General features: G+C 33.8%; 7 protein-coding genes and 1 pseudogene across 9 annotated transcripts in view; 4 read left to right on the forward strand and 4 right to left on the reverse strand.

Annotated features, from left to right (window-relative positions):
* LOC146940772 (cation/H(+) antiporter 4-like) overlaps positions 1-987 on the forward strand; it is a 3650-nt gene extending 2663 nt beyond the window's left edge. The window contains exon 3 of the mRNA XM_085757985.1: positions 1-987. This exon is cut by the window's left edge and continues 348 nt beyond it. Within this exon, the coding sequence (XP_085614111.1) occupies positions 1-804 (804 nt within the window). The 3' untranslated portion in view covers positions 805-987.
* An 8169-nt stretch (positions 988-9156) lies between these two features.
* On the forward strand, positions 9157-12695 carry LOC146940773 (cation/H(+) antiporter 4-like; annotated as a pseudogene).
* A 6344-nt stretch (positions 12696-19039) lies between these two features.
* Positions 19040-21385, forward strand: TAF7 (TBP-associated factor 7). The gene is made up of 5 exons (XM_085754505.1): positions 19040-19223; positions 19870-20123; positions 20229-20348; positions 20461-20530; positions 20818-21385. The coding sequence occupies exons 2-5, from the start codon at positions 19872-19874 to the stop codon at positions 20973-20975; spliced, it is 600 nt and encodes a 199-aa protein (XP_085610631.1). The 5' UTR covers positions 19040-19223; positions 19870-19871; the 3' UTR covers positions 20976-21385.
* Positions 21386-22998: 1613 nt separating this feature from the next.
* On the forward strand, positions 22999-27885 carry LOC146940775 (uncharacterized). The gene is made up of 12 exons (XM_085754503.1): positions 22999-23142; positions 23232-23328; positions 23421-23484; positions 23565-23666; positions 23765-23829; positions 24289-24369; positions 24567-24646; positions 24720-24936; positions 26213-26268; positions 26393-26488; positions 26583-26760; positions 27485-27885. Exons 1-12 carry the CDS (start codon positions 23117-23119, stop codon positions 27605-27607), a joined length of 1185 nt encoding a protein of 394 aa, XP_085610629.1. The 5' UTR covers positions 22999-23116; the 3' UTR covers positions 27608-27885.
* A 210-nt stretch (positions 27886-28095) lies between these two features.
* On the reverse strand, positions 28096-29755 carry LOC146940776 (chalcone synthase 1B). The gene is made up of 2 exons (XM_085754504.1): positions 29433-29755; positions 28096-29297 (listed from the first exon to the last, which is right to left on the reverse strand). Exons 1-2 carry the CDS (start codon positions 29608-29610, stop codon positions 28297-28299), a joined length of 1179 nt encoding a protein of 392 aa, XP_085610630.1. The 5' UTR covers positions 29611-29755; the 3' UTR covers positions 28096-28296.
* Positions 29756-33111: 3356 nt separating this feature from the next.
* LOC146940777 (chalcone synthase 1A) lies at positions 33112-34741 on the reverse strand. The gene is made up of 2 exons (XM_085754502.1): positions 34468-34741; positions 33112-34370 (listed from the first exon to the last, which is right to left on the reverse strand). Exons 1-2 carry the CDS (start codon positions 34643-34645, stop codon positions 33379-33381), a joined length of 1170 nt encoding a protein of 389 aa, XP_085610628.1. The 5' UTR covers positions 34646-34741; the 3' UTR covers positions 33112-33378.
* A 10879-nt stretch (positions 34742-45620) lies between these two features.
* Positions 45621-48484, reverse strand: LOC146940778 (putative magnesium transporter NIPA1). The gene is made up of 9 exons (XM_085754512.1): positions 48277-48484; positions 47902-48135; positions 47741-47797; positions 47237-47327; positions 46993-47153; positions 46715-46842; positions 46473-46610; positions 46294-46386; positions 45621-45995 (listed from the first exon to the last, which is right to left on the reverse strand). The coding sequence occupies exons 2-9, from the start codon at positions 48026-48028 to the stop codon at positions 45810-45812; spliced, it is 981 nt and encodes a 326-aa protein (XP_085610638.1). The 5' UTR covers positions 48029-48135; positions 48277-48484; the 3' UTR covers positions 45621-45809.
* A 1743-nt stretch (positions 48485-50227) lies between these two features.
* LOC146940779 (ARM repeat superfamily protein) lies at positions 50228-70447 on the reverse strand. Of its 3 annotated transcripts, none has more exons than XM_085754509.1 (31): positions 70276-70447; positions 69948-70070; positions 69471-69628; positions 69216-69260; positions 68985-69063; positions 68812-68877; positions 67845-67951; positions 67426-67629; positions 66622-66825; positions 65692-65905; positions 65527-65598; positions 65101-65447; positions 64575-64767; positions 64190-64436; positions 63767-64106; positions 63233-63413; positions 62981-63121; positions 62591-62852; positions 62033-62491; positions 60560-61023; positions 58955-59091; positions 58671-58852; positions 58174-58554; positions 57762-57887; positions 57441-57506; positions 55544-57360; positions 55166-55445; positions 54261-54494; positions 51683-52216; positions 51450-51591; positions 50228-51071 (listed from the first exon to the last, which is right to left on the reverse strand). In XM_085754509.1, the coding sequence occupies exons 7-31, from the start codon at positions 67900-67902 to the stop codon at positions 50815-50817; spliced, it is 7542 nt and encodes a 2513-aa protein (XP_085610635.1). In that variant the 5' UTR covers positions 67903-67951; positions 68812-68877; positions 68985-69063; positions 69216-69260; positions 69471-69628; positions 69948-70070; positions 70276-70447; the 3' UTR covers positions 50228-50814. The 3 variants fall into 3 exon arrangements, with proteins under 3 accessions (XP_085610635.1, XP_085610634.1, XP_085610633.1); XM_085754508.1 differs by having other exon boundaries at positions 64575-64755; positions 68804-68877; XM_085754507.1 differs by having other exon boundaries at positions 68804-68877.
* Between the last annotated feature and the right edge of the window lie 1018 nt (positions 70448-71465).

The following is a 71465-nucleotide window of genomic DNA, read 5'->3' on the forward strand; positions in this document are numbered from 1 at the left end:
TCATACTCAGACGATTTTATCCTTGCATTTGATATCTACGAGCACAATAATCAAAATGCAGTATCAATAAACACTTACACAGCAATATCTCCACCAAATCTCATGTTTGAAGATGTTTGTAATCTTGCATTGGACAAAGTTGCAACTATTATCATTCTTCCATTTCATATAACATGGTCAAGTGATGGTGTAGTTGAATCTGATGACAAGAAAGTACTAAGAGCATTGAACCGCAAAGTACTTGAAATTGCTCCATGTTCCGTTGGAATACTTGTAACTCGTGCTAATTCAATACCGAAACCAACACCAACAACATCAATAACATCAGAATATTCTAATACTCGATTAGCCATCATATATTTAGGCGGAAATGACGATGATGAAGAGGTCTTATGTTTTGCAAAACGAACAATGAATAATCCTAGGATCAACCTGGTTGTTTACCGTCTTGTTGCTAAGGAAAACATTGAAGAAATGGAAGAGTTAATGGTAATTGGTGATGCAATGTTGGAAGAATTGAGACATGCTGAAAATGTGAGGTATCAAGAAGTTTTCACTCAGAATGGATCAGAAACCGCATCTTTTCTACGTGAGATAATGAATGAACATGATTTTTTTATAGTTGGAAGAAGACATGAAACTCAATCTCCTCAAACTGATGGATTGGCAGAATGGAGTGAATTTCCAGAACTTGGTGCTATTGGTGATTTTCTTGCTTCACCTGATCTTAATAGTAATGCATCTGTTTTGGTTGTGCAACAACAACTCTCACGTGCGAATGACCTCAAAGGGTGGGTTTTGTAGTTGTCTAGACATAATAGATAGAGGCACACTCGATGGACAGTTAGAAAAACAAACAACAAATTTTTGCAATAAAATTTATGTATGGCCTGCTAAAGAGGAATTATGGATTTTTGAACTATAGTAGAAAGTCCAACCACATGTAAATATCAATGTCCATTGAAAAAACAATTTTGAAGATTTTAATTGAGTTTGCATACGTTTTTTTTTTATAGTAATGTGTATGAGAATAAACGATGATTGAAATGAAAGGCTAGCTATTGGAAAGAAATCAGTTGCATGGAACAAAGAAATGTATATAGAAGAGAACAAATACAAATTCATTCTCTCTTTTTTTGTTACAAAATACAAATTCATTCTACTTATTGAGAAAAACGTAGAACACAATTTTGTTCCTCAAGTAAAAAAAACGTCTACAAATATTCTATATCATTATTACAAAACCAGAACACATTACTCCCATCATCAGGAATTGCATTTTGTGTTTATATTTTTCTTATGTAATGGAATGTTGTATTTTCGTATTGGTAGTCTTGAGAACTATTTGTGACTTTTGTTTTGAGTGACAAAAATGGGTGATATATTTTTTCTCAAAAACAAAAAATTAGTTTTTACTCTGTATTTATTAAGAACTTAGAGCATCTTTAATGATCATAATTTAAGTAACTCATTCCGAACTTGTCGCTTCTTTAGTGGGTTTCATTATGCCACATCATATTTATACAACTCATTATACTTTTACCCCAATGGTGTATATTTGACCAACACATAAGATGCAACAACTTATTTGATTATTTTGTTTCGTTGATTAAAAAGTATAAGTAATTCTATACTCATATGGAAAGACATTTTATTTAATAAATTAATGCTTTTATTATTACATATATTTTCTTGATTTTTATTTTAAAAGTAATTAATTTTCATGTTAGCGAATACATGGAGATGACTTGTCATTAAAATCTACCACGTCAATATTTTTTGGTCAAAATTGGTACACATGTACATGGGGACTAGTAAATCCAAATTGAGGCAAAATTGATGGGTCAATAGATCATTTCAAATTTGAAAGAGCAAAATCACACACTCGTAGTTATAAACTCTGCAAAATGGTCCCCCATTCCTTCTTTTAACGAGGATCCAACGGTTATGAGCTCATCCAAGATAAGACTGCAATAGTAGCCATTGGGTGAATCCGACCGAAACCCAACCAAAGAGGCCACATGTTTTCTTCAATGCCCTTCATTTGCTTCTTCTTATTCTCTCTCAAATCCTTTCAATCTAAAAACCCTAGCGCCACCGCCACTTTCTAATTTTGGCTACCACATACCACATCTTCCAAGTTCAACTAATCAAATTGTTTCTTATCATCTATTCTTCGAAATCCCTCAACAACTATCAAGAAAGATTGATCGCAAACTTGTGGATTTTAGTTGTCAAAAAGAGGCTCACCCCATGCAAAGTTAGAGAGAGTATATATTTTTACAATCATGTATAGTTTGTTAAATGATTTACACCCTCTAAACTTAGATATATCATATATGTACTCTTTCTTTGTTCCCTCAAAAAAAAAAAAATGTACTCTTTGTTTGTATTTAAGTCCAGAGTAGTTTTTGCAAACCATTGCCACATTTTATTAGCCTTGTGTGAATGTTGTGGAGTTAGCTGTAACCCGAATTCCTAGACTCAATTAGAAACAAAAATTAGGGACCCTTTTAAGATCATTTCTGTGTCCCTGGTTATACATGTATCTGACTTGAGTTTGTTAGTATTCAAATAAATTTTTGTTATATTGTCTCTTTCTACAAAGGAATCCATTTTCTCTTTCACTAATTCTAATTGAGGTAATAAAATATGGGAAATGATAAATGAACAACCTAAAGGTTGTCCACACCGTATTTTCCTACGGTTAAGGGTACAAATCAAGTTTTTTTAATCTTGGAAAGCGTGCCAGCCACAATTGCTCAATGAAAAAGATACGGTGTGTGGAAAGTTGTTGGTTTTTGGTTGTTAAAATAACAGTGCTCATAAAATATTATGTTCTTAAACGACTAAAATGCAAATAAATTTGAATGTTGGTCTATGCCATGAGTGAATCGGTGTGAGATAGTAAGGTATAAGGTTGACTGAATTTTAATGGGGCGAATCAGTGGCGGAGCCAGGAATTTCCACTTGTGGGGGCATCATATACAATAGCGGATCCAAGAATTTTGAATAGTAGGCACACCATAGATCTCAACTTATAGCATTATATATATATAGATAGATAGATATAGATAGATAGATAGATTTATTTTATTTAACATATAACGACTCTCAGTATAATAATAAACAAATTATAAACTGCTTAATATGGAAAATATAAATTGAAATCTATAAGAAGGGTCAATAATGAAATATAGGAAGGAGAAGAATGAGAGGAGAAGACGACTTGAAGGACTAGAGTAATTAAAATAACGAGATGTGAGAATGAAATATGCTTATAGTTAAATGAGGGAACAAGGATCATAATTTTTTTTTTTTGAAGGAAGGATCATAATATTAGTTGAGAAATGCTAACGGACGTCCCCAAACACTTTTTAAGACTTTTAATTAAATGATATATTTTTATGAATTTTTGTGTTTTTGATGCATTGAAAATTGTAGTAATTAACCTTTTTAAGAAAAAATTTATTAATTTAAAATTGTTAAAGAGTGTCTCGAGACACTCGTTATATTAGTTAATTATGTTTACAGTTGTTAAAGGGAAATTGCACATGAAAGAGAGATAATAAAAAAACTTATCAAATTAACCTTGTTAAAATAACTTGGAAGTGGAGAACATAATACTGATTACTGAGTTAAGAAAATGTAATTAGCTGTAAAAATAACAGTTATTGAGACAAATTGGTTTGCTATAATTATTATGAAACAAAGAGAGTATATTTGTATGTGGGGCAATGAACAATATTAGTCATTTTATAACACAACAAATAAGACTAAGCAGGTGTGTTGTTTGTGTGTTCGTGGTGGAGTGATGGATGTAAGTCATATTGGTCAAATATAAGTACTAACAATGTTCTTCGAAGAAGAGAGTCATTGGAGAGGTAATTAGAAAGGAAATGAGAGTCATTGGAGAGGTAATTAGAAAGGAAATGAGAGTCAATACACTTTCAATGACTATCAATACTAATAACTCCATGTGGTACCTAAAGAGAGGGAAATTTGGTTTCAATTGTGATTATTGGCAATAAAGGTATTTTATTCTTACATGTGGTACCTTTTTTTTTTTTTTTTGAAGGATACATGTGGTACCTAAAGGGAGAAAAATTTGAAATTAAAATCACATGAAGAAGGAGTACTGGCGTGATGAAAATTTAAAAGAATGATCATTTTTTTCTCTTAACTTTCCAGCCAAAGAAATAATGAGGTATGAGGCAATAAAGTCTTAACTCTATTTGATTATACAAGCTAGAGGATATCACAATTTTCTTAATTTTTTTTATACAAAAAACGAATTCTTAAATAAATAAATGATAAATCAATTAGATTATTAAAATGACTTGCATAAAATATTGCGGCGTTACAAAATCAATCTTTATCTAGGTATCAATGTATCAATCAATTCATATTTTATAGGGGATGATTTATCCCCCCTGCCCCCTCGAGCTTATTGTTGCATTCGTCATATCGACTAGCACATGTGACATTTTGGTAAAAACAATTACATTTGTTTGACGTGAAAAGAAAAAAAAAATTACATTGATAGTATTGTGAAGTGTTTAAATATATTAAATGAACATTATCAACATTAATGTAATTTGTTGTTGGATTTGCTTCTCTATGAGATAAAATTTACGTGCTTTTGTGGTGATGGTCATGCTATGAGTCGGTTTGACAGGTTTCAATTATCTGAGGATTGGTGTATGAACTGGCCTAATTGTGTGCAAGTAGCTTTGGTTAGGGGGTTTTCTAATCATTATCTGATTATGTTATTTGTTGATGAGGAAAATTGGGGTCCTAAACTGATACACAAGTTGAAGTGTTGGTCGAATTTCCCGGGTTATATAGAGTTTATGATTGATCAGTGACCCAAGGCGCAAGTTTCAGGGTGGGAGGGTATGTTCTCAAGGACAAATTCAAATTGATCAAAAGTAGTCTTAAAAGGTGGCATCAGACTCATTCTCAGAATCTGGAAGGAAAGATAAAAAGCGTGAAAGACCGAATTTCTTTTCTCAATACTCTAGGAGAAGAGGCTAAGTTAGGAGTAGAGTCGGTGGAAGAGATTCACGCTATTTTGCCTAGTTTGTTATCGACTGCGAAGACTTTTAATACAACACAAAGGTAGAATTCGTGTTTGAACTAGCTTAATGAAAGGGATGGAAACACTAAATTCTTCCATGGTATTATGTTAGCAAGAATAAGGTTAAATTCTATAATTTTGTTGAATGTTAATGGTGAACAAGTGGAGAGTGTGAATAATATTTGAGTGGTGGTGCATGATCATTTTTCAAATCATTTTAAATATAGTAATATGGAGAGACCACGGGTGGAAGATCTAAATTTTAAAGTTCTTAGGGGATTTGAAGGGAGCAATTTAATTAAACCCTTTAGTGAGGAAGAGGTGAAGTGTGCGGTGCGGGAGTGTGCTAGTTTTAAAAGTTTAAGTTCTAATTGTGCAAATTTTGGTCTTGTCAAAGATTTTTGGACCGAGATTAAAAGTGATGTGTTGAGGTTTCTGTTAGAGTTTCATAGAAATGGCAAGTTTACAAAAGGGGTGAATTATACTTTTATTGTGTTGATTTTGAAAGTGGAGAACCCGCAAAGGTTGAATGAATTTAGGCTGATTTCTCTTGTAGGTTGCCTCTATAAGATTTTGGCCAAGGTGGTAGCTAACCTGATTCGATGTGTAACTAGGAGTGTTATCTCTGATACTTAGTCTAATTTAATTAAAAGGGGACATTTTATGGACATTATTCTTATAGTAAATGAGGTGGTTGATGAATCAATAAAGTCTAGAAAGATTAGCTTATGTTTAAGGTTGACTACAAAAAGGTCTATGATTATGTTGATTGGTCATGTTTAGAAGCAGTAATCGTTAAAATGAATCTCCCGATGTTGTGGAGAAAATGGATTACAGAGTGTGTTACTACTGCAACGACTTGTGTGCTTGTCAATAGAAGTCCAACTGACAAATTCCCTTTAGAGAGGGGGTTACGGGAGGGTGATCCTTTATCCCCTTTTCTTTTTTTGATGGCGGCAAAATCCCTATATATTATGCTAAATTATGAAGTGGAAAATGGTTTGGTGTCTGGGTATAGTGTGAGGAATATCAAAATTGCTAACGCAAATGTAAGCATTTCTCATCTGTAGTTTGCGGATGATACTATTCTTCTGGCCAAGAAAAGTTGGGTTAATGTTTGTGCAATAAAAGCGGTCCTTATTCTGTTTAAGGTAATTTCGAGTTTAAAAGTAAACTTTCATAAGAGTATGTTAGGGGGGTTAATGATTCGAATTCGTAGTTGGCTCAAGCAGTGGTGATTTTGAATAATCGAGCTCGTAATATTCCTTTTTTGTACCTCAATTTACCGATGGGTGGAGATTCACGCCTCTTACAGCTCTGATATCATTTGCTTGACCATATCAAAAAAAGATTGCGTAGTTGGAAGAGGAGTCATTTGTTGATGGGGGGTCAATTGTTGCTTTGAAAATATGTCATGTCTTCACTTCCTGTATATTTACTCTCCTTCTTCAAGGCTCCTACATTTCCTCTATTGAAACTTTATTTAGATGTTTTTTTGGGGGTGGCTAGAGAATTTAAGGAAAATTATGTGGATAAGTTAGGATACCACTTGTTTAGATAAGCAGAAGGGGTAGTTGGGGGTGCTTGGGATTCGAGAATTTAATTTGGCATTGTTGGAAAAATGGTTTTGAGGATGAAGATATGTTGTGGTTTAAGGTGTTAGTAGTAAGATACGGGTTGGAAATAGGGACAGTGCATGATTGAGGGATGTTGATTCAACTTAGTGGGAGCAATTATTAGTTGTGAGGCGTGGGAAAGGTTTGCAGGTGCGGGAGTGGTTTGATAATAATTTGGTGCAGGAAGTGGGTGATGGGGGTCAAAACGTGGTTTCAGACGAATAGGTGGTTGAGAAAGGGCTTTGTGTGTTAGATTTAGAAGTTTGTTTAATCTGGCGGAAAATAAAGATGTTACTATGGAGGATATGCATGGATTAGATTGGAGGTTTGAAGGTGAAGGTTGGAAGTGGCGTCCCAAATGAAGGAAAATCTAATAGAAGAATGGAGTAGAAGCAGCGAAAAATTTTCGATTTTCATTCCTTGGATCATTACGAAATTCAAACATGAATCAGTGATTCGATTGTTACCTTGAACTGTGGAATCTGAAAGCTGGAACTGGAAACTGGAATCTCGATCACAGCCAAGCAAGCAGCAAGCAGCAAAGCCTCTAGCAAGTCCACACGAACAGTGCTCCTCCAAAACTCGGTGCTAGCCAATGAATTGGAAATGCAGAGAAGAAAGGGGTTGCTTCAAAACGTGTAACCAAAAACTTCAGCACCAGAGTTCTATTTATAGAACTTTTAGTGTGCCCTGCAAGTCATAAGTCACTATTGGGCTTCAGTAAGCCCAACAACGAGTTTAGTAATTTTGCTAACTAATTAGCGCTATTTACTAAACGCACCCCTTATATAAGTCATACTTATATATTTCTCTTTTGACTGTTCTTTGTGTGTGACCCTATAGGTTCTAGTCACGTTGGCAATAATATTAAATCTAATATTTAATATTATAAACAATGATCGGTATCTAGCAACACATCATTGCTACCCAAGTGACAAGAATGTCAAGTGATCTGACGAAACCTTTCCATGATAATACTTATGTGTACAATTACTCCTTTGTCTCGATATCTTTATTGATCCCAAGGCATAGATATTGTCACCCTTGTATAGATCAATGTTTATTTTCTTGATTCCGAAATATACTGAATAACGAATAAGTCCAATATCTTATATTGACTTAGTTTGGCATGGCCATGCAGTTTTACAGTCATATTTCATCAAGAGGCCTAAAGATATATCTCCTGTTTATGAGGAGGGACAAATCCCATCTAGGACACTCATGCCCCTCAGCATGCTTCATCAAGTACCCATCAACCAACGTTATGGTTATCCTTTTACAGACAACGTTAGAATGGCAACAAAGCACTTGAGTCCACATCTAGGGATCACAGTGGTTTCAGGTCTAAGAGCGATATACACTATTATCATTGTGAGAATATCTTATGACAATTGCATAACTTACTATGTAGTATTCTCACGGCGGGTCAATCCAATATAAATATGACTCATAGTATTTATATCTATGTGAAGACTTGATAACTCTTTATCCATGATCTATGAGATGTGATCATCAGTCTACCCACATAATAGTCTCTATGCTTTGATGATATCCCACTTCTCAATAAAGCTTGACTACAGATACTTTTAGAATAGTTTCCTTATGTTTAACGGGGTCTCATAATTAAGTTATACTTAATGTTCCATTAAACGGACTAACTATTCTAGGGACTTTATTATTTTGAAACAAAACAAAATCAATAAAGAAACGCCTTATAATTTATATTTTCACAATATATATATTTATATCAATATCATGATACAAAGCCAAACCCAATCAATATAGATTGGCTATTAGGGCTTACTCCAACACCAAATTATTTGCTTGGGAGGAGGAGATGTTGAGGGATGTTGCACTATTTTATCTAACATTGTTTTGTATAAGAAGGTTATATGCTAGTTTATTGATCTTAAAAAGAAGTTTTCCAAGTTAGTCAAACCGATCAAAGGACAAATCATTCCTTTATTCCTCTCTCTCTCTCCTCTCTCCCCCCCCCCCCCCCCCTCTCCTCTCTCTCTAATTGTCTAATTATAATAATAATAATAATAATAATAATAATAATAATAATAATAATAATAATAATAATAATAATAATAATAATATATAGTTAAATAGAGACCTCAATTGCGTACACGTGTAAATATGACATTGTATGGTCTAAACATGTAATAAAAATGTTCTGTTTCACAGGCGTTACAAAAATGACTACAACCTTTCCAACTTAATTACTTAAACGATCATGCTTAAAATTTAGATGCTTAGCTATTTACCTTGTTAGTTACACCGAAGCACTCCTTCATAACTATAATGAAAATTATTCATGTTCATAGACAATATAAAATCAGCCACAACATAAAGCAAATAGACAATTATCTCTAGTTTGTTATTTTCTTTCTTTCTTTTCTCTCCATTGAATTGTTTTATTCTCATTTTAATTCTTGTGGATTAAGTCATATAAAAATGAGCATAAATTCAAATGATACTTTGTTCTACGAAATTAAACGATTGAATGAAACAGGTTACAAAATTTGTTTAGAGGCTCCACCCCATATTGTTTCAGATGGTTTATGGGGTGACCACGAAAATGGAAGGAGACCAATGAAATCTTTCTTGACCTTGGTTGAGTTACAGTTGGTTATCATTTTTGCACTCACGCAAATATGTAGTCTCCTTCTCAAACCTTTGAGACTCCCTCAGTTTCTTTCACAAATGATTGTAAGTATATCCAACTGACATGATTTTCAAAAAGAATAATTTCTTTAGTGCATGTTTAGATTCACGGTTAGTCTATCAAAATCACCGTGAACCATCCTAATTTTGTGAAAGCAATATTTTGGAACTTCAACAAACAAACTCATCATGATTCTAAACATTCATGTGGATAAATCATAGTTATTAGATAAAGTTAAATTGCATATAGAAAATAGATTTTGTTTCTAATATCATTTCTTCCATCTATAATTTTCATTTGAAATGAATTACTCCATTTGTCCCACAATAATAATCTATTTGACCATTTCAAACATATGAAAAAAATTACATAAATAAGAGATAAATAATAATGATACTAAATTACCATCATTAAGTATTGATATATTTATCATTATTATGAATGCAGAGTGAAGTATATTGAGTTGAGAGTAATGCATTTAGTATTAATTAGAGTAAAATTAAGAAAATATAATTAATACCTCCTTCAAAATTAAAAGTGTTCGTAATTTTCAAAAAAATTATTTATTCAAATAGGTTAATTATGGCAGGACGTAGCGAATATTTTGTAGAGAGTATTTTCTAGAACTGAAATTAAACACATTACTCATTCCATTTGCAGGCTGGATTGATTCGGGGTTTCTTATTTGAGCTACGACCATTGGATGCATACATGGGAAAGTTGTTTCCATATGGAACTCATGACGTAATTTCATCAATTTCATCATTAGGTATGGTACTTTTCGTTTTCATAAATGGTGTACAAATGGATTTCAGCTTGATAACAAGGACAGGAAAGAGAGCAAGGATAATTTCAATAATTGGATTATTAGCACCATTATGCGTATGTTTTATACCACTACTAACATTGCATGGAAAGCTCGAAGCCATTAAAAAAATAGGCAGGGAAATCATAGTGCCAGTGTTATCTCACAGTCTAAGTCAATTTGCAACAATCGCTTCACTCCTAAGTGAACTTCAAATCCAAAACTCAGATCTTGGTAGATTGTCTTTGTCCTCGGCTTTGGTCAGCGACATACTGACCACAATTACTTCAACCAATATTGTTGCTCTTGAGACCAGTCCCGATTCGGCAACGGTTTTAAGAAACATAATCTCACTTTTCATATTTTTTGTATTAATTCCTTTGGTATGTAGACCAATACTGTTTTGGATCATCAAACATACACCAGAAGGAAGACCAGTGAAAGATAGTTACATTTATGTTATCATTTCAGTGGTTTTTGTTCTTGGTATTTTGTCAGTTAAGATTAATCAAGAATTCGGCTTAGGAGCTTTCGTTTTGGGACTGTCTATTCCTGAAGGAGATCCTTTAGGATATGCATTGGTTAAGAAGCTTCCATTCTTTGGTACAACATTCTTTTTGCCTATCTTTGTAACTACTTGTGTGCTAAAAGCGGATTTTTCAATGGATTTATCATCATATGTTATGGTGTCTATTGGTTTGGCAATCCTTGTAACTCACATTGTCAAAATGACAGCATGCTTTATAACCGCCCTTTGTTGCAAGATGCCTGTCACCGATGCTTTGTGTATTTCCCTCATTTTGAACACTAAAGGCGTGGTGGAAGTTGGCATCCACAATTCCGCATTTGATGACCAAGTAGTAACCTTTACTTTTTTTTTTTTACGTATATATAAGTTTTTTGTCCCTTATTATATGATTATATTGGTTTGGACCACACGGAAAAAATTTCTTTTGATTTTGGTCCCTCGTTTTGTCTCAACTTTGGTTCTCATAGCTATTTAAAAACACTTGCAACTATTATCGATATAAGCGACACAGTTTAGAAACGAGGGATTAAAAGGAGACACAATATTTTTATGTGTCTGAATATATATGTAGTACTTAAACTGCCATTGTCTATTATATTTGGTCCCTAAATTATAGAAATATAATAAGTAGTGTTTAAACGACTTTCAATTGACCAAGTTTGCCCTTGAAATATCATTATCTCCTTTGTTTTTAAAGTAACCCAAACACTAATTTCATGAATTGATCACATCGTAAGGATGACTTATTATATTTCTATAGTTCAAGGACCAAAGAGTAAAGATAGTGACAGTTTAGACTAAATTTAAAATTTACTCTATATGTATACAAACTATTATTCTTATTCAAATATTATGTATGCATGTATGCAGATTATTAACAGGAAAACATATGGAGTGATGATGATAAGTATAATGATTATAGCAACCATTGTGCATTGGTCACTAAAGTTATTATATGATCCATCAAGAAAATATGTTGGATACCAAAAAAGGAACATGGTGAGCTTAAAAAGAAACTCAGAGCTGAGAATACTAGTAACAATTCAAAAACAGAACCAAATTTCCGCAGCAACAGTTTCCTAGACTTATGTTATCCAACACAAGATAAACCAATCGCAGTTGATGTTCTTCATGTAATTGAGCTTGTTGGAAGAGCCTTACCTCTTTTCATTCCTCACCGCCTTCATAGACATGCATCAGGATCTACTTCATATAAATCATACTCAGACGATGTTATCCTTGCTTTTGATATCTACGAGCACAATAATCAAAATGTAGTATCAATAAACTCTTACACAGCAATATCTCCACCAAATCTCATGTTTGAAGATGTTTGTAATCTTGCATTGGACAAAGTTGCAACCATCATCATTCTTCCATTTCATATAAGATGGTCAAGTTACGGTGTAGTTGAATCTGATGACAAGAAAGTACTAAGAGCATTGAACCGCAAAGTACTTGAAATTGCACCATGTTCCGTTGGAATCCTTGTAACTCATGCTAATTCAATACCAAGACCAACACCAACAAAATCAGAATACTCCATTACTCGATTAGCCATCGTATATTTAGGTGGAAATGACGATGATGAAGAGGTCTTATGTTTAGCGAAACAAATGATGAATAATCCTAGGATCAACCTTGTTGTTTACCGTATTGTTGGTGAGGAAAACATAACGGTAATTGGTAATCAAACACTGGAAGCACTGAAATATGCTGAAAATGTAAGATATCAAGAAGTTTTAACTCATAATGGATCACAAATGGCATGTTTTCTACGTGAGATAGTGAATGAACATGATTTTTTTATAGTTGGGAGAAGACATGAAGCTCGATCTCCTCAAACGGATGGATTGGAAGAATGGAGTGAATTTCCAGAGCTTGGTGCTATTGGTGATTTTCTCGCTTCACCTGATCTTAGCAGCAGTGCATCTGTTTTGGTTGTGCAGCAACAACTTTCACACGTGAATGACCTTAAAGGGTGGATTTTGTAGTTATCAAGACATAATATAAATAGTATATTGTGTTTAAAAATATAGGAGACTTAACAACAAGATAAGACAACTTTTTTGCTCAAAGACTTAACAACTTTTATATAAAGATTTTATTTTTCCAAAAGTTTGCTAAGATATGAGATTTTTTTTTTTAAAAAAGGCAAAAAAAAAATAGAAAGAAAAATTGCTACAACTTTTTCGGCTTTAAATAGTTTGCTTAGAGACCTAACAACTTATAAATAAGATTAGTTTGCTTAGAGACCTAAGAACTTATGAGATCATTTTTTTCTTAAAAATGCAAAAAATTAAGAAATCTACAACAATTTGTTTGGCTCTAAATTTTTTTCTAAGAGACGTAAGAACTTTTTTATAAGATAAGATATTATATTCGACCAAAAACAAAAAGATAATATACTATTTCTTTCAAAACAAAAAAAAAATCACGAAGGAAAATTGCAACAACTTTTATGGCTTAAAAATTAAGAACTTTTATAAGATATATGAGGTCTTTTTAAAAAATAAAAAGTAAAGAAGGAAATTAGCAATAACTTTTTTGAATACATACAGGGCCGGCCTAAGCCCAAAGCAAGTGAAGCAAGGGCTTTAGGCAAAAAACAATTAATAACACAGTGGTAGAAGATCTCTTTTTGATTTCTGCTCTCCTCCTGCACGTTTCGCTCCCACCCAGCCAAACTGACCAAAATACCCCTGCGCTAAACATCATAAAAATGGTATTCCACGCAGGTTCTTTAAAACAACAAGCATCATCATACCCCACGTATACTTGATTCATCAGCTCTTGACACATACCCTCCACATGTCAACAAAAAGTGAGAAACACTTGTGTGGACCAGGACCAAGAATTTTTGGTTTGGTCACACACACAAGTTTTTTCCTTCTCTCTCTTCTCTTCTCTCTTCTCCATTTTCTCTCTCTTCTTTCTTCTCTCTCTTCTCTTTTTTCTCTTTGTGTGACCAAAGACCACTTGTGTGGACCAGGACCACACAAGATTTTCTCACAAAAAGTTCCCCATGCCAATGGGTTGGTTTTGGTTATAAAAGTTAAATACTACATTAATCGTTATCAGATTATTTATTTTCTTCCGTTTGTGGACTTGTCAGGTGAGTTAAAAGGGATAGTAAATGGCTCCAAAAAGTGATAAGAAAGTGGTGGTTAGATCAGCAAGGAAAGTTGTTCAAGAAAGTGTGCAGGTTTCTGTTTTAAGCAGAACAAAATTTAAAAGGTGCGTTAGTTAACTCACGCGGCGTGAGTTAACTGGCGCAGGGGTAAATGTGTCATTACAGCTGGGCGCGAGTGTTATGTGCTTGGGAAGAGCAGAAATCCCTCTTTTTTTAGTTGTAGGTCATAGAATCAACACTCACACTTAAGTCATTATAAAGTTCACTTCTTGACAGAAATGAAATGCTTCATTTTTCATTGGCAGTATTCATTATACGTACTTAATAAGTTAAGATTCATTATAATTTTTTTTAATCATCATTATAATTTATAGTTATTGTAATTCATCTTCATCATCATTATTGCCTCAAAAAATAAAATTAAATAACTTTAAAAAAAACTTTATTATTATTTTTACAAGGCCTCATATAAATTTTCGCTTCAGGCCTCAGCATACGTTAGGCCGACCCTGACTACATACAATTTTCTAAAAAACTTAAGAACTTTTATACATAAGATATGAGATAGTTTTTTAAAAGACAAAGGTAAGGAAAACAAAAAATTATGAAGGAAATTTACAATAACTTTTTTGGCTCCGAAAAGTTTTATAAGAGACTTTTATATATAAGATAAGATATGATATCATTTTTTTGAAAAACAAAAAATAAGGAAGAAAATTTGCAACAACTTTTTTGTTTTAAAAAAAAATCATCTAAGAGACTTAAGAACTTTTATATATAAGAAGACTAGACTTTTAACCCGTGCGTGGGTCTATTCAAAAACACAAAAATTTAAAACAAAAAACGTTGAAATTAAGATTGTCCTTATATACCCTATAAAGCAACAAAAAAAGAGGGTTATAATGGTATTTGGAAAAACAAAAAATAAGGAAGAAAATTTGCAACAACTTTTTTGTCTTAAAAAAAAATCACCTAAGAGACTTAAGAACTTTTATATATAAGACTAGACTTTTAATCCGTGCGTGAGTCTATTCAAAAACACAAAAATTTAAAACAAAAAACGTTGAAATTAAGATTGTCCTTATATACCCTATAAAGCAACAAAAAAAGAGGGTTATAATGGTATTTGGATCTTATCAATATTTATATTTTAGTTTTTTTTTTGTGGTGGTCGAGGTTCGAACCCCAAACCTTTGCATGGTCGAGGTTCGAATTTGTGGTGGTCGAGGTTCGAACCCCAGACCTTGCATATTTTATGCATTGTTCTTACCAATTGAACTAAGCTCACGAGGACACTTCTATTTTAGTTTTAACAAAACTGAAAACAAAGTAGTTTTTAACTTAAAAATTAGACAAAATTACATTAATAGTGTTTTAACTTAATTTCAAATAACATTTTAGTCTTTTATCTATCTTTTCCCCGATTAAGTCCTTTATTTTGCAAAATGCTGACAGCTATTCCTTTTTTACATTAAAAAGCCAACAAATTCAAACCTTTATCAAAATATCCCGAAAGTTCATAAAAAAACTCAAATGTTAATCCAAAAAACCAGATTTTCAATGTAAAAAAGGATAATAGTGTTAGCATTTTGTAACATAAAAGACTTAATCGAAGGAAAAAAAAGATAAATGACTAAAATATTACCTGAAATTAAGTTAAATGACTATTAGTGCAATTTTACATAAAAATTATCTTTTTTAAATAAATTACTTTGAAGAATCAAATAGTAAACTTTATTATTGTCAAAAACAATAGTAGACTTTTTTAAAAGAAAAAAACAATAGTAGACTTTTCATGATTTTTTTTGGGTTTCGACTTTATTTTTAACTTTTTTTTTGGTACGATACTCTATTTTTAACTTACTCAGCTCAATTGTCACCGAATACCATAATCGTCACCGAATACCATAATGGTCACCAAGTCATATTGATCTGCCTATAATCAACAAAATATTTTTGCATTGAAATCCAAATAATGAATTATTTATTTTTTTATTACAAAATAAAGTAGTATTATTTTGAGGACTACGTAAATTGAATATTTATTACATTTAAAAAAGTGTATTTAAAAAAAAAAAGTGTTAGCAATCCCTTCTAAAGAAAAAGTGTAAGCAAATCAATAATGGGTTAGTATGTACCGAACTTAAAGTTTAACTATCGCTTTATCATTTACCTACCATACCATGCATGTTTTTTATCATTACTATTGATTGGCTATTCAAATATTCATTAGAAAACATGATCAAATGGAGAGTTACAAAGATTAAGTAGTTCGTACTAAGATATTTTTGTAAAATAATTTACGATCTTTTATATACAACATTAACTTACATTCGCTAGAATGACATAAGAAACGTTCAAAATTCAAATACATATGTAGCACACAAATTTGCGGTCATGATAAAACCAACATTAACCTACGAGGAGAAAATCATCTTGCACCAATGGCATAATCTGCATTCGACAATTAAAATATCTAGTCAAACTGACACATGATCAACATTTTATTGAAACCAAATCAACCATGAAACCTGAAACAGTGAAGCAGAATATGTCTTCAAAAACATTTCAATTAACTTTTAACAGAGAATAACTCACATCACATCAAATTCAAGTGAAAACTGAAAAGGTAAACTTAAATTTGTGAATGCCAATCAAAACAATCATATGCTTGCAGAAAATAAATAATAACATTATTTTCTTGTCCTTTCCATATCAAAACTCTAACAATTGACATGTATCACAATAAAGAGAATACATAATATATTTCATTCATTTCCTATAACATGATTTTCAAGAAATAATTTAGAACGAAAAGAGTACAAAGGTGGAAATGGAAAAAATGCACAACGAAGAGCTCAAATTTGATAACAATATTATGTGACAAAATTGTTTTATTCCAAAGTCCACAACATCACCTCAGTTGGTAGTCAAACAGAGAAAAGGAGAGGAGGAAATAGGAAAAAAAAGTTGTGCATTTGGTAGCCAATTAGGGAAAAAAGTTGTAAAATATTGAAAAATCAAATGAGTGATTGGCATGAATAGAGAAGTGCACACAAACAATCTTTGAATCAACTTCCAGAGAGTGAACCTATAACAAAGGAAGAATTGTTAGGAACATTAGAAGTAAAGAATCAATATCAAAATAAATAACTCAAATTAAAGAGAAGGAGTGGGATCGTTTTTTTTTACTCCCTCCGTTTCAAAATGAGTGTCGCTTTAGCTAAAAAAATTTGTTTCAAAATGAATGTCGCTTCAGTTTCCAATGCAATAATATAAATTATGGTCTATTGTGTTAAGCACTAATTAGTTGATGAATATATGTGATTGTGCTATTCTTTCTAAATGGACCGTGATGGGTTGGACTATTTAGCTAAGCCCAATGAGAGGTCCCTGCCCTCAGCCGTTTAGCTATTTAAACGTCATCCCATCAGATAGTTAATTATTATAAACATCATTGTGAAAACCTAAAGCTAAACGGAATGAGGGTAGTCATCCCTCTCATGCTTGTCGGCGGTTATCCTTCATCAACCTAATATAAAGGTACACAATTCTTCTTCCTTCTTTATTATTGATAATATGCTATAACTTGTATCTATTGATCTATGGCTAAATATTAAAACTTTTATCAATTGGTATCAGAGCCACGTAGATACAATTTATGGCTATAGTCTTTGTACCTTATTACGTGTTTGGTTGATTCTTTCAATTAAATATACTCAGTAATATGTTTCGATATACACCATGCCATATGTGAGGTTTTGACCATAATTGACAATTTTCAAATTAATCAAATACCTTGAGTTTTGTTTTTAATCGATAATTTAGTTTGAAAATAATACAATAGATAGTTGGCTAATTCTTTTGGTGTATACTATCGATTACTAGACCCGAATTTATTTTTCGATTTGCAATTTTTTCTCTAACTGGATCAACGATTCTGAAAAATTATAAAGGGTTTTCCTTATCAAATTTATGGAGAATTGTTGGATTAATTATTTAATTAATCAATTATGGATTGACAATAATCAATTATTATAAGTTGATGTCATAATATAAATTATGGTCTATTGTGTTAAGCACTAATTAGTTGATGAATATATGTGATTGGACTATTCTTTCTAAATGGACCGTGATGGGTTGGACTATTTAGCTAAGCCCAATGAGAGGTCCCTGCCCTCAGCCGTTTAGCTATTTAAACGTCATCCATCAGACGGTTAATTATTCTAAACATCATTGTGAAAACTTAAAGCTAAACGGAACGAGGGTAGTCATCCCTCTCATGCTTGTCGGCAGTTATCCTTCATCAACCTAATATAAAGGTACACAATTCTTCTTCCTTCTTTATTATTGATAATATGCTATAACTTGTATCTATTGATCTATGGCTAAATATTAAAACTTTTATCAGCCCTCAACTTCCTTCACTATTCAATGTGTTTCCTTTCACCCTTTGCAACAATTGTGAAATTAAGTCTCAAATGGGATGGAAATTACAACATAAAATTAGAAAGCAAATCAATAGAATGACAAAAGGATTTGACTTTTCTTTTCATACCATGTCAATCATGCAATCGCCTTATGAAGATGGAAAATAAGGGGGAAAACATATTTAAAAGGTTTGATGAAACAACAACCGGGGACAACATAATGCAACCAAAAATAACAAATAGGAGGGGGGTCATCGTTCTTGAAAAAAAAACCAAAATTGTAGGAGACCTACATTATCTTTTGATGAATTGGAGGTAATTTACTTCGATTATGGAACGACGAAGATGGAAATCACATGTTGAACAAAATAGATAAAAAAAACTTTGTTTGTCAAAAAAAAAAACTTTGATGTTCTAGTTATAAAAATATCTTGATCGTAAAAACAAATTTTTTTTTCTTTTCTGGTAAACTAAACTACCTCCAATTCATTGAGGGATAACGTGTAAAAATCCTTATTTACAAGATTCTTGCAACAAAGAAATAATAATTCTCTGAGCTCATTTTTATATCCAAACAATTTAAATTATTTAAAAATATATATATTTTTATCGGGGTAAACAACCGTAAAATAGATTCAGTTTTTTTTTATAAAATTTCTATAAAATAATCTCACTTTTAGATCCAACGGTTATGATCTCATCCTAGAGAAGATAACAATAGCAACCGTTGGATGAATGATGAATCTGACCCAAACCAAACCCACGTGTTTTCTTCAATCCCCTTCATTTGCTTCATCTTTTTCTCTCTCTTCTCTCGCAAATCCTTCCAATCCGAAAACCCTAGCGCCATCGTCACTTTCGAATTCCGACCGCGACAGACCTCATCTTCCAAAATTAAACCGATCAATTTGTTTCCTATCATCTCTTCTTCGAAAGCCCTCAATCAATTTTCGATTTTGGTAAGTTATATCGGAAACATTCAATGTAATCATGTGTCGTAATCTAAGGCCTGTTTGATTGTGTTTTGAAAACTGCTTTATAAATCAATTTTAAAAAAAACTGTTTTTTACAAGCATTATGTTTTTTTTTTTTTTCAAAAGAAGAAAGTATGCAACAGTTTTACAGAACAAGCTATGATCAAACAACATCATTACTTTTTTAATTTTCAAAAACAGTAAAATTGTTTTAAAAAACAGTAATCAAACAAGCCCCAAGTCTTGAAGGCAATTAGTGTTCTCAAGCTGATCACCTCTTTCTCGTATGGAATTATGATCTTATGTATGCATGAGTGACAACAAGTGTCAGAGACAGTTTAAGCACTCCTTTTAAACATTCTACAAATTGTTTCGCCATTGTTTCTCCGTTTTCCAATCACCACGGGCCTCAGTTTAAGATAAAATCACTGATTAAAGACTTCACGATTTTTTTATTGTTTGTTAAATTTCATTTGAAAATTCATTGGAATTGTCTCATGAATGCTGATTATCATTGATTATTGATATATACTGATGCAATTTTGAAACCAATCAATTGCAATTACTGATTCTTCAATTCAATTTGATTATATTATTATTTACTATCTGTAAAACAACCTGATGGAACTAGATATGGAGGAGCAATTCATACTTAGAGTTCCACCTAATGTTGCGGAGCGGATTGAGCGTCTTTTGAATGAAAACAATGCTTCTTCATCTGAAGACAAGTCGCTAGATTTGCAATTTACCGATGATGGAAGAAGCGGTACGTTTGTGATTGGGGATGAGCATTACCCAGCTTCTCTGCTGGACCTTCCTGCTGTCGTTGAATCCTACAAGACTTATGATGATAACTCTTTGGTTAAGACTGCTGATATTGGTCAGGTCAGGTATCTATCGTTAATTCATATTATTTGTTTATTCTTAATCATACACCTAGATTCGGATGATTAAATAACTGATTGCCTTCTTAATGAATCCAATTAACAGATGATTATGGTGAGGGAATCTGGTGATGCTGCTCCAGATGTAATTGAGTGTCGACATGGCCTCACCCCTCCCATGAGAGATGCCCGTAAGCGTAGATTCCGCAGAGAGCCTGACCTTAATGTAATACATTCATTCGTGCATTATATTATCTAAGCATACCTGATACTGCTCTATTATCTGTGCGTTTGTGTGCTCTCTTACTTACCGTATGTTTTCATTCTTCGTTTTCCAGCCTGAGCTTGTCTCCCGTGTTGAGAAAGATCTTCTCAAAATCATTGCTGGAGGAACGGCTGAAAATATTGATATCCTTTCATCTTGTTTGTTTCAAGCAGTAGTTTACTAAACATTCTAAATCTTGGATACAAATTTATGATTTCACTTTAAAAAAAATCTTTGAAATGGAGGTCTGTTGAGATCTTTTTTGTTGATTACTTTCTTTGCCCTTATAACTCATTTCTCTATTTGAACTGGGGTTCATGGAATAAGTAGCATCTATTTGCATTTGCATCAATGACAAAAGCAAGTTTTTCGCTTTCATTATATTGTTAAGTGTGAACAACCTTTGGCTATTTTCTTGACTGAGATTCACATGTGGAAGTAGCTGAGCAAGAAGGCGGTGAGAATGCTCGAGGTTCTAATAAAAAACCTGCAGCTACATCCACATCAAAGAATGATGTTCCAGAGACTCATACAAATGCTGGTGATGCTGACAGAAGTGACTCTGATGAATCTGATGACTCAGTTTGACCGATATTAGCTAGCTACCAAGGAGTATTTATATCAGATGAATGCTTGCAACACCTTTCTTGACATGTTCTTGAACACTCTTTTTATGATTTAGACTTTTTTTTTTTTAATAGTTGATTTGGTTGTCTCACTTTTGAAAAATATACCAACCTTTGTAGAAATGAATCAATCATAAAAGAGTGTATCAGAAAGGTGTTTTGTTGGCATTCACTATGTATAATCATGTGCTGTTGAATTTGAATCCCGTTTACAGGAATAAGATGGGTTGCAATTGATTTGTTATCCCACATTGTGCATTTTGGTACATCATTTGTTGTATTTTAACACCATTTTTTATTGTGCAACTGCCTTTAAGGTCCTAATTTACCCAGCATATATATGAGAATAAGGTTAATCATTTGTTTTTTAAACTATTGCGTTTTAATGTTCTGTCACCGTGTCATTGTACAAAGCAAATGCTTCATACTCGATTTAAGTTATGTTTAGTATGTATCATCTGTTGGCTTATATTGTATTTGATTAGTTTGTAAACATGTTTGGCTAAAATAGGTGTTTGATAAATGAGTTTATTTACTGGTTTATTGTATGTTTTAGATACTATTAAAAGTTACATTGAAGTTTATAGTTTAGTGTTGAAGGTTTCCAATAATAATTGGTATGAAGCACTAAAATTCAAAGGATCAACGGTACTTCAATATAATGAAAGCATTAAACCAAACTTTGAAATGACAATGTTCAAGTGAGACCTAAAAACATAAATTATCTACTTCACAACTTAATTAGAAGTTTAGTGGCTACACATGGAGGAATTATCAACAACAATACATAAAATGAAAGAGGAATTATGTCTCGACGAAGCAATAAAATCAATACATTTATTAATTAAACTTGCGGTTGACAAGATACACCGAATGATCCCAATCTAGACGTCCGAACCTCATCTAGAATGAATTGGAGGATGGAGCAATCTCCGAATTAATCAAAGCAACCATCGCCAAAGAGGCAACTTCAAAACACAACACATTATTAAGATGGTGGTTGTGGGCAAGACGACAAATTCCATCACTGGAGGCCACAGGCTCATCCATTAAAACTGGAATTTATCTTTGAGTGAAAGTAATTTACCAAGCGACCGAACTCAGCTCGAATAGTTCCTCCTATAGAGGCCATAAGCCGGAATAAATGAATCATCCACAGTTATCTTGTAACAACCGGGAGGGAAATTTTCCCAGAGGTTTGTTTGACAGTTTTTGGACCCTCATTACAAGAAGCACCTGGATTTGAGATTTCACTATGTATAGAGTGAGTAAACAAGCGAAACCTCAGTAGATAGACTTGTTCATATAATAGAGACTTGAGAAAGAAAAAAAAAAAAAAAAAACTAACTTGTTTCTATCATTTGAGAGATTCCATTTAAGCCATTCATGGGTATCTAAACTGAAGAATATATACCAAATCCCTTCTTTTGTCAATAACAAGTGGGTGTGATTTCCACTTTTTAGTTATAACTTTGCTAAAAGACACCTTCATAAAAGGTGTCTTCTAGCAAAACCCAATATATATATATGGGTTTTGCTAGAAGATAGGTGTCTTTTAGCAAAGTTATAACTAAAAAGTGGAAATCACACCTTGAGGTGTGTCTTGCTAAAGGACACCTTCATGGGTGGCTTCTAGCAAAACCCTATATATATATATTAAATTATATAAAATCTATAAATTAATTCATTATTACGAGCTAATATCCTTTAGCGGGATGAAGAGTGTTGGTTGTTGTTGTATTTGTTATAGTAGACGGATTGAATATTTTATAGATGACAAATTATTATTTATGCATAAACAAAAACAAAAAATGGATAGAATTAATGATAAATTGACACTAATCAAAATCATTTATTTATTTTTAGTGTTATATTGTTTCATCCAATTTTGATTGGTGCAAACTTAGTAAATCTGCCCACTTTTTGTTGATGCAACATAGTTCTATCTCTTTTAGATATAATATTTTTTTTTTTTAAAATATTGTAAAAAGTTAAAAGAAAAAAAAAATTAAGTGATAAATAGAAGTGAAATGTTTGAAAGAATGGAAAATCGGGGGAACACTACATTTGAAATTTGGAACCATTTTCTTCCGTTGATTGATAATGGCAGAAGCAAGTGAACTCCGCAGGTACTTTCTTCCTTCCTTCTCCTTTCTCTGTTTTCGTTACTCTCTCACTTTTAACACCGTTATCACATTCTCCAAACCTTTCCTTTCAGTCGAATTTCACAGATTCACAAATTCATCCAAGAAGAAGAAGAATCAAACCCTTCAGATTCCCAAGATTTACTCCACGAATGTGCTCTTCATGTTCAAGTAACCTACGCACATTCTTCAATTTTCACTCTCACTCTTATGATTGCAAAATCAATTTATTCATTTTCAATTTTCATTTTCATTCTTAACAGAACACAGTGGAACAAATTGTTTCCGAATTCTCTGATCTCTCTTCTTTACAAAATCCAGATTTCGGTAATTCAATTCAACTCTATTCCGTTTTGTTTTTGTTATTCAATTTATGTTTTCTCAATTTTTAACTTCGATTGTTTTAGATGCTTACATAGAGCATTTGGAAAAGGAACTTAACAATGTACAATTTGAATCCACCAATGTAGCTAAAGAGATTGAAAATCTCGCGAAAACTCGTAACGATGGTTAGTTTCACTCACTTTTTTTGTTTGTTTCACATAATAACTATGGATTGTTTCATATAATTATAATTATTGTTATTCTTTTTTTATATCTTTTTCAGATTCTATTCTTTTGGAGGCTAAACTTGAAGAGTTGGAATGTTCTTTGAATCATATTACATCGGAGGTTAGTACTTGCTGATTGTGTTGTGTTCTAAACTAGCAGCTGATTGTGTTGTGTTTTAAACTTTAGCTAATACTAAACATTTTTGTTTCTGAATAATATAAGACCCAGATGACTAAATCACAAGAATTAAGAAAATTGATATGGTGTTATATGTTCGGTAATAATATTGTTTTTCCAAGTTAACAATAAGTATTTATATCATATCCATTGGTTACAGAAAAACATGTTAAATACTTAGGGGTATTTTGGTAAATAAATATTCAATGTAGTTGAAAATTTCTCGAGGGTTTTATATATAGGGAAGGAAGTAGTTGTATATGCCTATGCTCATTATGATGGAACCCTGGCCCTGGCATGAGTTATGTATATTGACTTCATTATCCATCCCTTTGTCTAATGAGGGGAAGGGGATTTTCCATTCAGTAATCATGTTTTGACAGTCGTTTTTGATAATTATAGGAGCAGATAAATGCTGAGGCTAATGAGGGAATTTCTTCAATGCTGGTAGACACCGACATGAATCTAGGCGAAAATTTGGAGGTGTTGTTGATGACTACGCCACACTACTTGGCGTTGGCTGTTATTCTTTTCGGCATTGAATTAGTTTCAAACAAATGTGGACTAAATACTCCTGAACATTTTCTGCTTCTTTTACAGAAAATCATTTTGGTGGTTTTTTACTGTAACTTTTATACGAATTGTATTTTTATTGAAATATTTCCTTTTATGTGTTGCAGCAATTGGAACTTGGGAATAAGGTTGATGAAATGAAATCGATTCTGAAGGCCATGGAGTCTTTTCATTGTAAGTTCAAATGGTAAGTTTATTTTCATTCACACTTTCAGATAATCATCTATTCTATGGCTTACTCATCTTGTTCCCCCTTTCAGGTTTGATGCTTTAGAGCAGATTGACAATGCATTGACAGGTCTAAAAGTGATTGGAATTGATGAGAATTGCATTAAGCTGTCTTTGCAGACCTATATGCCAACGGTAGAGGGCATTTCATGCCTACAGAGAGTTGAAGATACCATGGATGCATCTATCCTGAATCATGAGTTATTGATTGAAGTGTTGGAGGGGACTATGACGTTAAAGGATATTCAGGTTTTAAAACAGATCACCGTTTCATTCTTTGACTTGTTTGTTACGACCATTGTTCATTAGATTTGACAATTACGTTTAGCAATGATGTGGAAAGATACTGATACGAACCATCAAATCTGTCAGGAAAAAGTGACAGTTATAGTGTTAGCCATTTAGGTAGGCTCCTATGAACTGTGAAAGGCTTTTATGTCATCAAATAATGTCTGCTTTGAAGTTGTTTCTTGTGGTATTTTGAAGTGGTGTTTTTGTGTTTTGAAGCAGACCTTGACCAATAAAGTCAGGCTCAATTGCTTTTAGTTTGATGGTTACATTCATTCTGATATTCTATTTGGTGTATAGTTATCATTAATATCTTCTAAAAATTTGAGATAATAACTATTTTCTTAATATCTTCAACTTTATGCTTATTCTGCATTTTTTTCGGGATGGGGGGTGTGAATCTCAGAATTTGCTGGATATATCATGTGGTTACATCAGTGGGTTTGCTTTTGATTTATGGTCTGTATTCTAGGAAAGCAACTCTTTTCACTTTCATGTTCGCTCTTCACACACCGCATATATACCAAAATACCCCCAGCGGCAGTTAACTGCCGCTCGCTCCCCAACATCATTTGCCGAACGGCAGTTAACTGCCATGGGGGTATTTTGGTATTTTCGTGACGTGTGGGAGCAAAAATGGAAGTGAGAAGAGCAACTTTCTTATTCTATTTACTTCTCTTTTTAGTTTTAGTACCTTTGTTGTAGGTGATTAATACTCTGTAAATGCTGTGCTGTACTTGTAGAATTTGGTGAAATTTTTAAAATTCTAGTAGTCACTAAGTATTTTTCTCATTGTATTGTATTAAAAACATCCCATCCAATATGTAATGATGCGTAAAAAAGATCCCAGTTTGGTAGAAGGATCATTTGCCAATTTCATTACCCCAAACATTTCTAGATGGAATCCTTAACATCATATTTTGCTGTTAACTATGCATTTCATGTAGAAAACTTATGAAAGGGTAATTATAATATTAGGTGACGAAGGAACTTATTTTTATTCACGAGTACTAACGCTTCACATGTGATCCTGGCAAAGCACAGCAACACATATCATTTTTCCGTTCCTAATCTCTTCCTTTAGGAGGAGGTTGTTGAATGCTTTGGATATAGCTGTTTGATTATACTTTAAGAACCACATATAAAAACATTAAGTTACTCATCAGTTTAGTTTAGCATTATAAGAATCTTATTTAGCTCTTGATGATTTGTTAACTTTTTTGGTTTTGTTATTTAGGTTTTTCCAAATGATATATACGTGGATGACATTGTTGATACTGCAAAGTCTGTCAGGTCAGCTATTTCCTTTTTCTCCTTGTTTAGGTTTAGTAAATTCTCCCTCTCCTCCCAAATTCATTATGAACTAAGCATACTTTTCTAAGTTACTCATACTTTTTTACTATCGTTTACCATGCAGCAAGTCCTCATTGCAATGGTTAATACAAAAACTGCAAGATAGAATTATACTAAGCACACTTAGGTGTCTTGTGGTAAAGGATGCTAACAAATCAAGGTGTGACTGTAATGTAGTCCTTTCGGTTTGGGTTTAATGTTATTAAATTTGGATTATTGTTTGATATTCTTTTTTCTATTTCTTGTCAATGTAGATATTCTCTTGAATACTTGGACAAAGATGAGACCATTGTAGCTCATTTGGTTAGAGGAATTGATGCATACATAAAGTTGTCTCATGGTTGGCCAATATTTGGTTCTCCGTTGAAGCTAATATCAATCAAGGGATCAGATATTTTGAAGAAAAGTTCAAGTTTTCTCTGCGAAGTAGAGGTGAGACAATTCCAATGTGTTGGCTATAAAAAATTTCAGACATTATTCTTCCTTGTGCTGTACGGATGGATGTGTTAAAAAAGTTCTCATGTGGTACCTAGTTTTCACCTCAAACTGTCTTACTTAAATTGCTTGTTGATTCCACTGAAATTGTGGAGTAGTTTATATTCATTTCTTTTGATAATAACTGGAATATTAATTCATCAACCAAGCCAACGTCCTAGTCTGTATGCTGTTTTTTAGTCCTCAAAAGTGTCTATATGATAGTAATCTGATATGTGCGAAACTTAAAATTTACTATTACTAGAGTGACTCGGGTTGGGATAGAGTTTATCAAATTATGTAGAGTTCAAGCCACGTGTGATACATATTGTGGTGGGAGTGAGGATAATTTAAAGGATACATGTTTTGAAGTCACATTTGGTGCATGGTGTTCTATAGGGTAAAGTAATTGGAAATTAATAGAAGCTTCTTTTAGACACGTGTAAATAGGTAGGAACTTTAAAAGTACTCAGCCAGTTAGCATGTCTTATGGTGAAACCCCTTGATGTTTTGCTGTTAGTTTCTTTTATTTTATTTTTAAAATAAAATAAATGGGTGACTATCTCCTACATACATGTATCTGTAGCGAGATCATGTCTCATATGTTTCGGGTTAACTTTAATTCTTTTAAGGGCATTATAAATAATGCAGTGATTGGAAGATTTGTGCTTTGACTTTTCAGAATTTGGCCAACTCATTAGATACTCATACTCGGCAAAATATACTGGGCTTCGTTGATGCTGTTGAAAAAGTTCTTATAGAGCAGTTGCAGCTTGATCCTAGAGCTGGTGATGGTTCTGGCTAAGGATGTGCTCCCAACCTCGTTGCTCATTATGGATACCGCCAAAATCTGTATGTTTGAAGTTCTGTATCTTGTCCTCACATTCACTTTTTTATTTGCTGAAGCAAGTATTATAATTATCTTGTTAAGATGATTTACTGCAATTTTAGACAGGAAACTGACATGCTGAACTGGTATATGTAACATTCAAGTTGTCAGGATCAGTTAATCAGATATTTTGATAGAATTGAAAATTTTACATGATTAATCTCATAGATCATTAGAAGTTCATATTTTTAAAATGATAGTATGTTCAATTATTGAAAAGCCTATCATATTCCTTTGTGTGCCTTCATCAGTTCAAAAGTATTAGCACCACTCAAGTTTTAGTCATATCCTGTACGTACAAGTCTTGTTTGAAAGTGTTTTCCCTTATTCTATTTAAATAATATCCTTGTCCTAATTAAATAAATATAAGTTAGAATATTTCAAAGTGAAAATGCCTCTTCTACTTGCAAGTCATAAAATATCATGAAATTGCGAATTGACGAATATCTGTATTACAAATATGATATGGAAAGGTACATTAAGCAAACACCATATTACATTTGGAACACAAAAACGAACGTTATTCAAATGCTCAATGAAGCAAGTGAAGATAAAATCCACCAAAAACAAAGTAAGAATTAAATTAACATATAATTATAGAATATCTAGGCAATTGAAGTGGCAACACTGTGGAGCACTACAGTCTCAACAGTGAGTCCGGGCCCGAAACCAAATAGGACACCCCATTCCAGCCCCTCACCTGTTGTGGCAAGTCCGTCTTCTTTTGACTTCCTCCTCATCTCATCCAAGATGAATAACACACATGCACTTGACATGTTACCATACTCGCTAAGCACATGTCGAGTGGCTTGCATTTTCTCTGGCTTTAAGCTTAATTTGGCTTCCACTTGGTCCAGAATTGCTGGTCCACCAGGGTGTGCGATCCAAAAGATGGAATTGTAATCAGAGATACCTAAAGGTTGAAAGGCCTCAGCAAGAGCTTTCTCAATGTTCTTTGAGATGAGACCAGGAACATCCTTGAGGAGATGGAATGTCAGCCCGACTTCACGAAGGTGACCGTCAATTGCTCCTTCACTATCTGGAAGGATCGTTTGTGCAGTCCATACCAATTCAAACAAGGGTTTCTCAACTTGTGGCAATGGGTCTGAACCTACGATCACAGCTGCTGCACCATCTCCAAACAATGCTTGCCCCACAAGACTATCAAGATGAGTGTCACTGGGTCCACGGAATGTAACTGCAGTTATCTCTGAACAAACCACCAACACACGAGCACCTTTGTTGTTTTCAGCCAAGTCTTTAGCCAAACGAAGCACCGTGCCACCAGCAAAACAACCTTGTTGGTACATCATGTAACGCTTCACATATGGACGAAGGCCTAAGAGCTTTGTGAGCTGATAGTCGGCACCGGGCATGTCCACACCACTGGTGGTGCAAAAGATGAGGTGGGTAATCTTGGACTTAGGTTGACCCCATTCCTTGATGGCCTTTGTTGCTGCCTCTTTTCCTAGTCTTGGTACTTCCACAACCACCATGTCTTGTCTTGCATCCAATGAAGGTGCCATGTACTCGCATACACTTGGATTCTCTTTCAGGATCTCTTCTGTCAAGTACATGTATCTCTTCTTGATCATCGACTTATCACCTGAAAAAGTATATGCAGTTTAGTCTTATTGTTTTCTACATGCTGAGAGTGAAAGATCAAATTTGAGGAGCAAAACTAAACAATGTACAAGCACAGAGCACGGAAAGATATGTATGGATATGATAGATATCTTACACATGCGCTGAAATTTTTCTTTGAGCTCAGTCTTATGTTCACTGTTTGTGATGCGGAAATAGTAGTCAGGGTATGTGCTCTGGTCCACACAGTTTTGAGGAGTTGCAGTCCCGATTGCCAACACGGTGGCAGGGCCGTCAGCCCTCTGTGCCTGGCGGATCTCATCAACTGTCACCATTTTCTTTCTTTGAGTCTAAAGTTGGCAGGGAGGAAGAAAAGGTGAGTACTGATAGGTTATATCTATCAAGGGATAGGAATGGTTGATGACTTAGCAAGTTTTTTGCCACTAAACAAGGACTCAGAAAGAAAGCAAAGGGTGTGTTGCAGTATTGGCTCTGAAGAGAAGTTATATAATACTTGCGGATGAAAAGGGAGGAGAGAGAACTGGTAGATGAATCACATGCTTAACTGACCAAAACTCTAGCAAATTAATTATAATAATTCAAAATAACAAGCTTGTAATGAACAAATGAATGGTTATTAGTATATTATTAGAGGTAGGTGAATTATCTTCCACTTGCAAGTTGCAACCCCCCGCATGACTGCATGGACTGAAGGTTCGCTGCATACCAAACTATATATTGTATGTGGAAAAACTTACTAGTATTTGGAAGGGAAAATTTGAATGGTCAACATATATTGTTATTTTGTTGTTAAAATAGGATCTTGATCCTCTAAGGTGACTAAAGAGAAATCAAAGATAGTTATTTTAACAAACTCGTGATTTGTAATGATGTACCTACAATTTACCTTTAATTTGTTAATTAATAGTTGATATTAGTCACATTTGGGTCGTTAAAATACGTCAATCAGGAAACTGAACGGAAACAAAACAACAAGCATTTGGCTTGGTCGTGTCGTGGAGGCATTTCCGTGTTAGGTGAGACTGCTAATTTCAAAATTAAAATGGAATAATATTGTCATTTTCTAATTACGTTTGACCATTTAAACTGTTTGAAAATACTTCGATCTTTTTTTAATATATTATAAGTAGTGTTTTTGACTCTGCTGTAGATTTATTGAGATTAATCTCCACATGTGTCTTCTTCAACAACAAAATAATCTCCTTATCTGTACTTGGTCAAGATTTTTTGTCCCTCCTAAAAATATGTTCTGCAAGAAACGTAGTGAGGTCGCCCTCCACAAAGCCAGTCAAGTTATTTATACTACATACCAAAAAATCAATAATTTTTGTACTTTAGAATTTGGGTATAACTGTCTTTAATTTATAATAACACTTTTTTTTACAGATAATAACACTCTTAAATATCTATTATCTCATTCTTTTCACCAAAAGTAAAATTTATTATTTCGTTTTACTTATTTCTCTCTGCAATACATAATTAAATATATTATTGACAAAATCATAGTTTTTTGTCTTGACGGTTGAACTTTGAATACGACAAATAAATAAAAACAAAAGAAAAATGATGGTTGATATGAAATAATTAATACAAATTTTGCATTAAAGTTAAAATAACTTTTTCTTAGATAAAAACTATGCAGTTCAATTTAAGAACCATATACTAGATGTTCTTGAATTTATTTGGCGTCCCAACTCTTGACCTACATACTACAACGTCTTTGTCGATACCAACTGAACTATATTGCCTGGAACATTGGAGTACACATTCTATTTTCATTTTTTTTTATTGCCACACTCTTGGTATATTGTTTTGTTTTGTTTCGACAGTAACATATTTGTGTATTTTTCGTATTACGGTTGAAGTACTTTCATTGTACTCCGAAAAAATTGTCCCGCATAAGGTTTAATTTTTTATTAGTCTTTCCCTATTTTAAGAAATTAGTCTCTCATGAATAAAGGTACATACTTCAATTTCAATAAACAAAAAATATACATTTCAAAATAGCAGAACAGTTAAACAATGGGATTAATATAAAAGTATGTTTCCCTTCAAAATAAATATAAAAATTATGTTTGGTGAAATAAGATCGAAAGAATAGAATGAAGGTGGTACAATTTTCACCTGAAGGTATAACTAAAAAGTAGGTATACATTCTTTCCAAAGAGCATGATCCATAATTTGTGGTGATTGTCTCTCTTTTAATATAATAGGCAATAGCTCAACTCAACAGACTGTAGTTTTGATGTGAGTCTCATTCGAAGAAAGCAATTAAAATGACTGAATTGTCCCACGTTAATTAACTTTCCTAGTTCCTAGCAAATGGCCACACCCTTTACGTGTTTTAGAAAAAATTCCATGCACAAATTATTTTAATGTTCAATAATAGTTCCCTTAGACTCTATGCTTAGAGCATTGCTCAAGGAATTACAAAAGGTAAGTTGGTATGACAAAATGACTTACATTGTACTCTTGGGACATACTTTTCTTTTATTGATTTGTTACAACCTAGTACAGGTTCGTGGATGGCAATGTTGTTTGAAAATATGGTGATAATGTTACTACAACAAAGAGGAATTAACAAACAGAAAATAATTAAATTACTGGGATGGTGATGACACTGCAAAAATGTAGAACAAAGATGAGTGTGCAAACTCCGAAACGTTTACAACTGATTCATGTGTTATTATTCACCAAGTTCCAATGAGCGCACACTTCATTTGTAAGAAGTGAGCCATGCAAAACCTTATAGAGGCGACACGGATACAAGTTGGACCCTTCCAATTTCACGCTTATTGTCAATGATAGTTTTGCATAGCAAGAGATTCTTCAATTCTATATACGCATAAGGAAAGAAAGAAAAAGCTTTCGGTGACATAATTTTTCCTAATTAGTGTCGTTTAAATTTAGTTGCAATAGTTGACATAATTTTTTACAGTTTTCTTATAGTCTAGAACAAATCCGGATGAATAGTATCTAACGAACTTTACCTAAGTATTTTCCATTTTATTTATCAATGGGAAAAGAAAGACAAAAAAAAAAAAAAAAAAAGAGAAGAAAAAACAAACAATAGAAGCATAGGGAACATTACTTGGACACCCTTGTCAACCATCTTCAAACCAGTTTGAGAATCAGATTACTTTTTTAATGAATAGATACATATTCAAATGCTAAAAATCTCTCAAACCTATTGGAACAAGTCATATATATTTCCTTGTGCTCTAGGACATCCATTATTTTGTAAATCTCTCAAAAACATTAACGTTTTTCTACAATTTTGTAGCGATTAATGGTAAAAATCGCCACATTATTGTGCATTCATCGATGCAGAATTTTCACATTGAGTATTCTTGGACGTTTTTTAGTGACCATAGTTTCTAAATGAACATATTAACTCTTCAATAGTTAGTTCAAAATTCAACTCAAGTTCTCTTATGTTGCTTCACTCTTTTTTCTTCTAGCTCACCCTTTTTCTCTATGACCATGAGATAATGTTGAATGTGCATTTTCTTTTTTAAGCTCTTAACTGTCATAGTGTGTTTTCTGCATCATCTCTCAAACTCTTGGTACTTCGCTTCGTTTCATATAATAGCAGGTTCTCTATTTATACTTGACTTAAGAGTGTCAATCTCATGATTGCTCCACTCACCAATTAGTGTCTTATTCAACGCTTAGTGCATTATTTCAAGGAACTAAATGCTAAATGAAAAGTTATATGTAGGATTGAATATCCAGAATGAAATCATGCCAAAAAAGGGATTCATTAATGACAGACTATGGTGTATTAGCAGAGAATTCAATGACGCGATTAGCAATTTGAAATGAAAGGAGTCAATCTTGTTGATACATTCCTTATATCTGAAGATTTTATCACGGTACAAATTAATACATTCCTGTATCTGAAGATTTTATCAGATAACAGAAAATCAAAGATTTATATCACAGCGATAATCATGATTAATTATAAAGAAAGAAATCAATGAGGAGCAGAAATACAAAGAAAGAAATACATTCAATTTTGGGTGAAAAAGTGAAGAGTTTGGGGGAAAGTAGAATTTGTTGCCTTAGTAAAATGTGAGGATTTAGGTGGACACACTACGGAGCACAACAGTCTCGATTGTGAGTCCGGGACCAAAACCGAAAAGCACACCCCATTCAAGTCCCTCCCCGGTTGTGGCAAGTCCATCTTGTTTTGATTTCCTCCTCATCTCATCCAAGATGAATAACACACACGCACTTGACATGTTACCATATTCGCTAAGTACATGTCGAGTGGCTTGCATTTTCTCTGGCTTTAAGCCTAATTTGAGTTCAACTTGGTCAAGAATTGCTGGTCCACCTGGGTGCGCGATCCAAAAGATGGAATTGTAATCCGAGATATTCAAAGGCTGAAATGCCTCAACAAGAGCCTTCTCAATGTTCTTTGAGACAAGGCCAGGAACATCCTTGAGGAGATGGAATGTCAGTCCTGCTTCTCGAAGGTGACCATCAATAGCCCCTTCACTATCTGGAACGATTGTTTGTGCAGTCCAAACCAATTCAAACAAAGGCTTCTCAACTTCTGGCAACGGATCTGAACCAACAATCACAGCTGCTGCACCATCTCCAAACAATGCCTGCCCCACAAGACTATCAAGATGAGTATCACTAGGTCCACGGAAAGTAACTGCAGTGATCTCCGAACAAACCACCAAAACACGAGCACCTTTGTTGTTTTCAGCCAAATCTTTAGCCAAACGAAGCACCGTGCCACCAGCAAAACAACCTTGTTGATACATCATATAACGCTTCACAGACGGGCGAAGACCTAATAGCTTTGTGAGCTGATAGTCAGCACCAGGCATATCCACACCACTTGTGGTGCAAAAAATTAGATGAGTAATCTTTGACTTCGGCTGACCCCATTCCTTGATAGCCTTTGTTGCAGCCTCTTTTCCTAGCTTTGGTACTTCCACAACCACCATATCCTGTCTTGCATCCAATGAAGGTGCCATGTACTCACATAAACTAGGATTCTCCTTCAGAATCTCTTCAGTCAAATGCATGTATCTTTTCTTAATCATAGATTTATCACCTGAAAAGTCATACACAGCATAATTAGTCTTATGTAACACTAAACAATATAGAATCACATAAAAGATATATAATATAGGTAGATATATATATCTTACACATGCGCTGGAATTTTTCTTTGAGTTCAGTTTTGTGTTCACTGTTTGTGATACGGAAGTAAAAGTCAGGATATGTACTCTGATCAACACAGTTTTGAGGATTTGCAGTGCCTATTGCAAAGACAGTGGCAGGGCCTTCAGCTCTCTGTGCCTGGCGTATCTCATTCACTGTCACCATCACAATGAAGAAATATAAATTTTGAAATGAACTTAAGAAGAATTTGGTTGGTAAGAGAAGAAGGATTAAAAATATACTAGATAAGATTTGTTGTGTGAGAAAATGTTGTGTGGAACTCATCATATATATAGTGTTACATTACAACATATGGATGATGGATCAAATAAGCATCATTATGGCCGGCTAATTAGTACTAATTATTTATCATAATATTATAAGTTAATATATTAATACTAAAATAGAAAATTGAGTACCTAGTGTTCTGTGTGAGAAATGAGAATGGTAGAAAGATTAAGAAAAAAATAATTAAAAAAATGAGTTAGGTGAGGGAGGCTCTTACCATCTTGCGCATGACTGTGTAGACCGAAGACTGCCTCACATACCAACCAAAACCACATTTCTTACGAGTCAGTCAACCATTAGAACTTAAAACAAATTATATTAAGTCTCATTTTTTTTTTTTGAAAGGGACTAAATTTTATATTATTAGCTTGCCATTCTTAAGTATATTAAGAAAAATATTAATTTAATAAACTTATTGTGTATAGTAGTTGACGCCAAATAGGTTGTGCAATGTGCACGGTGTGAGATTTTATGTTGGGGAATGTTACAGATACTTGAACATGAAGGAGATGAAATTTGATGATAGTTGCGCAAATAAATTGTAAAACGTATGTGAACACATTAAACTCTACGTTTGATTTGCCTTCATTGGTTTGCATAAACTAGATGCAATAGAGATAACCACGAATCTCCTTCATAGTACTTTGAAGTGAGTTGCATACTCATCCCAAGTGTATTGATCAATGATATTTTACCGAAAAACTTATATGGGTTACTCTCGTGCACCGAAGGAAAAAAATAAATTTTGTGAAGGAAACAAATCGAACAATTAAATTATTTTAATGTTTTTTGTCAAATAGTTTACTGACTAGACTCACACGCTATAGTGTGAAAAAGTGGGAAATCCGAAATTCGAAACCCTACTCTTGCATTTCAATATGAGATGCATATACAAGACAAGTTATTTTTACATTTATATGGACACATATATATAAGGTCAGCTCTATTCATTCTAATTTAATTGATCAAATCATCAATATTATTTGTTTATTTGCATCTTTCTCTCATTTACGAGTTCTAACAAAAATTGTAATATGGTATAAAAAGATAATTATTCTGCTGCGATATTTTTCAAAATTTTCTTAAGAAAATTTCTTTGAAGCAATCTTCGACCTTTTTCCACTTTGTTTCTTCATTGAAGATTTGCTTTCTTAAATCCCTACGAAATAAAATATTTGAAAAAAATTGGTTGGTTTCTGTTTCATTTTCCAATTCTCCGGCAGTGAAGTTGTATTCCTCTTTCAATTTCTTACATGTGAAATTTTGGCCCCCTATGCTAAGTGTGGCTCTCATGCATGTTTACAAAGCAAAGGATCATAAAGAAGATTTATGCATTAACCACCGATGCTCTAAAAAAAGTTTTTTTTTTTTTTTTTTTTGTTTTAGATATAATAGATGGCTGGAAGCAATATAGGGAGAAATTGCAAGTACGTGCAACAACAAATCCAACATCAACAGTTATGTGTAAAATTAAATGTGGCCATTGTATATGTTCAAGATCAAACATTTGATTCGTAAGAAGAAAAAACATTTGTTAAAGTTTTTCAAGATCACCAAAAATGTGGTGATGTTCTTCTTTGATAATTTCAGCCTAGTTAACATTTTATCTTCTACCCATAAAAAAAATGATAGCAAAATTCATTCTTTTAGTTTTATGGCATCCTACATCCTATCCATAAAAAAAATGATAGCAAAATTCATTCTTTTAGTTTTTTTCCACTGTTGTACACCAGTTGGTGTGTGGAGAGCTGCAGGCTTATGGCAGGTCATAGAACCATTGTTACACAGATTTGATGATGCGCCGGATATCATTTTCCAAGTGTTACAAAATGTGACAGCAGCGCAGGCAGAGCTGTTTGCTACAGTGTTATGGAGCATTTGGAAGAGTAGAAACCTTAAGTTATGGCAGCAGGAGAATGAGAATAATAGTAACATCATTGAAAGAGCCAAGCACTTGTTAGAGGGGTGGAGGATTGCTAATATGAAACAGTAAGGGCTGCAGCAAAATGACAGAACAGCTGCTGCCACATGCACATCTGTAGCACAGTCTGGGACTAGAGGACATGATGGGATATGATGGCAGGAACCGAAGCGCGGAAGAATGAAATGTAATGTCGATGCCTCTTTCTCGGCTTCTCAGAATCGGTTTGGTATTGGGATGTGTATCCGCGACGAAGAAGGGCAGTTTGTTCTCGCTAAAACAATGTGGTTCGCTCCAATGTGCTTAGTCTACGAAGGAGAGGCTCTTGGTTTGTATCATGCTATGCGGTGGATAAATGATTTACAACTGCCAAATGTTGATTTTGAAGTTGATCCGAAGTGAGTGGCTGACTACTTCAATCAAGGCAACAGAGATATCACTGAATTTGGAGTCATTATGGATAACAACATACAATTTTGTTCCTCTCAATTAACTCACTCTCGGGTTGAGTTTATAAGGAGGCAAGCGAACGTGGTTGCTCATGAGTTAGCTCAAGCAGCTACTTCCTCATCACCTAGCTTCCGTACTTATATTGAAATACCAGATTGTATAAACAATTTGATTGCTAATGAAATGCTATAAGCATATTTTTCTATAATAAAAAAAAAAATCTAAATTCATTCTATTTAACCTTAATTCATTCTATTAAGAAGATATTTTAATTTGGTTATTTCATAAAGCCGATTTAAAATGCGCTATTATTACATGTTTTAATTTGATCATTATGTAACAACCGCCGAACTTTATAATGTTTTAAACCGGTTCATAGACCAACTTAAGGTGTCTCCACATACTATGACATGATGCTTTACGATGTCATTATAATCGGTTATAATGGTAGATTTTAACCGGCTTAGAAAGGAACAAAACTCTACAAAGAAGTAAATTAGTAGCCATGTGATGCTATTTTTATTTTTATATTAGCAATGTAATTCTATTTGTTTTTTTCAATCATATTATTGGTGTGAAGCAATTAAAGTTTTGTCGATGACTAATCTTTTTGAAGAATATTTAGTCACATTTAGTAGAGCCTTCTCTCCCAATCGTATTTGTTTTATCCTTAAATTTGAATCCAAGATATTGCATAATGAATCCAAATCCAGTTTTACTGGATAACCTTAATGTTGTTACCGTGATACTATTTTTTACCATGTTATGTTATACATTGTTTTTCTCATTTTGCGGAAATAAGAAATTCATATTGTGCAATAATATAGATGATTTTAAATTATCAGAAGTAGGATGTGGATTCTCTCAAAAAAGTATTAGGATGTGGAATAAAGATGTTAAACTTTTCAGAAGTTTAAACAAAATGTGAAACCAATATTCAGTATAAAACATGTACGATAATGACAGTTAGATTAAATTAGTCGGTCTTGGCAATAGAGTGGTTTGAATTTCAAAAAACTTATCGGAATACTATACCATTAGACTTCCAAATAGTTAGTAGTAAATCATTTAGATGATTGAGGTAAGAGTTTAATGATTGGTTATTAAGAAAATATTAACATAAGGTTTTTTTTTAATGGAAACGTAACTTTCGTCTTTTCAAAAGTAAATAAATTATTGGTGAATATAAGAATGTAGTTATTTATGAGACATATGTAGTAGATATAGTGTTAAAAGACCGAAGTTCAAACTATGATGAATGAGAAAATATTAACCTAACTAATAAATTAATATTTGTCTATCCAATAATAAATAAATTCTTGATGAATATAAGAATATATAGTTATTAAGGGGACTGAATAAATTTCTTGGAGGTATTATTGAGGTTGACAAACAAACAATGTGCTTATTAGATATTAATAATGAAAAAACAAAAACAATTATGTATAAACGAATCACTCTTTAATACACACACGAATATGATTCAATTAGAGATATTATATTTTTTTAAAACCAATGCCGGTAGGCTCTGTTGTAAAAATTAGGAATAAATTATCTCTATAAATAATAATCATCATATAAATAAAAGCATAAATTAAATATTAAAGAGAATAAAAAAGAGAGATTTCAAGTAAACTTATATGTTCTTGAAATTGCGGTGATTTGAAGTAGGTAACGGTGAAGTAAACAAACAAGAATTCATGACCTGCCAAATAGTAAGCCGCGTGACGAAGTCACTGTACTTAAGGATTTATCCGCCTCATAAGCGCATATCCTCCCAGGATACAACATGTTCTTCTCTGATATATGTTACAGAACAACTCGAATTTGCTAAACACATGAAATGCAATCCAGAAATGTGTATTAGATTGATAAAATTTGGTTTCTTTTTTTTGTTTTAGTATAAATCTCAAAATATTAGTTATGTGTAGAGCTTTTTTCAATGTAAAATAGGTGAGCTACTACTAATAATTGGCAATTAGAAGGGAGAGCTGGTTTTTGATCTTGATACTGATCAAGGTAAACAAGTTAGCATTGCCTACCATTCAGAAAGAATAATTTTATAAACAAAATGTAACCGATGAGTAAGCCGATAGATGGGCTTAAAATTAGCTAATAAATAGGAATTTATTTGACACATTTGCAAAGTTTCTTTTGGAATGAAGACTATGTCTACAAAACCAAGTCAAACATTACCATTAATAATAATTTGATAATAATAATCTGTTAAAATATTTTTCTATAATTCTCAAAAAAAAATTGGGACACAAAATATATGAAACTTTTGAAATATACTCAAAATTTATAATAGGTTCTCCATATAGAGATTGTTGTTGACTAATATCCACTAAAGAACTTACCGACATTGCTTAAGGACAGTGACGGATTCATAAATTTTTTATGATCGGGAAAATAAAGTCTATGATATATGTTCATAAAAGAAAAATCCTCTAAGATTTTACAAAATACACAATTTTAAGAACAAAACCCTCCAAAAATGTCAAAAGTATATACAATCGTGTTTCTTTTAAAATATGTTTTTTGTTTCACTTTGTATCTTCAATGAGAAGGATATATAGCACATATTATCTGGTTTTATCTTTTATAATTTTCTAGATTTATTTTCTGTAATTTATGGAGAAAATATTTTATGGAGGCAAAATAAAACTTATTACAAATTTTCAAGTTGTTATTTTTTCCTTTGTGCGGGCAAGAGCTCCATCCCATTGTTGATAGATCTGCCACTATTTAAGATATCTAAATCGATTTTACTCGAAGCAATGTAATGTTGATAGAGATGCTCTATAAAATATTAGGTTATACTTTGTATTTCTTTTTAATCTTATTTTTTTTTTCTTTCATCTATAGGCTCCCTCCACTAAATAATCTTTTTCTGGACATTATCTGATACTAAATGTAGACACCTCTCTTACTCTAAACTCAGATATCAATTCGATGTGTTATAGGAGTTTAGATATAACCAACCTATGTTAGCTGCATTTCTTTAGGGACATGTTCTGAAACCTTACTAAGATATTTTTTTTTGAAGAATCAAAAATGGATTATATTAACAACGGCAGCAATCCCCCTTTAGCATAAGGTGTGCTAAAGAGGTCGCCCCAGAAAAATACAAGCTGTCTCTGTACAAAATAAAACAAGTGTCAGTCAATACCCAGACACAGTAACGGGTCTGACCACCACCTTTGGGTACCGAAAACAAAAATTACATTATTGGCTTTCAGCCACCACAAGGATGTACACTTGACCTTTTCCATCAAGACTAACATGGAATTTTGAACGTTATTAAATAGTCTGTTATTTCTTTCCGTCCATAAAATCCATACCGCTAATAACCAAAGAAGCTGCATAAACGATCTTCGCTTCCTTGATGGTCCTAGAACATATGTGAACTGTAAAAAATGATCATGAATAGTATACGGATCAGCTCCATAAACACCTAGCCAAAGCCGAATATGTTGCCATAACGCACCAAAAATAGAACAATGCAAAAACATGTGAGCAGCCGTTTCATCGATTTCACATCCCGTGACACAAAACAGGGCCGTGGGTTGAATAATGCCACGCCTGAGCAAGTTGTTTTTTGTTGGTAACCTGTCCCGTAATAACCTCCATGCAAGAATAGAGACCTTCAATGGTACATGTTTATGACAAACAAGTTCTCCTACTGCATCACCTAAGATATGCGCCTGTTCTGTTAGAATATTATAAGCCCCGCTCACGGTATAACCAACCGCCGTGTCGGGAAGCCACTGCCACCTGTCATAAACATCATTCTGCAAAACAAAATTATCAAGTAAACGACAACACTCGCCTATCATCTCCTCCTCCCAATCCCACAACCGCCTCCGACACCCCCACGCCGCTCCTCCTTCCTCCCAACCAAGATCAAACATCTCAGCCACCGTACTTGACTTATATATTGATAAATCAAACAGACGACTAAACCTTCGACAAAAAGGAACATCACCTAACCACCTATCCTGCCAAAATAAAGTGTTCGTTCCTGTCCCTACCTTACTAGCCACCCTATCAGCAAACCAACTCTCACCGTCACCACCTACTCCATCCCTAATCTTCGCTAACTCTCTCCACCAATGAGAAACACTCCGACCCCCTACCTCCAACCGCCCAACCTCCTCACCATACCTTGCCGCCAGCACTCTATACCATAAACCTCCCTTATCCACCAACAACCTCCAACACCATTTTCCTAATAAAGCAAGATTAAATTCACTCAACTTCCTCACCCCCAAACCTCCATCCTCCTTACTTAAACACAAAGAGCTCCAAGCAATCCAGGAAATTTTCCTGTTATCCTCACTCCCTCCCCAAAAAAAATTTTAAAACATAGATTCACTGGAAGAGATTATACCTGACGGAGCTTTGTAGAAGGAAAGGGCATAGACAGGCAGTGCTGACAGGACAGATTTAAGTATAACCAATCGACCACCATATGAGAGAAAACGACTGTGCCATCTCGTCAATCTAGATTTAATGGTATTCAAAACAGGTTCCCAAAATGCCAATCTCCTAGGATCACCCCCAATCGATAAACCCAAATACATAAACGGGACTTTCCCAACCTTGCAGTTCAGTAACGATGCAGCCTCATTCAACCAAGAGTCCCCAATATTAACACCAACTAGCTGACTTTTGTGAAAATTCACCCTTAATCCAGACATTACCGCAAACAAAGACAAAACCGCCCGTAAAGCTCTCACATTAGCCCAACTCTTGACACCGACTAATAGTGTGTCGTCGGCAAACTGAAGATGCGAAACCACAGTTGAATTTACGTTTCCTACCCCATAACCAGTGAATAAATTATTATCCACCATCGCCTTCATCATGATATTCAACCCTTCAGCCGCCAAAAGGAAAAGAAATGGCGAGAGAGGGTCGCCTTGACGTAACCCCCTCTTTAACGGAAACTCGTCTGTAGGACTACCGTTTACTAGAACCGAAGCCGTTGCTGTTGTTACACACTCTCTCATCCACTTTCTCCATAATACCGGAAACGACATCCTTCTCATAACCGAATCCAAATACCCCCAGTCCACGGAATCATAAGCTTTTTCGAAATCTACCTTAAAGAGCATTAATTCCTTTTTTGTTTTTCTTGCCTCATCTACCACTTCATTTGCGATAAGGATGCCATCCAATATTTGACGACCTTTTACAAACGCCGTCTGAGTCTCAGCTATTAAACTCCCCATGACCATCCGTAATCGATTAGCTAGCACTTTCGACAATATTTTGTAAAGACAACCAACCAGAGAAATAGGACGAAAATCATTTAATCGCTGAGGGCTATCCACTTTCGGAATGAGAACTATAAACGTAGAATTTATACCTTTTGTTAATTTGCCGTTCCTATCAAAGTCTGTTAAAAAGTGCATAACATCCCTTTTAACATCTTCCCAGAAATCTTTCAAAAAACCAAAATTCACACCATCCGGTCCGGGGCTTTTGTAACTGTCACAATCCCATACTGCGGCCTTGACTTCAGATTCTGAAAATGGTTTAGTGAGACTACCGCCTTCCGCATGAGATAACGTGTTAAATGCCAAATTATCAACCCCCGGCCTTGTGATGTCTGAGGCCGAGAAATGTTCTTTAAAATGGGAAAAAACCGCATTTCGAATAGGCTGCACCCCTTCGACCAAAGAACCATTCACCAAAAGTGATACAATTGTATTTCTTCTTCGACGATTTGACAAAGCCGAATGAAAATACTTAGAATTCGCGTCCCCCTCTTTCAACCAAAATAATCGCGATTGTTGCCATCTAATGCTTGTGTTGACGCGAGACAAAGAGTGAATATCATGCGATACACCCCTCAATTCTTCTACTTCTTCCACAGACAACTCCTCTTCTGCGGCTTTAGTTTCAAAATCCGACAACCGAGTTTTTAACAAATCAATTATTCCAGATATATTTTGAACATGGGTTGAATGCCACTCCTTCAGTGCTATTTTCACTAATTTCAATTTTTCTTTAATAACAAAAGCCCCCCACCCGTCTACACGTAAGGAATTCCACTTATCTTGCACAAACTGACGATAACCCGGTAACTCTTGCCAACATTTTAACATTCTTGACGGACGGGGTCCCCAATTTTCCTCATCAACCTTACTAAGATATTAAATACTGTTTTTTTCCTTTCAAAAAAATAAATAAGAAATACTATTTTTAAAATATTCAATATTAGTATATTAATTTGTTAGTTCCTTAAAAAAAAGTCTATTTGTTAGTATTCTTTGAAGGTGTACATGACTCTTATCACTGTCACAAACCGAACCAACTTTATATCCCCTATAATAAATACTAAATTAAGTAATGGAACTTAACCAAAATCAATCAATTCAATAACCAAACTTGTGAAAATTGACAAGTTAAATATTATTTGCCAAAAATTATCTGTCGAGAGAGAGATTTCTTTATTGACTTATTACTTATTATTCTTTTCATCGTTCTCTTAAGATTATAAATCAATGGTTGATGATATGGGAATGGAGTTATACCAGAAAATAATATTAGGAAAAGAAGAAAAACATAGATTTCATATTCCAACATGTCTCTCATTACTTGTATCGTGCTAAACACTTAATAGCAAATTTATTGTTAAATTACTTTTCACCCTAAAAAGAAAAACTATATAGCCAAATATGAAATATATAATTCTCCAAAACAAAAAATACACTATGTCAGATAGGGAAAAAAGCAAAACAAAACATCGCCTTCCATCAATATTGGAAAGACAGACAAACTCAATTAGCCGTACGAAATATCAACGGGCCCCATATTCTGAATCGTCATGAAGAGATGAACTATATATTATTTTGTTTAAAAATATAAGACTTTTATAACAAAATCATACAACTAACAAAGTTTTCTTTTTAAGTCCAACAAAAGATAAATATATTATATAAACTGATAATCAAAGCACAAATTGTGCTAAGATCAACAAAATACAAATGTATTACAAAGAAGACACCACAACAACGACGGTGTCACCAAAACAAAATAACCACTCAAATGTCAGATAAAGTCTCACAAAAGCATTTGAGTGGCTGAATAGAAAATCCATTTCTTTTGCCTTAATTATGGCCACACCAATAACTTCAACATGGCGATCAATGGTTCTCGTGAGCTTAACTCGGTTGGTAAGAACAATGTATAATATATATATAAGGTCTGGGGTTCAAACCTCAGCCACTACAAAAAAAAACATGTCGATCAATGAACCTGTTAAACTATCATACTCACCAAAAATCACCAAATTTTAACGCTTCTAAATAGTACAAACGCGAGCTAACCAATTTTCTTTCTTTTTTTTAACCAAAAAGTAGGCAGCTAAGGTGCTGACCTGCCAAATGGAGAAAGAAAATACAAAATGGAGGGGACCAAGCCAAGACTCCATTAAAAAGAGATGAACCTACAAGAAGGCATCCCAAGTTTGATTTTTACATAGTTTGATCCAATGAAAATAGCAACCTCGTGCCAAACAGTCAGAGCCTGTAAAGATAGACCATGATTAGCCAACCAAATCAAATGAAGGTACTTCTTCACCTTTTTCACGTGAGATATCAAACCTATAAATTAGATCACATAATAAAAGTTATTGTTTGCCAAAGCACCCTGTAATCCTAACCAAACCAATATATCCGATCATAATTTACCAAAAACAAGATATTTAAAAAAAAAATGTTTGGATGTTTCATTCAAGTTACATCATTCCAGACACATAAGCGGTGCTAAATTATTTCAAGTGACATCATACAAAATTAGAGATCAACTCATAAGCTTCTTTAACTGAAAACATGCCATTGGGATCAAGGAAGTTTGTTAATTACTGCCAAAAAAACAAACTTTGTTAATCTTAAGTATAACTTAGATGATGAAAAACTGTAAAGACATTTGATATGTTGGAGTGTAAATTAGAAGCTACAATTTCTCACTTCTCTACACTTAGTTTGTGTGAACTTTGTCGTTAAGTTTTTTAAAACAAAACGAGAGTTTCTATAAATTATTGAGGCAATGTTTCTAAAATTAATTTATACTAATAAATTTAGTATTTTGGCAATTAATAAAGATGGAGATAGTACTTCATCTGACTCACGAGTCACGACCCAGACAAATATCTTGGGGTTATGCTTCTTCATGATCCTAAGAAGACAAGAGTACATACACACTATGATCACCTTTTGGAATGAACAGTGTCGTTTACAATTTTCTTTATGGTAAAAAAGATTATATTCTATAGTACCACTTAATTCACAAGTCCTTTTTGTTAAAAAAATATCTTAATGATATGTGAAAATTTAATAGTAGGTGATAACACAAAAAAAAAATGGTGTTTCAACCTTGATATATTTTTAGGACTTTGGCAATTCGCGTTTTACATATGTTAAAAAAAAAAAAAAAAAAACTAGGAGAAAGAGAGGAAAAGGAAAAAACTTCTGATCTAATAAAGAATCTAACATTATATCCCCTAAAGTCATAAGATATCCTTGCTTTGATCTTTAAAATTTACACATTTTTGATGTTTCTATTTTTCCAAAATGTTACAAGCTGCTTGTTAGAACCAAAAAGTAGCAAGCTTAGGATGTTTAGCTTGGGAGGGAACATAAGTGCTGCTCACAAGCTTCAAATTTCGGATCTATCTGGTGTCTTAGCAGTATTGTTAGGACGGTGTGGACTTGAAGAAAGAGAGATTTCTGCGGGTTTATTTCCCATATCCTTAGTTTTGTGAAGGAGGAATGTCCCAGATAAAATTGTCACAAACCCACACAACTCCGTCACAATCTGAGACGCATCTTGTGAGTCCCATTCCTGCAGCCAAAATAAATAAACCATCAAGACGGTTGTCTTTATAACTATTATTTAGGTTTCAAAAAAAGGTCTTGCCGCGACATCAAAGTTATGATGTCTCTACAACGGCAATATAACTGTCAATTAGGTTGTAGTTAACATATTCAGCCTTGTTTCTCTAAAGGGTTGACGCGGCCGTTACCATGATTTAAAACCTTTACTAAACCCAATTGCAAATTGCCAACAAAGCTACACATGCAGATATTATAAATAACTTGTGATGGAATATTTCAATGTGCCTTGGAATGTAACAAGTTACCTTAAACATTATTATGCTGGCGATGATGGTAAATGAGGTAAACATGACATAGTAAACCGGTGATATCACATTAGTGTTGAAGGTGTCCAAAGCCTGCCACAATAGTATCCCAGATTAAATAAGAAACATACAAAAGAACATGGTGTTCAGTGTCCACTTCCACACTCAACCGTACATACCTTGTTCAAGTAGTTGATTTGCAAAAGGCAGCATCCTATCACAACTAATGTAAAGAACCATGTCTCAAAGTAAATAAATTGATTCTTCCCTTCAAATGAAAGTTTCAAAGCTATTCCTACTGCTTTGACACACATAACCTATATATGCAAAAACTAGGATCTTTAAGTTTGTAGAAGGCAAGTTTGTGATCCTTAATTCATGATACTTTTGAGCATTGAAAATTAGAAAACATATTCAATACCGTAATTGAGCCCGTGAGAGAACATATTCCAACATAAACAACCAGATGGGTCTGTCCATAACTCCGTGCAAAAACGAAAATAAGGACTAATACCAGCGCCACCATCAAGCAAGAGTATACAATAAAACCTATTCATTCATTCATGAGAGAAAGAAAAAAAAAATAAAACAAGAATCTTAAGCTTTCAAATTCATTAGCCAGAAATGAATTCCTTTAGAACCAAAAAGACCATAATGCATCTCACTTAAACTTCAACCAATTAAAGCTTCAAAAAGTACCTGGTTCTGTAGCAAGTTGCCATACTTCCTTGACAGAATGAATGACTCTCTCATGTGGTGCATGCAAAACAATAGTTGTAGACCCCACCACACAGAGAGCACATCCAAGCACGCCAAAGACATGCAATCTCTCTTTCAAGATGAAGTGAGCTAGCACTGCACTGCATCATTGATATGAGTTTGTAATTCTTTCTAAGTCAGACAAATGAATATGTTGTGAAGAAAGCTATGTTATGTTGCTTACCTGAAAATGATGCTTAAAGCTCCCAAAGGAGTTACAAGGATGGCAGGTGCAAATGCATAAGCTGCGAAATTAGCTATTTCCCCAACAATCACTGTGAAGAAAAGGTTTGAGAATATTAATCATAAACTCAAAATCAATTATGTCTCGACAATTTTCTCAACATCAGCACAAACAAAAAATAGTATAAGTTGAACATGGAAATTCTGCACAATGAGATGGCCTAGAGAGATATAATAACGTATATAGCACGTGATTGGTCCCACATAGGTAGTTCCGTTGGCGAGCTAAGAGGTACCGAATGAGTTTTAACTTTTAAGCAGGAAGTTCGGGGTTCAAACCCTATAAACTAACATAACAACTACTACTAACATTCGCCTGTCGGAAAAAATACAGCACATGATAGACTGTTATTTGATTGTAAATCATCACACATGCAATGCAATTGAACAAGATTGGTGAAGAAAATATTAATAACTCAATGCCATAAGATAGAAAATCACTCACTTGAAGTCATTCCAGCCCACCACCGTGGTTCATACAAATATGAATGCCCTCCTGTGGCTGATCAAAATCAAGAACAATAAAACAGTAAAATGTTAAAAAAGAAAAATAAGAAAAATTTAAACTTTTTAATGACCCAGATGAAGAAAAAAAAAATATCTAACCTGCTCTATTCCCATTAGTGGCAGCTTTTTTAAGACCCATTTTTTTAATTATGAAGCTAGAACCAATGAAAATGCTTGAAGACAGAGCCAAACAAAGACCAATAACGTTGTCGGAGGATATTCCCATGATGATGATGTTTCACCACAATATTAAAATGATACCCAAAGAAATTTATTCTGGAACTAACAAATCAACCTTTGCAGGGCCAAGATGCCACAATATTAAAATGATACCTTGATCATGCAAGAAAAAAAAAATCATCATGAAAAAAAGGGAAAGTTACAAATGCAAATTAATGTAACGTAACAATAACAATAGTTTAGGGTAAAACAAAAGAAAAAGAAGGGAAAGTTAAAAATGTAATTTTTATTTACCTTAATCCTTGGCACCCTGCAAACAAGTTTTGTAGCTAAAACCCCATTTTCATCATGAAATCGAAAAATTTCATTTTTTCTTTTTGGGCATGAAAATTGAAGTGGTGGGCTGGTGCTAGGTTGTGATATTGGGGGCGTTCTCTTCAAAGAAAGAGAGAGAGAAAGAAAAGAAACACAAAAAAGCAACAATAACAACGTTAAATTTGTTACCTATGTGTCGCAAAAATAAATGCTAAATACAAACAAAATCTATCTATTTAATTGCTTTCCATTTTTATTTTATTTTTATTTGACTCTTTAATTCATTCCTTTACTTGTGCAAATGGAAAATGTCCACCACATCACACGTTCTCTTTGTCTTCATGTGTGAGTTGGATTTTTATTTCATTTTCATATCAACTTTCTTCATCCTAACTTATGTGCTGCAAACTACTCATTTCATTTTCAACCCACTTGTTTTGTTACACACACGTTGTGTATAAAATGTCGATTTTGTTCATTAGAAAATTATAATAGAAATGCATGTGAAATATTTTTATTTTAATGGCATGCATGTGTATGATTGTCGAGAAACTCTTACATGATCACAAGCTTTTGAGCACACCATTTAGACGCAAACACATAAAAATACATTTTATTTTTATTATTTAAAAATTAAATATTGTTTAATTATTATATCTTTCTACCTTTTCTCAATTGTGTATGTGTGTCTAAATTTAGTATCCAAATACTTGTGCCCAAGTAAGTATTTTCCATGATTGTCATGTCTTAATAATATTTTTTTATACGTATTTGATAGGAATCAAACTCATAGTCAAATAGTTAAGGGATTCAAGTATCTATCATTTATGTCAATGGTGGTATATCTAACCATTTTAACATATAAATAAAGGAAAATTCTACTATGGACACAAATATAAATAAATAGTTCTCCTTCAAAAAAACATATAGATAGTTCTGCGTTTACTTTTGGATCTGCATTTCCATATTATTCTTGTTGATTTGTATTTAGACAAACATTTTTATATTAATAAAGACTGCTTAGTGTCTTTGTTTCGAGGAATTATAGAAGGAAAGTAAATCGAAAAAGGAAAAAGGAAATGTTGGTGTACAATTCATGTCGATGTTTTTTACCTTCAAAAGGGAGCATAGATATCAAGAAGACAATTTCATTTGTCTTTTTTTTTAGTCAAAATAAATTGTTTTTATTATCTCGTGTGGGGCTTACTTGGTGTTATTTTATGTAATATCAATTTTATTTTTGTTTTAAAGAGTCTAGCAGCAAACTCACTCATATTGAGAAGTGAGAAATTGTGGGCTCAAAATCATATCATGCCATATATTTTTATGAGAAATGATATTTTGACAACCACTTTTTGACAATTTTCTCTCTCATACTCACATGATGTTGTTATCCTCTCTCTTCCTTTTTCTCTCTCCATTGTTTTTGACCAATAAGAAGTGAGAAAACCAAGGTTGTCAACAAAGTTGTCATTAAATAGATGTCAAAATATCATTACTCTATTTTTATAGTTTTTTATCATCTGATTGTTCATCCTTAAAAAAAAAAAAAATCATCTGATTATTCATTACATATATTATAAGTTTTATTCAACCAATTAAATATGAAAAAAAAAAATACGTTCTGTAGTAAATTTTCTTCAGGAATGATCCTTTATTTTAGAGGGTCACTGAGAATATAGGGGACATATATAGGGGGGCGGAGTGAGAAATTATTATTGGATAACATACTGAGTTTGCTGTTTTTTGCTCCTAAATTTTAATATTTCCTTTTTCATGTATTATTCAAATCAATAATACATGTTATTTTTTTAAGGAACATTTTTTATTAAGGAACATTTTTTTAAGGTGCGTATATTTTAGGAAGCTAGAAAATAAAATTAATCAAAAAAATAAATTAAAATAAAATAAAAGTATTTCCAACTGTCAATTGAGTCAAAATTAGGTGCCTACTTTTCATTCACGTCAAAATTTAAGGATAGAGACTCAAGGAGTTTAAAAAAAGAACATTAAATTATGCCAAAAATATGCTCCTCCCCAATGATATTCTAATGTATTTCTTTTTTCCAATCCTTAACAATGTACAAGAACTAGAAAATAAGAAACAAAACTCAGCATTCATACTTCAGAAGTCTTCCTCTGCTGATGAACGCATAAAAGTGAACGCTCCTATGAGAGGCTGAACCATAACTCAGTATAAATGTAAATGGACGTTACTTTCCTATTTAAAACAAATTCGCTACAACCTGTTGTGAAAGTGATACTCCAAAGTTATCCCAAAAAATCCAAACTTCTTGTTCTGGTTGTGTTTGTCCTCTGCCTCCTGGTCCTGGGACATGCTAGCATACAATAATTTGCTCATGATCTTCAAAAACTTCAAACCCGCCAGTTTTTCTTCAAACAAGCAAGGTTCATGGTAAGATCGGTGGTTGTACGAAAACCTTGACACAGACACTAAAAGTTCTAAACCAGATGATGCATATGTGTGGGCGTTTCTACTGATACCACCAACCTCCATCAATGCCTCCATTTTCCCATTTTCAAAGATGTGATCTTTCTCTTTTTGTTGGCACGATGTTTTGCAGAAATTTTTAATTTCCTTTTGGCATTTCGCATAGGATTGGTAACAGCCATGAGTTTTTCTTCCTGTTTCCTCTTATTTCTTTTAGAGCTGAGGTTCTTCCTGATAAGGTTATAAACTTGCACGTAGTTTTGAGTACCCAGAATATGCTCTATTTTTCCACGTGCGTCGTCTGCCAACTTTTTGAGATCATCTGGCAAATTACAACCATGTGTTAGACAGCAATAACAGGTGGAGCGGTTAAACTAAAAATATGACATTAAGGGGAGGGTGGGCATGATAAAGATAAAACTAGGAAAAAATCAAGCAGAAAAGAAAAATAAAAACATAAAATATATAAGGAAAAGAAATCTCAATAAAAAGGTTGGGAAATCAGCATACAATCCCTGATGTATGACAAAAAGAAATTATAGTAGGACACATTTATTTATGAGGTCCACTAGTTTTGCATTATTGTCTATAGGACTGTCTAGAAAATCATCTAGAGTCAATTCAAAGCAGCATTAATCCAATAAAATGGGTATCTATCAGATTTAGCATTTATCTATTAAGAGAGGAAACAAGCAAATACCAGCTATCACTTTTCCAGCAAATCCTTCAGAAACTTTATACAGAGGCAATAGGACCACATGTGCATAGTTCAGGCAGTCATCCTTACTGATGATCTGTATTTGTGCCATAATTTTACCAAAACTGTTGAAGACTATTCCCATCTGAGTTAAACAAGCAAAATAAGAAATAGATTACTCATACGTACATTGATCAAGACTAAAGAACATATATTCCAAGAGATCGAGCACCAACCTGAATAGCATCTGCTTGAAGGGCAATTTTGCCCATTTTCTTTAGTAATAAAGAGACAAGTGTATATTGGGTGTTGTTAACATTAAGCTGACTATTATCTTCACATACAGAGGAGGAGGAGGAGGTAAGAGATGAAGACACAAACATGCTTCTTTCTTTTCTTGCACTAATCAAGTCAAAAGCTTTGAGAAACCGATCCTTTTCATGTTGCTCAAGAGCAGACCAGAAGGCAGGGGGGTCTATGCAGGCAGTTTGCCTCATTAAAGAATGCACGCGACAAATGGCAAAGACAATATTCTGGGTCATCAGGTTGCTGTCAGCTTCATCTATAAGTGGCATTTTCAATTGGCAGCAAAGAGAAGTGGCTATTAGATATAATCTACTAGGAGTCATCATAAAATAACTACTTAAGGAGCTTTGATCATTTTCGCTGTTGACAACATGTGCAAAGTATAGAGCTATGAGACGAACTGATTTGTTGCGTAACCACGAGTGTGGGTGCAACAACATCTCACATATTGCCTCCCATATATCCTGAAATGTAAGTAAAAGAAATATGTCAGCCTACTTGCTAAGGACGTGGAAAATGATGGGTCAAAATGTTTTTAATTAATAAGATGTTTGAATTCATGTAAAGGGCGGAAAAGAAATGTCTCCACTTGTAATATGCAGCTACTAGAACACAATTATAATTATAATAAGACATTGGTGTTTGAATAAAAGGCAGGGAAAAATTGTCTCCACTCTGCAATATGAAGAAACTACGTCAGAGCAAACCCACATGAAATGGAAGTTCTATTTTCCCATAATATCAGATCATGAAACAAGTTGATTGTAATTATAATTATCAATTGTTATTTGATAGAAGTTTTCATCGATAGTTCAGCTGTTACTAATTTTGCTCCTAATCATTAGGGACGCCAACTATGTCCCCGAATCTATATTTTACACATACTGTAAAATAATAATACAATCATTCAGATTATTCAAGAAAGCCATTACCAAATTTCCACCAAACAATGCAAGCTTGTAGAAGAATTATTTATTTGACATGGCAACAGAAACATGACAGTCTATTGTTCTTCATAAAATTAAAATTGCTGCAGGGGGTAAAATGGATCTACGATTATCCACGCTTCAAACCCAAAGTTATTGTCTGAGTGAGAGGAATATTAAGCCATGCGTAGGCCTAATTCTAACAGGAAAGGATTTAGAAGGGTTTGTCTTTGCAAGAGTTTGATGCTGAGAGAAAAAGATATGTTGATGAGATATTCTGTGTATTTAATTATTTATCTAATGATGATTTGAAATAAAAGTGAACTCACATACAGTGAGTGCCGAATACAACAGTAGAATGCTGACAGCATAACTGGCGTAAGTTAACTAACATAAATATAATTACTTCTAGCAGTATTAACAGACATCACTTGGTAACTAAACTAACAGAATTGCAGATGCTGGTGCAGTTCATTCTGTGATAATGCCTTCAATATTCCTTCTCTATCAGTCTTTAACACAAATGAGAATACCATCAATATAACATCTTTTAATATTTTTCCATTCCAATTAATGAGGATACCATCAATATAACATATTTTAATATTTTTCCATTCCAATTAATTACCAAAAACCCTGGCATTTTCTTAAAATTTGAGCCATCCCTTTCTCCTTCATCAATTCTGCTCAAAACCCAAAAATGAAATTACAAACTCCAATATGCCAGCAAAGCTAGCAATCTGCATGGCCTTGGTTAATAACCATTTGATATTTTATGTTAATGTTCTTCGCCCATATACTTAAATAATGCTTTAGTAGAATCTGTTGTATTAAAGAACAAAATAATTGTGGTTCAATTTAGAATTTAGTCATTGGGTGCCCGAATCTCAGTCATCAACTATACATACTCGGCACACTGCATCTCACCATGCTTTCCCACCCAATATGCTTAACTCTCTATAAGAATCCTCCGTGTACTATTTCAGACAGTCCACACACATTGGGGGTTGGGTAGCTCAACTGGATTGGGCTAAAGGATAAAGAGTTGGAGGTCCTGGGTTCAAACCCGGACGAGGGAGTAAATTATCTAACAACTAATTGCTAACATTTGCCATTCCAAAAAAAAAAAAAAAAGACAGTCCACAAATCACAAATAGTATACATCTACATATATTTCAAAATCTATCATGTAATAATCAACACATCTACGACCATCATAATATCTAAGAACATTAATATTTGGGTTAATACATCAAATAGCCCCTTTAAGTTGGCCAAGGTCTGAAAATAGCCCCTGTAAAAAATAAAACATAGATTACACCCCTTTAATGTTGGATTATTCGTATCTTACGCTTTACAGGGACTATTTTCAGACATTTAAACCTTTTACAGGGGCTATTTTCCCACTTTGTGCAAATATTTTTTTTAACAAGGTGAGGGTAAAATATGAAGAATAAAAAATTACAGGGGTGGAATCTGTGTCTTATTTTTTACAAGGGGTATTTTCAGACCCAGCCCAAATTACAAGGGCTATTTGAAGTATCAACCCTTTATATTTGATAGGCAGTACAAAGAAATTTACCTCTAGGTGCTTTGCAAAGCATTCATCATGGAACTCATGAATCAACTTCTCTAGCATAACAAGAGAATAGTATGCCTCCTTCCAAAGGGGGATTGTGGATTCGACCTCAAAGCTTTCATGCCTGTTTGTGACTGCATGTAAAGCAGATTGCAAGATCCGACAAGTCACCGGCAAGATACAGTCTATATGTTTAAGAAATCCTTTCTTTATTACCTCAATCAGCAACCCCAAAACCTGTATCGACAATTTCAAAGATTAAAACAGAAGGACAAAAAAATTAGCTAAGATAATGTTTGTGTTATGAGAAAATACTAGAAAAATAAAAACAATGAACAGGTTGGTCCTAAATACTGTCTTCCAGTTTCTTACCCACTCTGCAGAGAAAGACTCCACTTTAGCAAACCCGAATGGAAAATCAAAGCTATGTTGATTCTAAGGTCAAATTTGTTGTTCGGACACCAGCTCTTAGCATTATAATATAATGACATTACCATACCAATAAAGCTCTTTCTTCATTAGATTGGATTATGTGTACATCTAGTTTCTAGACAGCAACCAATGCAAGCCTCGTTTGTTTAAGATTTAAAAAAAAAATATATCATTTTTTATGTTTTTCCTGTTTGACGACTCTTTAGTATCAACTGTCTCTTCTGTAACTTTATGCAATCTCCCTAGGAGAAATGAGGACGTATTAGATAATTGACATCTCTCTAGTCAGCGTGGATATCAGATATCAACTAATCAACACCTACGGAAGTCAAATTATAACTACACTATAATTTAATCGCAAAGAGGACCCCGAAGGCCCAAACAACCATTATATGCTAAGATGATCGCATAACATGATCGCATCCCATTATGTTTTCTAATCAATTTGAGTCACGGGACAATTTAAAGATAATTACCTGTGCGGCAGCACCCCATAGTTGCTGCTTGTCACCCAAATACCAAGAAAGGGTATATTTAAGAATAGAATCAAGTGCATTGGGACTAACAGAACCAATAAGCTTCTTTATAGCAGCCCCACTCATAGAACGAACAATATCATCACTATCATTTGCCAAGCGAACTACCAAATGGAGAAAAAATGTCTGTGACTGCTCGTCCAAAACATTTGGAGGAAATTTGACTATAATAGCATTAATCATTTCCAGAACAGATTCCCGTCCAGTCGAATGTTCATAACTGCAAGGATTAAAAAATCCATTAGTCTAAAACCAATGTTCAAAAAATGAAAAAGAAAACCATAATATTAATAATCAAGAAACAAATTGTGCACTTACCTCAAATTCGAGAGCAAAAAGTCCAGATGTTGTTGCAAACGCTTTTGTGAAAGTCGATAATCAAGCAAAAATTGCAACAAAATTTTACTGCATTTTTTGCGAATAGATTCCATTTGACTTGTCACCATCAATTCAGCAACCCTAGTAACAATATCATATATCTCAGGTACGTCATCCAGCTTGCGCTTGACAATACTTTTTAGAAGTGATAGGGCCACCAAAGATGGATTCCTTTCAAGGTCCAGAAATATTGGAAGCTGAATTAGTATATGTATTTGGTTAGAGGTGAGGGAAATTTTAGTTTTCCTCAAAAGCATAGTCAGAAATGTCAAACATGACTGCATTAAAGGACTGCTAGAGTTCACTGAGCTTTGGGCAATATCCAATACAGCAGACTTTATTCTCTCAGCATGTTCTTGAAGGGATGGTAAAGGCAACTTTACCAGTACAGTAAGGCATCCAAGGGAAGCAGACAATATGTCCTCATACTTCGAGCACAAACCATCACTAAATAGCTTGACAAAAGGATCTAATAAAGATAAGGTCTTTTCATCTTCAACAACCTGTTTTAAGCCCTTCAAGCGTTTATGCAATATTCTGATACCAAACACTGTTATAAGGTGTGAGCATAATAAGCCACTAGCAACTGCACTCCCTGAAAAAATTCTTTTAGTGTTAGTACGGCTATCCTTATCTTCCGATTTTATCAACTTACTCTCATGCCAACCAATTTCATTCTTTAAGCCATCATCAACAATGCGATAAATAAAGACAAATAGATCAGTCTGATCTACAGATGGATTGCTTTCAATACCAGCAGCTATACTATGCAACATATTTTCCAATTTTCCTTTAACATTTTGTGTGACATGCTTCTGCAAATGAGCAGTCACTGGTGCAAGCAGCTTTAGTGCACAGCTTTTGAATGTTACGTTTTGGGCCACAAATTTCAAGCTTTCAAATGATGTTTTCTTCTTTGTTTCTTTCATTTTTGAAGCTATCTTTTCCACCTCCTTCTGTTCAGCAACAACCCCGAGAATGTCATTTTCTATGACAGAAAGGAGATCCCCCAAACAGTAATCTATCTTTCCACTAACTGCACTCGAAAGACACTTGGACAGAATAAAATGCAGTGTGTATCCTAGGACATGAAGCTCATATCCTCGCTTTAAAGTTGATCGCAAAACCTTAACAATGAATTGCAAGTATTCCAATCCAAGTTCTTTCAAACAAGTAGCCAATGCAGACCTGGCTTCATCACGAATGCTTTCTAGATGACTCTTTAAGAAGTTCGAAATTCGATGAACGATAGTTGGAAGATATGTGTCCATCAAATCACCTGGAAGTAACTTAAGTAGTTTCAACGCGGCAAGACTGATATTTACATTGACCCTTTCTGAATCAGAATCCATCAGCTTTTGTATCTTAGGAAGCACAACTTTATAGAGGCACGTCTGTATATCTCTGTTCACATCAGAAGCACCAGAGTTGCCTAAACTAGCTGATGAAACAGTGTCGGTTATCCCAATGTCAGAAACGCTAACAGAAGTAGGTTCTTCAGTGTGAGAAAGTTCTGAAAAGTGAAATTTATCCAAAATAGAACAGATAAGGCGTATAAAGAGTTTCTGTTTGTCTGGACTCTTGGATGCTCCCTGAAAACATTTGTTCAATAGTGCATAGTATGAATTCCATCCCATCTGACCAGCTACAGAAGCAATGGTCTCGATGCACGCAATTTTCAAATGGTCAACCTTTACTTCTTTCTCGTCAAACAGCATGTTGAAGAAGAGTCGCATGAACAATTTTTCAGTGATAAACTGGAAATAAACAATAAATAAATGAATGAATATCCGTCACTAGGAAAAACGCTTTTATTTTTTAAGTTTAAATTTGCTACCTCTGATAATTTGTTCGTACTGATAACATTCCTAAACAGTGACAATGCCTTCACTCTCTTACGGATCTGCAACACAAAATGTACTTCCATAAGATATTTTGCAAGCTATTTCACTAACTCAACCAAAAGAATAAGAAAATACGTTGAATTTTGAAAGTGTTTCTGACTACAATAAGGAAAGGCACGGGAATACACATTTAAGGAAATGTCTGAAATAGAATTCTGCACATATGTATTACACACACACACATGACAGTGAGGCAACCAAGAGTAACAACAAAAAGGGAAATCATTTAGGTCAATGGTTAATCATAAACCTACCACCGGGTCGGCTATATTGTCAAAAAAATCTGCTTCCCCATCCTCATTGCACAGGACTATGAGTGATTTAAGGTTTGACACGTCTGAAACCTTCAAAGCCATTTGACTTAACAACTTCATCCATCCCTGCAATGACATCAAGCAGTGTGTAAACATAAAGGATTAAACAATCATTTATAATGTAATTTATATTTATATTTTCATTTTCAATAAGTAATTAACTTGGTATCTATGCCAGTATATTATTCCAACACACTTGCAATGCTTGGAAATAGGAATGGCAACTGTTTGTCAAACAAGACATGTTAAGTTCGAATATATGCAATTATAATTACATATGTCTAATTTAATATAACTAGAAATTCATACAGTAACCAACTCTGAAATATGATTTACATGAGTTACCAAATACCTTTCTAACAGCAAGTGGTCCATCCATAGCATCTGCCATATGCTTCAAGAAAAACTTCTTTATAATACGCTGGATGCATGATTTTGTCCAACAACCATCAGTGTTTTGTATTACAGACAACTCTTGTTCATTGCTTCCTTCTTGTAAAAGGATAAGTGCAGAAAAATCAACAAAAGATAGCAATGAACTCTGTGCACTAGATACAAAGGTTGTTTCTTCCGAGGACATGTCAAGCACACAGTGTGATAGAATAAGTAATGCATGTTCCACTTGAACATTTCTGAAGAAATCAGTATTGATGATTCTGTAAGCATTCAAAATAACATCGTGATCAAGCCAACCCAAAGTAGATGTCGTATTCAGCTGACGAAGAAGTTTAGCCTGCACCCCAACAACATAGCAGGGGAAATTAGAATGAACACAGAATGTGGAATATATTTGTCAGAAAGTAATGTGTGCGGATCAAGAGTACATTGAGACAAGAAAGCAAGAATTACCACCGAAAGTACAGATGCATCAGATGCTACGAGAACATCAAGAAGATCACATATCCTTAAACGCATATCCAACTCAGCCGAAATATATAAAGGAGAAACAGCACTCAAAATTTTAGCGGTGCTCCCATTTCCTAATATGGGTATGATATTTTGAATGACTTGCAAAACTTCAATACAGACATCTACAAGTAGCATGGAGAACCTCAGTATCAATATAGAAATTAATTAGCTAAAAATAAAAAAGATGACAATGAAGCAACTGGAGATATTGGAGGTTCTCTCACCAGAACTTTGTGTTTTCTTTTCCAAAAACAGATGCAGTATGTCCACAAATCGCTTTGCAAACTCTGCCTCCTTGATGTACTTGGGTAGAAATTTGAAAATTCTTATTACTGTCTCCCCAGGAGATTTGATCAGCTTTCTGTCCAGGAGAAAACAAAAACAGGTCAAAACAGTTTGTACTCAAGTCCCCACTTCCCTCTACATGTTCTTATACAATCAGACAAGGCTTCCACCTATTCATAAGGTAAAATTATCATGCTCTAACATTTTTCAAATATGCAAGTATTTATTTAGTCTTGCTATTTCTTCATATAATTTTTCAAATATGCAAGTATTTTTAGTCTTGTTATTTCTTCATATAATTTGATTGAGTTCACCCACTTTCCTGCTTTGCCCTGGGCACCAAAAACTTCAAAAATTACATAATGTGAATATTTTTTTCCACCCTCAATCCTAATTGTAATGATAAATTATGTTTGAGCTACCACTCTTTACTATGCCCTGGTGTTGCCTTAGTCATCTATCTCTAAACTTTCAAGGATCAACATCTTAAATGCTTGAGCTGTTCGACAGAGGTACATGAATGATTTTAGGCATAAGTATATTAATGGCCCCTATAATGTGCACACTTCATAATTTTAATCCCTGGAATATCACGCAAAGGGACTCGTTTTAGTCTAAGTAATGTTTTTCTGTTTTAGTCCCTAAAATATGTGGTTTATCTTTAGTTGGTGCTATACAGAAGGGACTCCAATCGAAAAGAAGCGAGGCACTAATGAAAAAAAGAATATTACAGGCGCTAAAAGAGTACATTATAGGGACTAAAACAAAATAATGATGACCATAATGAAACAGAAAAAATGAAGACAGCCCTGAAAGAAAAAAAAGAAATAAAAAATAAAATAAAATATCACGGACTGAAATGAAATGGCGGACATATTACAAGGACCAAAAACATGTTTAAACCATGATGAGCATATCTAATACACCACCTGATATTTAACCCTCTGCACTTGAAGTGAAGGCAAAGCACAAGCCAGATCTAATCTTATGCATCTCTTTGAATTTTGTCAGAAAAGTGTTAGCAACAAAGGTCGAACTCCTAAAGACTAGGTTAAAGGCTCTGATAATGAATGGGTCAAGGACCATTTGTCGTAGATGTTTTAAGTTCTTAGGGGAAGACACAAAATTAGATTACATCTATCAGTTTTCAAACAGGTCCATACATTCCAGATTGGTCCATATGGAGACACTAAACGTAAGACTTTGAAACCTTTCCCTGGACAACTTTTTTTGTCTCAGTTACTGAGATACCTAGTTCCTTATGACAAAAATCAAATTTATATGCCTCCTCTTTACAGCTACCATTCATCACTTGACTACCTCTATATCAGAATATTCAAAAAATACATGCTTTCTAAAGAGTTCTTCAAACCACAAAGAACTACAGGGTATTGTATTGTTACGAGGTAACTTCATTTCATGGAGGAACAAAATTAAGTTTCCAAAGAAATGGTGGCAGTAACATGCAAATTCTATTGGTAAAGGTTAAAACAATTACTCCGGCAACTAAAATTGTGAGAGCACAAGCAAAAGAGAATTAATACCTCTTGGCTGCATTATCACTTCCAAACAAACAACAAATGCTATCAATAAGCACTTCAATATTTGAAAGTAAAACTCTATGGGCAGAACTGTCTTCATAATCCAACTGACTGTCAAGGCTTAACAAGTTCTCGACAAACTTCAGAACACAATATACAATAGCCTCAGAAGCCGAATTGACAGAAAGAATGGAAAATATATCAGGTATGAGACTTTCTTCCCGGCATAATAGTGCTACAAGCTTATGGTTTGCACTCATGGCCAGAAAGCAAGATAGCAGTGAACTTGGTTTCTCACTACTAGCAGCCTCGTGTTTGAATTTATTAATCAGGGGTTTTACCGAAGAAAAGAATCTGTCCCACAAATCAGAACCAAATTCATGATCCTCGTACTTATGGACAACACGTGAAACAATTTTCAGGCACAGAGATCTCATATCTTTGAGCTGATTTGAAGTATTGCCAATCTGCACAAACAAATACAAAAAGAATATCAAATTGAATAAAACAGACAACATAGATCATAGGAGGCAGAAAAAAAATGTTAGCATATAGTGAATTGTCTATTCTACTTTTAGAAGCTGTCTTAACAAATGATGCAATGGATAACAATGAATGATATAATGAAAAACAACAAAAAAGCAACATAGGATTAGGATAACAAAACAACTAAGACAATCATTCACAAAATACCGATAAAGACAATCATTCAAAAAATACCAATAAGAAACGTTTAAACACGTTTTAGCCCATGTAATATAGATCTATTTACATTTTTGTCCCTATCAAAAAAATTGTCGATTTTAATCCCTGAAAAAATTGAATAAATGCTTGAGGTTCTCGATGTATTGATTACGAGCTGTGTTATTTAGACAGAAAATGGGACAGCTAAATTCAACAATAATTTGAATGGTTAATGTAATTCATATACATGCTTAATTACATTCAACATATAGTTAATAAACATAACAAGGTGTCACACTCAATTTAAATGTCATTAAGCACAATTTTCAGGTATATATTTGAATAAAAATTGTCGTTAATAAATATGTATATTTGAAAATCTGAAAATCATGTATATTTGAACATAACTTGGATGGTTACAATGGATATCAGGTATATTTGAACACCTGAAAATCATGGTTAATGACATTTAAAAACATAGTTTATTATGTTCAGTTGATCGTTAATGAGTTGTAACACCTTGTTATATTCATTAATCATCATGGACTGAACGTAATTAACCACATTTGAACGGAGTTAACAATACAGATTGTTGTTGATTTTTGTTGTCAACTGACTAAAACAAAAAATGTTGTATATTAAAGACTAGAATAATATTCCAGCATTATGGCAAAATGAACATTGAAATATCACTATTAAAACTAACATCTACTCAGAACAGGACATTCATCCTCAAGTTTGTAAACAAAGTTTGCTACACAAAATTTCCATTCAGTGTGAACAAATCATTACCAGGATTTGATTTTCTGGCACACTTTCCCCACTAAGAGTGATTGGGCTGGTGCTACAATTGTTCTGATTTGAAGAAACCCCATTCAGATTTACGTTGTCAAGACTTAATGTGCAACTCTCCAACAGCCGAACAACACACCCCACCAGTAAATCAAGAAAAGGTCTAATATGCAATTCATCAAAAACTCCAACAATATCTTCTATAACATGCAAGAAGCCATATTTCTTTTTCCAGGATAGGGTTGAGATATTGTCCAAAGTAAAATATTCTAACAAAGAAGATGCTTGAAATTCACTAGTGCAACCTATAGGTAAAGTCCAAAACAAGTTAGCAGGCCCATCAGTTTTCTCTACTATTTGCAACGGCTTTATCAGTAATGCAAAGAAAAGTGGCAGCTCAGTTGTATCAAGCCCAGCTATGAAACTCAGAATAGCTTTCCGATGACAAATACTTGCTTTCTGTCAAAATGAATAGCCAATATTATCAGTCTAACAAGTAAAAAGGGATGACAAAAGACAGATATATAAAACAATCTCAATAGTTTGAATTCAGTATACCTTTCGAGATGCAAGTCCTTTCAACTTTCTTACTTTTGGCATCAAGAGACGGATAACCAATGGCACAAGATATGCTCGGTGACATTCTTCAATCATTTTAGATTCTCTGGATAAACTCCATGTTGTTAGTTCTTCCCTTGTAATTTTGTAACTAATCAAGTTTCTCAGATGCTCGGTATATGGTAAAAAGTAATCATCTTTCCATATTAATAGGCAATCAAGAACTCTAAACTGTATTTCAGGATCGTCTTCTTCTATAAGCCTGTCACAAAAAAACAAAAAAAGAAAAGAAAGGGGGAAGATGTTTAAAATTGGGGACCACCAAGTTCAAACAAGTAGCTAAAGAGAAAATAGTGTTGTACAAGATACATAATCAAAATGCAACTCAACCTATTCTGCAGAATCTCCTTGAGAAATTGGCCTAAGTAAAATGACTTGGGATTTTTCATAAGTTTCAACAGGTTTAGCCATTCCTTCAAGATGAGCTTCCACTCTTTTCCTTTACAAGCATGAGAATCAAACAATCCCACACTGCAATTTCATTTTGACAAGGAAAACAAATTAAAAAACATGGCAATTTAGTTGAAGCTTGAGAAGTTCACAAATTTCAAAATCATAGAAAAGGATTGAGCAGATACTTACCTTGCAAGATCAAGAGTGTTGTATCCTAAGAACTTCAAAAAAAGAGGAATGAATTGCCGAGAGCGAGGTTCAATTACAGTTGGAATTTTTTGTAATGCTTGCAGCAATAATGTCAATATTGTTCCGGATGGAGTGCAATCAGATTCATGATGGACAAATAATTTGAAACAACCAAGTAAACCTGAGAAACAAAATCAACTGGTTACCAAAACAGCACAATGGTAGATCAATAGTATAAACAGGAATTTTAAATGTTAGAATTGAAATATACATTTTTTAAAGAAAGAAATTACAAAATTTAACACATCTATGAACTTTTTATAAGGGTTGTTACAAACTAAGCTAAATATAAACTGATTAAACTGATTATAACTTTACATAGTAGATTAAACTCGAAGTCAAAACATCAACCACTGAACAATAAATTACACATTTCTGTCCAGGTCTCTCACCTAAGACATCATGTGAAGAAAAATAAAATGGGGAAGAGGAAGGATGGACTCAATATATGATGTCAATGTAGTTGAAACATACCAGCTGGCTGATCAAACGATGCACCATTGGCACTATCATGCAAGCTGCTAGAGCTCTCTCTTGTTGCTTGACATCTTTCCAGATAATCGATAAGGGTATTCCACACGAGTGAAAAATATAGGCTAACCAAGACAGAAATGCATTCTAATACAGGATTCCAGAGATAGCTAAATTGGTTATTCAAGATGCCAAATAACCCGCTTAAAACAAGAGGTGCATAAACATTGGCAATCCTTCCAGCAGATAGATCCATCTGTATCTTGGAAATCAATCGTTGGATACTTCTGCTTGTAGAAATTGAAACTGGAGTTGTTTCAATAGACAGAAGAACCAGCAGAGGCTGTAATTTCACCAAAATACACAGTCATACTAAAACTCAAGTAAAAATAAAAAGGCAACGGCGTATAATATAAAGATACATACATTATTTCCTATGTTATCCACAACGGAAGTTGGTGAAACTTCAATTTTCCTTTTCTTCGCAGCTGACTGATCCACCGAAGAAATTTCCTCGCCCAAAGATTTGTAGTGACAGAGTATTTTAAGAGTTGAAATGCGAACCTCCTTGTCTGAATGGCACAAATTATCAGCAAATGCTGCCACCGACTCTGCAGTCATTTCCTCAAGTTCTGGATGGTACACTCTACACCCAGTGTCTTCCAAAGAAGAACTATAATATATACAAGTGAGAGGGTTAATCAAATACTGAGCAGTAGCACTAACGATAAAATAGTGGCAAAATTTGACAACTAAAGATTGAAAAACAATAAATGTCTAGAAAGTAGTTAACTTTAAGACATCCACTTACCCGTACTTGCTTTCCAAATAACCAGCAACAGCCGGTAACACGTGTGGAGATGACTTGTATCGTTTTGCAAAACTTAGAAACTTTTTGGTTTCATCAGCTCCAAGGTTACTGTCATAGCACAATCTGTTGAAAGAATTTAGTGAAGCACCTATAATGCTTTCCCATGATTCTTTAGACGTGTCTGCAATATGGACTGAAGATGAAAACAGAAAATAACAAATCAAGTGTTTTTAGCCTACAGATCCATCACTGCCAAACATGTACAGATTAGAAAAAATTATTATAGCATCAATGATCCAATGAATACAACTATCTAAGTATAAAATAAACCCACAACCAGAAATTTTATTTTTTTGCTATGTCCAACCCAGTTAAAATACATAGCAAATCTAGCATAATCTAAGCCAAAATGGAAAACAATCTTTAATATTACCCAATCTAAGCCAGAATGGAAAAACATCTGTAATATTACCCAGACACAACTGCTCATCAAAAATTCATTAAGAAACAAGGAAGAGAGGAATACCAGCTTTAACAGTCAGAAGCTGATCTACCGCATCCATAAGATCCACCAACAAGGATGGAACGGCGTCAACAATAGACATATGAGAATAGCAGTTCACAACTCCCCATAGCAGTGCTACCTTTCTTTCATCATTTTCACAAGAAATGTCGGCATGTGCAATATTGTTTATTTTTTCGATCCAAGAACGGATAGTCCTTTCCAAATGATTGCATATCCTAGCTAATGCTTCTGCACTTTCTCTGTCTAAAAAGTCTGGGCCTCGTATATCCAATTGCATTTTCTCACAGAAGGAGTGAAATAATTGTATGACCTTTTCCTCTGAAATCTCCATTAACTCATTTATTGCACTACAAAACCAGCATAGAAGTCAAATACCATATCTAGAGAGTGTAGAACAATGAATTGCTCGTGTGATTCACAGGTTACCTTATAACCTTACTTCTGAAAGCAAGTAAACAGAGATCCTTCTGTAGCAGTTTTTCGATGAAACGTAGCAAACTGGAACCAAGCTCAAACGTACGTGTCAAGAGTATTGAAATAAGTTAAAGAGAATATTTAAATCAAAAGCACAATGTCTGTCTCAGCCATTACCTTGAGCTTCGTGATTTAAAAATTGGAGCCCACTGGGTAGCACACTCGGATATCATTGATTTATTACTATCACTACACAGCCCGTCGAGAGTGGCCAACATTAATTTCAAAATTCTATCAACTAAACATATATCTTCTTGTGACTCAGTAACTCCCAAAGGTGTGATATATGACCGCATAAGCAAGAGGATGAGTTCAAGCATGGGCTTATAATCTGCCACATGTAAGGACAGTTGAAATTAGTGCACAAGCACATAGAAAACTCAAGCAACTTTCTGAAGAAAATAGCATCCTGATATAAAATATATTACATTACACTGAAAACATTTATTTATGTGACACTACATTTTTTAATAAAAAAAGGAATATAAGAAACAAAACCAAAACAACATATAGCACTTGACTCATCCCATCACTTGTTATTTTTAGTTACCCATTAACATATGAACTAATATTATTATATTAACATGTAATGGAGATAATCAAAGAAGTACCAAAACAAAGCATAAATCAAGAAAACCTGAAGTGATAGGATCGTTTGATTCATGCATCAGACCCCACCTAGTGTGAAAAGGTTTTGTTTGTTGCCGTTAAATTTCAAGGAATCAGGAGTTTCTTTTCAAATATTAAACCACAAGATGTTCAAAGAGTGCAAAGCAAACTGCACTCCCAATGGAATCAATTGCTCTAGTTCAACAAATGTGCGCGAAGGCCTACCCGTATCATACATGGTAAAGGGTAATACACCCAGAAAATGTGTGGAATTCCCAGGGAAACTCAAAATTTAAAGAGCAAAGAGAAAACTAGACATTGAAGAAAATTCCCAAAAGAAACTTAAAATTCAATCTATTTATCCAATATTAGTTTGTCATCAGCTTGCTTGAAAAGAGTAAAAGGAAGAGTTCAGTGACATGAAGTATTGATACTTACCAGACACATTTTGCCCTTTTTGCACCTTTATAGCTGAGACTAGCACTGATAAAATGCGTCTTAAATGTCCGATGTTTTCAGTACTAACACATTCATGCACTTCCTTATATAAGCAACTCCATACCAAATTCAACTCTTTGGGTTCCGTCGTCTCACATAATTTCTTAAACACGGATTTTATGATGTTCAAAATGGTACTTGACTCTGAAATTGATAGAGATAAGAAAAAATATAAGCAAACACATTGCAAATCATGTAGAACATGATTATATTTAAAAACAGCAACATCAGGCGACAGATAATAACAAAGGAAGGACAGAAGAAGACTAGCAGAGAAGATAGCCTGATTAAAAAATCTGATCATTTTAAAAATCTATTTTTTTCTACTACAGCTTCTCTGTTTTTTTAAAACCTCTTGAACTTGTCAGACCCGCTTCTAAAATAAAATAAAGTGATCTCTCCTTTGTACATTACATTTACAAACTCAATTTTTTATCATTGTAACATTAAGCCACAGACTTCACAACAGTAGATCTGAAGAATCCCATTGTCCAATCTTAGAGCCAAATGGGGAAATCTAAATACTTCTTTTTTAATAACAAAACCAAGACAGAGAGAAATTTAAATACTGAAAAATATATTCTCTGATGAACAGATCAATCAAATACCAATGTTCTCTGTATGTTACTAATACCAAGTAGCTTAGTGGCTTCAACCGAACACAAAATGAATATGGTCTATGATCGGGATCTTGGAAATAAAACAAAAGTTAAATCAATAATTTTAACTAGAGAACAAGCTTGCCTTGGTCGTCTCCATCCTTGCCTTGGTCATCTCCATCACCAATGTCATAAATTGTTTTGCTTGTTAATAATTGTAACACTCGCTCTGCTTTCGAATGGAACCTTGATGAGTAACCTTTCATAGTATTATAAAGCAATAATTCAACACCGGACTCTCGGAATGGAGATGGCTTCTTCGCTACCTCAGTGATGACTCTTTCAATTCCTGTCCAACCAAACAATATTACATGCTTTATAGCCCCCTCAAACTAATAAAATCGTTAAAACCAAAGAGAAAAGAACAGAACTAATGCTACAATCATGAAGCATTTTATAATAGATGTACTACAAAATTGGTGATATTGATTATACATATAACAAAAGACAAGACAAAAAGCGGGGGGAAAATATATATACACAGAAAAACAATCAATGACATACCTCTTTTGAGCTGCTCGTCTGGGGCATTTCTCAAAACAAATGACATTGCCTCTGCCATGAATTGTCGAACATATTCCTTTGGATAATACCTCAATTTTGATGTGACCCTTGAAGTATCAAAGTCAAAGAAAGATAGAAGAATCAGTTGGTTAGAACATTTTTTGGCAAGTTCCTATTAAGAAGATCAACATCCCTTGGTGGAACATCCATTTCCTATTCCAATTCTCCTTGCTTTCTTAAATTGTCCTTTTTATCTATCATCTACAGCAAAAACTAATGCTAGGCGAGAATTAGGAATTTAAACTTTTGCCAACACTTGCTTAAATTATATTTCAAGTTCCAAGTTCTAAATTATACATATACATTTTTGTGGTTAGCCTAGGCCAGCATTATGTTACAATACCATAGCCCTTATGTCAGTATATTTTTGTTCTCCATTCAATTATCAGAGCCCACTGCCATTTTATGTCAATATAATTTTGTTCTTCATTCAATTATCAAACTCCACTGCAATTTTATGGAAGTCTATATCTGTAGGTTTAAATCAAGGCCGTTTTATGGATTCCTTGGGTCTCTTCGGGCTACATTAAGATTTTACGACTTTTTTGTAACAAAACCTATAGTAAATTATCCTTTTATGGTGCTTCTAGGTCTTCACCTAACCCTATTTTATTCATTGCGAGACAGCTTCTGCAGAGAACTACTTATTATAATAATAAGGGAAGCATGTTTGAACAAGAAAAGGGAAGACATCTCTCAGCAAATTCACCAACAAATGAGAAAAAAGCAGTGTAAGTGTTAAGTCCTTGTCCAAATCTTAGCTTATGCAAATCAATCCTTAGATTTAACAAAGTGGTGAGGAAAATCCATACACATTCGGTGTGCTTCAGGCTTGCAGAAAAGTTAACCTCATATAGAAAGTAAAAACAAAACTTGAAAAAATAGTCTATATCACTCACTTAAGCACCTCTGATGGGTTGCGTATTAGATATTTCTGCAGATACATCATAACATATGACCATGACGTGAAGATCTGCATGAAAATGAAAATTTTCTTAATTCACACTGAATAAATGAAACTAACAAATGAGACATATGCAATATCTCCCTTAAGAAAATTGCCAAATAGATAGACTATACCTGCTCAATTATATCTGGCTCCCTATCAGCACCACTTTCTAAAAGAGATGCTAAAGAATCAACAATCCTTGGAAATAGCCTGGCAAAAACCCATATCCACAGTGAGTATGAAAGATGTTAGAATGTATGCACGTAAGGAAGACGTCAAAATGATCTAGGAAGAAATTTGACAAATGAAATAACAGGAATTCCACAAGAACCAACATCTAGTCAAAGTGATAAGCAACTTACGGAATAAATTCATCTAGGAGATCTCTAGATAAAGCTGCAATTAACCTGTAAACAAAACTATGAGATTAATTCGCAACAACTGCAAACTAATAGAATGCCACACAAAAATCTGCTTTTAGTTCAAATTTTGATAACTAATCATATTGAGTATGCTTGTCCTATCTGATTCGGTCTCAATTGATACCATTTCATCATGCAACACACTAACATCTCTACTCAAGCAAAACAAAGCAATTCTCAAAATGACATGCAAACCTGAGAATTGGTTCAAGGGATAGCCTTGCCTTCATGTGCAACCGAGAAAGAAGCTTTGAGATTAAAGTTTCCTTGTGCAACAACACCAGCGGCAATGTTTGTGTACAAGGTATGACTTCTTCATACAATGAAATAAAATCTTCTGTAGTATTCAATTCCTGGATTTTGACAATTATTGAAAATAAGCAACAGTAGTGTAGACCAAGTAAATATTAATAATCTAGCATGCAAATTTATCACAGTAAAATAAATTTGAAGGCAATACAAGTTTGCTCCGCTCTAAATATACACTGATAGCACACGACAATTCTAATTGAAGGCATGTCTGTTATTACATTCAATTATGTCATTTTCTCAACTAATTCCGTGTAAGTATCAACGTATCAGTGACGTGACCGGTGTCTGTGGAATAAAAAACATAAATAAATGCTATTTGATAGGAAGAAATAGAGGAATAATAAGATAAGGCATGCATACCCTCCATTCTACGAGGCAGTCTCTGAAAAAAGAGGAACCTTCAGATGGTTCAGCTTTGACTGGATGAAGACTTCTATAGACATTGATATCGATATCATCTACTCTATCAGAGAATGACTTAAACTGCAAATCCAATAAATTAAAAACAGTTAATAACAAAGTTATCAACTATAACTATAACTGATAGCTACTTAATCATGTATTAAACAAAATTAAGCAGCTAAAACAGCACAGTGATGCATATCAATTCAAAAAATAATAATTAAGTGTTCATGAACGCAGGGTTTAGGGTTTTAGCAATGCGGAAGAGAGGGAAGGGAAAGCTTACGACAAAACGGCGGCGACCGGGGGATTTGTTGAGAGACTTGACGGCTTGAGCGTGTGCCGGTGTCGCCATGTTCGGGGTTGGCGGTGGAAGTTGCGGCGTAAGGGATTGAAAAAGGAGGGAAGGAAATCGTGACAGAGTTGAGTAGGGGTTTTCGTTTCTGAGAGAGAGCAGTGAAATGCAAGGAACAAGACCTACTGGGCCATTTCTTTCAACAATGTCATTGGGCTTTTCGGTTATGCTCAGCCCGTTGGGTCACCATATTGCTCTTTGAAAATTGCTTTTTACACTTCAAAGTTTGCTATAAAACACCTCGAAATTACAGTTTTAAACCCAACGGCTACGAACAAGTGCATCGGCCCTTCAGCCTTGGCAGTGGCAGTTAACTGCCGTTGTGATCTAAACTTAAACAGAACAGCAACTATAGTTAACTTCATTATTTCCAAACATAAAACAACTCAAAATTCCCTTCAATCTAACTTTGACGAAAATCATGCAAATCATTTCAACAAAATCACAATTAAATGGTACTCCCTCCGTCCTGGAATAACTGACCCATTTTCTAAAAAAAATGTCCCAAAATAACTGACCCATTTCAATTTTCAATACAACTTTCATCATTCCCAATACAATATAACACTAAATAATACTACTTTTATCATTCCCAATACAATATATTCCACTTTCCCCTTTATTTATACAATTTTCTTAATCTGTGTGAAAAACCGAAGTAGGTCAATTAAATTGAGACGGAGGGAGTATTAGTGGTTTTAATTGATAATGTTAGTTTATGTAGGTTTTTTTTTTTTAATTTTGGTAGATTATATGTGGTTAGGGTTTATGTAAATAATGACTTATTTTTTGTTAGTTTATGAATGCAGTTGTTGTGAATATTGTTTAGAGTATTTTAAGTTCAATGTGGTTGTGCAGAAGTTAAATTAACACAACGAGCTTATGTTTTATACTTTGCACTCAAAGTGTTTGATAAAATGCCTAAATGAACATTACATTGATTTTTTTTGCTTTTGTTTTTGTGTAGATATGTTTGAGAACCCACATAAACGCATATTGGGTAAAGAGATGATGACTAACAGTGCCCGACAGGAGAGGATGGTTGTAATCCCACATGTGACAGTGACAAAGAGGAGAAGGGCGCGTAGGAACATTGATGGTGTAGAAAGTTCCCAGTCGAC

Source organism: Medicago sativa, chromosome 3 (genome assembly GCF_051527215.1).
Source record: "Medicago sativa cultivar Bolivia chromosome 3, Bolivia_mono, whole genome shotgun sequence".
Lineage (NCBI taxonomy): Eukaryota > Viridiplantae > Streptophyta > Magnoliopsida > Fabales > Fabaceae > Medicago > Medicago sativa.

Excerpts from the sequence above, each read along its gene's own strand:
- TAF7 (XM_085754505.1), top strand. The coding sequence starts at position 19,872 with ATGGAGGAGCAATTCATACTTAGAGTTCCACCTAATGTTGCGGAGCGG. Across the intron at positions 20,124-20,228 it reads AGACTGCTGATATTGGTCAG|ATGATTATGGTGAGGGAATC; the intron begins GTCAGGTATCTA and ends TCCAATTAACAG. Across the intron at positions 20,349-20,460 it reads GCAGAGAGCCTGACCTTAAT|CCTGAGCTTGTCTCCCGTGT; the intron begins GTAATACATTCA and ends TTCGTTTTCCAG.
- LOC146940775 (XM_085754503.1), top strand. The coding sequence starts at position 23,117 with ATGGCAGAAGCAAGTGAACTCCGCAG. Across the intron at positions 23,143-23,231 it reads GAAGCAAGTGAACTCCGCAG|TCGAATTTCACAGATTCACA; the intron begins GTACTTTCTTCC and ends CTTTCCTTTCAG. Across the intron at positions 26,761-27,484 it reads GTTTTCTCTGCGAAGTAGAG|AATTTGGCCAACTCATTAGA; the intron begins GTGAGACAATTC and ends TTGACTTTTCAG.
- LOC146940776 (XM_085754504.1), bottom strand. The coding sequence starts at position 29,610 with ATGGTGACAGTTGATGAGATCCGCCAGGCACAGAGGGCTGACGGCCCT. Across the intron at positions 29,298-29,432 it reads AGAAAAATTTCAGCGCATGT|GTGATAAGTCGATGATCAAG; the intron begins GTAAGATATCTA and ends ATACTTTTTCAG.
- LOC146940777 (XM_085754502.1), bottom strand. The coding sequence starts at position 34,645 with ATGGTGACAGTGAATGAGATACGCCAGGCACAGAGAGCTGAAGGCCCT. Across the intron at positions 34,371-34,467 it reads AGAAAAATTCCAGCGCATGT|GTGATAAATCTATGATTAAG; the intron begins GTAAGATATATA and ends ATGACTTTTCAG.
- LOC146940778 (XM_085754512.1), bottom strand. The coding sequence starts at position 48,028 with ATGGGAATATCCTCCGACAACGTTATTGGTCTTTGTTTGGCTCTGTCT. Across the intron at positions 46,611-46,714 it reads CTCTCACGGGCTCAATTACG|GTTATGTGTGTCAAAGCAGT; the intron begins GTATTGAATATG and ends TTGCATATATAG. Across the intron at positions 46,387-46,472 it reads AAATCAACTACTTGAACAAG|GCTTTGGACACCTTCAACAC; the intron begins GTATGTACGGTT and ends CTATTGTGGCAG.
- LOC146940779 (XM_085754507.1), bottom strand. The coding sequence starts at position 70,344 with ATGGCGACACCGGCACACGCTCAAGCCGTCAAGTCTCTCAACAAATCC. Across the intron at positions 64,437-64,574 it reads TATTTGGAAAGCAAGTACGG|TTCTTCTTTGGAAGACACTG; the intron begins GTAAGTGGATGT and ends TATATATTATAG. Across the intron at positions 57,507-57,761 it reads ACAATATAGCCGACCCGGTG|ATCCGTAAGAGAGTGAAGGC; the intron begins GTAGGTTTATGA and ends TTTGTGTTGCAG.